This window comes from Triticum aestivum, chromosome 5B, assembly GCF_018294505.1.
Source record: "Triticum aestivum cultivar Chinese Spring chromosome 5B, IWGSC CS RefSeq v2.1, whole genome shotgun sequence".
Lineage (NCBI taxonomy): Eukaryota > Viridiplantae > Streptophyta > Magnoliopsida > Poales > Poaceae > Triticum > Triticum aestivum.
In genome coordinates, this window is record NC_057807.1 from 446,188,232 (window position 1) to 446,260,320 (window position 72,089).

The 72,089-nt window shown below is 45.1% G+C and overlaps 1 long non-coding RNA gene across 9 annotated transcripts; it reads left to right on the forward strand.

Moving 5' to 3' along the window:
• Window positions 1-30,208: 30,208 nt before the first annotated feature.
• LOC123112368 (uncharacterized) lies at window positions 30,209-37,828 on the forward strand. Of its 9 annotated transcripts, none has more exons than XR_006455404.1 (8): window positions 30,209-30,835; window positions 30,975-31,182; window positions 31,501-31,586; window positions 31,653-31,742; window positions 32,465-32,522; window positions 33,387-35,437; window positions 36,307-36,444; window positions 36,720-37,828. It is a non-coding gene; the product is annotated as an uncharacterized lncRNA (long non-coding RNA). The 9 variants fall into 9 exon arrangements; XR_006455400.1 differs by having other exon boundaries at window positions 33,387-35,096; window positions 35,301-35,437; window positions 36,307-37,828; XR_006455407.1 differs by having other exon boundaries at window positions 33,387-35,096; window positions 35,301-35,437; window positions 36,312-37,828.
• Window positions 37,829-72,089: the final 34,261 nt, after the last annotated feature.

The window sequence follows — 72,089 nt, forward strand, 5'->3', positions numbered from 1 at the left end:
ATCCTTATACAAAAATCGTCCGTTTCAACGAGACGAAGAACTTTCGAGTTGTAACTTTTTCCATCCGAGGTCTTCTTAATTATGTTTCATGCCATTCTTTAATCAGGTGTCAACACGGGTATCTCCGAAATTGTCATATCTTTTGCACTTTAGCTCCTTTTTGGTCCATCTTCATATTTATTTCGATCATCTTGACGATGGCCATCAAATGGTGACATAAACTCATAATTTTAACCTCATTCCATTATAGACTCAAGTCACTCTTTGCGATCATGCCATTTTTGAGCGTCAACACATGCCCCCCTGTTTTTCGGCAAAGGTAGTATGCCGAAAAATAACTCGTATTATGTTGGTTCTAAGGAGGATGTCAACACTCCATCGGCCACTTTGCATGTGCTTGGGCGATAAATATATATCGGCCATTATTTCTTTGAATCCTTGATGCAAAATTGAGTGAAACCTTCTCAACTTCCTTAACAATCCAATGATAAAGCTCCACAGATATGTATCTCAAGGTCATCCTCTGAATCATATTGTTCACCCTTTTGATAGGATTTTGCAGATAATCAACAATAAACTTTCTCCAATCCTTACCTTTTCCTGCATAAAAAAAATTCATTAGTGGCCGAAGCGGTGGACTTCGGTTCGGCCTTACCTCTGTTGACGAGACTAAGCATCGGCTATTGACAGAAATGCAACACACCATGATTAACATAGTAGCCGGATGCTTGCTGTGCCAACTCTTTCGAATTGTCATGTCTGGAAATATGAACAATTTTATAGCAACCCAAGGTAAATTTTGCATCTAGACATACCTCAAGATAAACTATAAGTGATTCGTCAAAACATTGATAACCCTTGGATATTTGTTGCACTACTCATAACGAATCACTGAAAGCCTCAATATGTTTAGCACATATGGCAAAAGTTCCAAACCGAATAACATTGCATATTCGGCTTTGATTATTGTGCAATAAATATTTTAAGAGGCATGAGTGAGGGAGTCCTGGACTAGGGGGTGTTCGGACAGCCGGACTATCAATGTTCGCCGGACTCCAAGACTACGAAGATACAAGATTGAAGACTCCGGCTCGTGTCCGGAAGGTACTTTACTTGGCGTGGAAGGAAAGCTTGGCGATACGGATACGTAGATCTCCTACTATTGTAACCGACTCTGTGTAACCCTAGCCCTCTCCGGTATCTATATAAACCGGAGGGCTTTAGTCCGTAGGACAACATACATTACAACAATCATACCATAGGCTAGCTTCTAGGGTTTAGCCTCCTTGATCTCGTGGTAGATCTACTCTTGTACTACCCATATCATCAATATCAATCAAGCAGGAGTAGGGTTTTAGCTCCATCGAGAGGGCCCGAACCTGGGTAAAAAACATCGTGTCCCTTGTCTCCTGTTACCATCCGCCTAGACGCACAGTTCGGGACCCCCTACCCGAGATCCGCCGGTTTTGACACCGACATTGGTGCTTTCATTGAGAGTTCCTCTGTGTCGTCACCAATAGGCTTGATGGCATCTTCAACCTGCAACGCTGTCCTGGGTGAGACTTTCCTCCCCGGACAGATCTTCGTATTCGGCGGCTTCGCACTGCGGGCCAATTCACTTGGCCATCTGGAGCAGATCGAAAGCTACGCCCCTGGCCGTCAGGTCAGATTTGGAAGCTTAAACTTCACGGCCGATGTCCGAGGAGATTTGATCCTCGATGGACTCGAGCCACAGCCAAGCGCGCCGCACTGTGATGATGGGCATGATCTAGCTCTGCCGCCAAACAGTGCTCTGGTGGCCGCACACGAATCCGCTCCGGCCATTAGCCCGGAGCCGATCGCCCAGATCGAGGGCTGGTGGATAGACGCCGCCCCGGGGGCTTCAACATCCACGGCGATGGAGCCGAACACCAATCTTGTCCCTTGCGAAACTCGTGATTCCGAGGCGCCGGACTCCTCGCCGGACTCCGAACCTCCCGCGCCCCTACCAATCGATCCAGATTGCGCGCCGGTTATGGAATTCACCGCCGCGGACATCTTTCAATGCTCGCCTTTCGGCGATATCTTAAATTCACTAAAGCATCTCTCGTTATCAGGAGAGTCCTGGCCGGATTATGGCCAGGATGGTTGGGATGCGGACGACGAAGAAATTCAGAGCCCACCCACCACCCACTTTGTAGCCACTGTCGACGATTTAACCGACATGCTAGACTACGACTCCGAGGACATCGACGCTATGGAAGACGATGCCGGAGACGAACAGGAACCAGCGCCCATAGGGCACTAGAAGGCCACCTCGTCATATGACGTATACATGATGGATACCCCAAAAGATGGGGACGGCGAAGGAACAGCGGAGGCAGATTCCTTAAAGAAACAGCCCAAGCGTCGGCGTCAGCGGCGCCGCTCTAAATCTCGCCACAGCAAAAACGGAGATTCCGGCACAGGAGATAATAACACTCCAGAGAGTGTCGAATACAATCCCCTCCCGCAAGACTCAGCGCAGGAGGATGCAGAAGCAAGCCCTCATGAGGGGGCGGCAGACGAAGAGGTTGAGGATCATGATTATATGCCTCCCTCCGAAGACGAAGCAAGCCTCAACAATGACGAATTCGTCGTACCCGAGGATCCCGTCGAACAAGAGCGCTTCAAGCGCAGGCTTATCGCCACAGCAAACAGCCTAAAGAAAAAGCAGCAGCAGCTTCAAGCTGATCAGGACCTGCTGGCCGATCGATGGACCGAGGTCCTCGCGGCCGAAGAGTATAAACTCGAACGTCCCTCCAAAAGTTACCCAAAACGCAAGTTGCTCCCCCGATTAGAGGAGGAAGCATACATACATCCATCACCAGCGCACGATATGGCTGACCGACCGCCCCGTGGTCGTGACAGAGAGGCATCCAGGCCCCCAGCCAAGACCATACCCTGGCATCGCTCCAAAAGTACGAAGCCAAGAGGGAACGCGCCGGACTTAAGAGACATATTGGAGGACAAAGCAAGACAATCCAGATCCATCTATGGATCACGTGGGCGCCCTACGACCCACGACGAATACCGTCGTGCCGGATACAATAACCCCGGCCGGGCCGAACACAGCAGACAGCGCTCTCTCGAGCTGCGTCACGATATTGCTCAATACAGGGGCGCCGCACACCCGTTATGCTTCACTGACGAAGTAATGGATCATCAGATCCCCAAAGGGTTTAAACCCGTAAACATCGAATCTTACGATGGCACAACAGACCCCGCGGTGTGGATCGAAGACTATCTTCTCCACATCCATATGGCCCGCGGCGACGATCTCCACGCCATAAAATACCTCCCACTCAAGCTTAGAGGACCAGCTCGGCATTGGCTTAACAGCTTGCCCGCAGAGTCAATTGGGTGTTGGAAGGACCTGGAGGCCGCATTCCTTGATAACTTCCAAGGCACATATGTGAGACCACCAGACGCCAATGACCTCAGCCACATCATTCAGCAGCCAGACGAATCGGCCAGGCAATTCTGGACATGGTTCTTGACAAAGAAAAATCAAATCGTCGATTGTCCGGACGCAGAGGCCCTTGCAGCCTTCAAACATAATATCCGGGACGAATGGCTAGCCCGGCACCTCGGGCAGGAAAAGCCGAAATCCATGGCAGCCCTCACATCGTTAATGACCCGCTTTTATGCGGGAGAGGACAGCTGGCTAGCCCGCAGCAACAATCTCCGTAAAAATTCTGGCAGTCCGGATACTAAGGACAACAACGGCAGGTCACGTCGAAACAAAAACAAGCGCCGAATTAACGGCGATGATAAGGAGGATACGGCAGTCAATGCCGTATTCCGAGGCTCTAAACCCGGTCAACGGAAGAAGCCATTTAAAAGAACCATTCCGGGTCCGTCCAATTTGGACCGAATACTCGACCGCTCATGCCAGATACATGGCACCCCTGAAAAGCCAGCTAACCACACCAATAGAGATTGCTGGGTATTCAAGCAGGCCGGTAAGTTAATTGCCGAAAACAATGACAAGGGGCTAAATAGCGACGACAAGGAAGAGACCCGGCCGCCGAACAACAGAGGACAGAAGGGTTTTCCCCCACAAGTACGGACGGTGAATATGATATACGCGACCCATATACCCAAGAGGGAGAGGAAACGCGCACTAAGGGACGTCTATGCGATGGAGCCAGTCGCCCCAAAGTTCAACCCATGGTCCTCTTGTCCGATCACTTTCGATCGAAGAGACCATCCGACCAGCATACGCCATGGCGGATTCGCCGCATTGGTCTTAGACCCAATCGTCGATGGGTTTCACCTCACGAGAGTCCTGATGGATGGCGGTAGTAGCCTGAACCTGCTTTATCAGGATACAGTGCGCAAAATGGGCATAGACCCATCAAGGATTAAACCTACAAAGACAACCTTTAAAGGTGTCATACCAGGAGTGGAAGCCAACTGTACAGTCTCAGTCACACTGGAAGTGGTCTTCGGATCCCCGGATAATTTCCAGAGCGAAGAGTTCGTCTTCGACATAGTCCCGTTTCGCAGCGGCTATCACGCTCTGCTCGGACGAACCGCGTTTGCCAAATTCAACGCGGTGCCGCACTATGCATACCTAAAGCTCAAGATGCCAGGCCCTCGTGGAGTCATCACGGTCAATGGAAATACAGAACGCTCCCTCCGAACGGAGGAACACACAGCGGCTCTCGCGGCAGAAGTACAGAGCAGCCTTTTAAGGCAATTCTCGAGCCCGGCCGTTAAACGGCCGGATAGAGCAAAGCGCGCCCGAAGCAATATCAACCAAGACCACCTGGCGCGATCAGAGCACGCGTAGCAATGCGGCCCCAACCCTCGCCCGCGTATGATCGCAAGAATAACACTCCGCGTACATCATTACGCTTTGGAGATACCATGGGCACAGGGGAGGGGGCACGATCACAACGGACCCAGAGTGCGGTTCGACCACACCAGGGGCTCGCAAATGTGCCTCTTTTTTATTATTATTATTTTTCTTATTTTTTGTACACAGGACTCTGTTAACCAGAAGCCCTGTCCGGCGGCGAACCTGCCGAACTCATGACGCAATAGTCAGGGACTAAAGAAGGCCGCGTCGAACACTCAGGTGGTCTCAATTACGAGCATTAAATTCGATTATATACACCAAATCCGCAGCTCATCCCTGGAGGGGGACATGTTTATTTAGTCCAAATCCCTTGCTTACCGCACTATTTGTATCAGTCCGCTCTACTAGCAGATTCTTTCTTTCATTAATAATGCAGCACCTTCATGATCGCAATTGCATTACATTTTATATATATGTTCACTATATGACATTCTGGCACCCGTATATTTTTGGTACGGCATAATTCACCAGGGGCTTATATTCTTTGCATACGCATGATGTGCTATCCGCACTCATTATTCCTGGGGGCTTCTTTTACAGAAGCCTAATTATACGCATGATGTGCTATCCGCACTCATTATTCCTGGGGGCTTCTTTTACAGAAGCCTAATTATACGGGTTTTATACCCATCACATGTGTCAAGCTTCCACATGTACCTTTTATTCGCCATTATATGCATCGATATGACTTAAGTTTTGGCCAAGCTGGGTTGCCTGGCTCCTGTGCTTACCCCTACGTTCCCGATTGTTCGGCTAGGAGGTAAAGGGAGCACCTCTGCGATTGTTACTACCGGGTCAGCCGGACGTGTACCTCAGACTGGGTGAAGCCGAAAGCTAGCGTTCTTAAGGGAATATTCGGTCGGTGACTTAAAAGATGACTTTTTACCTATTTATCTATCTGCCCCCAGATGTTTTACTGCTTTCTTTGCAGTCCGGACATGCACTTTAGGGCATGCCTCCCAGCGAAAGGAACCCTTAACGGAACTATTCTCCCTGGAAGATGTTTCTTACTAACCATGTAATATAACATAACTAGTTGGGCACTTGTCTGATAAAGCACTAATGACCCCTACGCCTGGTCTCCATGCATACCGCGGTTGTTTCTTAACCAAAACGGTATTCGGACACACTCCGGACTCTAGGGTCCCGAGGTTGAAGCGAAAAGGTCGGCAAAGACAAACGATCTACAATTCGGCTAGAAGGCATTTCACATGTCACTTTAAAGGATAACATACATTGTCAAATTTATTGATTGTATTCCTCCTCAATCCCATCTAACAGGATGTCTAATTTACAGTCCTGACGGGTGATACAGTCCGAACACTTTCACAAGTGCGGCACCCAGAACTTATAGAATTATATGAATCGGCTCCGAATCATGTCTTGGGTCAATAGTTGGGTTTGCCCGGCTTCCATGTTTGGCTCCTTACGTTTCCGTTCCGTCGGCTAAGGTAGCACTGGGAGAACCACTGCGATTGCGCCCCGGTTGAGCCGGGTTAATGCCTCAGTGGAGAAAGCTAAAACTGACCAGCATGATAAGGCGAGAGACTGGTCGCTGTTCGAGAGGTTTTTTCGGGTCCTTAAAGACTCACGCTGCTTCGAGCGAAGTTCCGGATTATGTCCGATGAAGGCGTGGATAGCGCCCCGGATTCGGTCTTCCGAATACCAGGGGCTTCGCCGAAATTTAAAATTATAGAATTCTATGGCTAAGTGAGAGTGTTCAAGCATTATAAGTCCGGTTGCCTTGTTCGTCGTGTTGAGCGCCTCCCTAGATGGACCCAAATATGGGAACAAGAGTGCTCAAGTTTATCACCGAACACCCCAGCACTTGCGGCTTGGGGGCTGAAGCCAACAACTTGCCATCTCTCAGATTTTATAAACGGCCGCACAGAAGGTAATATTTTAAATTAAACAAGCGTTGCTCATGGCGCATATGAACGAAGTTTTCAGCGCATAGGATAAATACACAGCGAGTTCACTCAAAGATTACATTTCGGGAGCACTCATCTGCAATATTGCAGGCTCCCTTCAGGACAACATTATAATACTTCTCCGGCATGCGATACTCCTTGCCCGGTGGCGGTGGGTCCGTGAGAAGCTTCTCCGCATCCAATTTGCCCCATTGCACCTTTATGCGGGCAAGGGCCCGATGAGCACCTTCGATACAGGCGGAGCGCTTGACTACATCCAGCCTAGGGCATGCATCCACCAGCCGCCGCACGAGGCCAAAGTAGCTACCAGGCATGGCCTGTCCAGGCCACAGCCGGACTATGAGGCCCTTCATGGCCTCCTCAGCTACTTTGTGGAGTTCGATCAGCTGCTTCAGCCGGTCGCTTGGGGGCACCGGATGGCCGGCCTCAGTATACTGAGACCAGAAGACCTTCTCCGTCGAGCTCCCCTCCTCGCCACGATAGAATGCGGCGGCATCAGCCGCACTACGCGGCAAATCTGCAAATGCCCCTGGAGAGCACCGAATTCGGGTAAGTGTCCGGTAGTTCACATTAACATGCCTGCTTTGCATGAAAAACGCCTTACCCGCCGCTATCTTCTTTATGTCCTCAACCTCCTGAAGGGCCTTCTGGGCCTCGGCCTTGGCGGACTTGGCACTTTCGAGAGCCGAGGCAAGCTCGGACTCTCGAGTCTTGGAGTCACGCTCCAAACTCTCATGTTTTTCCATGAGAACCTGGAGCTCTTGCCGAACTTCCGCCACCCGCACCTCTTGCTTTTCTCGCTTAGCCGTTCCGCGGCCGCATTGTGTTCGGCCGCGGACACAGCATCCTTCAGGGTTGCCACCTCATTAGTGGCCCCTGCAATGCACATATTATCCTTGTTAATTTTATTCGCAACCAAAATCCTTTTCTATAAGGTACTTATTCAAAGAAGTGTTACTCACTTTCTTTTTCCTCGAGCTGCTTCTTTGCATGGCCGAGCTCTTGCTCGGACCGCTCGAGATTCTTTTTCAGCACGTCCACCTCCGCCGTTAGTGCGGCAGAGGTCAGCAGTGCAGCCTGCAAACCCATATTGACATATTTTAGGCAACCCTGCGTATATCTTGTTATAGATCCTTAGTCCGGCTTTTCTTTCCGAACACCGAACCAAGCATCAGGGGCTACTGTCTATGCGGTATTATATTACATAATTTTAACTTCTTACCTCAAAGCATGTTAAAAGGCTACTGCAGGCTTCAGTCAGCCCGCTTTTCGCGAGCTGAACCTTCTCAATCACCGCACTCATGATGGTGCGGTGTTCTTCCTCGATGGAAGCGCCTTTAAGCGCTTCCAGCAGGTTATCCGGCGCCTCCGGTTGGACGGAGGCCGCCGGCGTCACGGTCCTGCCCTTCTTTCGAAGGGGCCGCTTGCCGGACTCTGGAACCACTGCGGGTTCCGATGTGGAGTCCGGCACGAAGTCCGGGGGCTGCCTGACGGCGCCTCCGGAGCCTCCTCCTGATGGGTCCCTCTTTGGGATCCCACCTTGGCGTCCTCGTTGGCGCGTGGGGTGGAGGCAGTCGGGATGGAATTCACATCCGACGAGGCCAATGACCCGCTCGATGAGTCGGGGAGATCATCATTGGCCGGACTACGGGCAGAATGCGATGTTAGAAGGATACTTCGCGACATAAAAGAAATTACACATCAAGGATCCGGATACTTACGATCTTGCCGGACGCCTGGCCCTTGGAGGCCGCTCATCCTCACCAATGCTGATGTTGGCGGAACTGTCCGAGGGGATAGTTCTCCCCCTCTTGGACCCTTCGCCCCCCCCCCCCCCGATGGGGGAAGCCGTCCTTTTCTTCTCTCCCCCCTCCGGGAGAGAGTACTCCTCCTCGTCTTCGGGAGAGGAGTCCTCGTCGTCGTCAGACGCCTGATTGCGGGAACTCTTTCGAGTCCCCGCGGCCACCTTCTTGGCCTTCTTCTCCGGCACCACGTGCGGTGCCGGAACCAGCAGCCTTGTTAAACGGGCGTTCGCTGGGTCTTCTGGCATGGGAGCCGGGCTGATGAGCAGCTTGGCCTTCTCCATCCATTCCTGTCAAAGGAAGAGGCAGAATGAAGCCTCACTAGAGTCAATCTAATTATCACAAGTGTCCCGTAATGGGGTTGAATCACTTACCTCGTCAGTTGGATTCTGCGAGCTGAATCCGCGGTCTTTGGTCGCGGACGTAGGGGCTTCGGCGCCCTTGAACAGCACCCTCCAGGCGTCTTCGTATGTTGTATCGAAGAGCCCGTTTAGCGCCTAGTGCTGTTCCGGATTGAACTCCCACAAATTAAATGCCCGTTCTTGGCATGGGAGGATCCGCCGGATGAGCATGACTTGGACCACGTCAACGAGCCTGAGCTTATTGCTCACCATCTTCTTGATACATGCTCGGAGTCCCGTCACCTCCACCGGATTCCCCCACTGCAAGCCCTTCTCTTTCCAGGAGGTGAGCTGCGTGGGGATGCCTGATCTAAACTCGGGGGCCGCCGCCCATGTGGATTTGCGCGGCTCGGTGATGTAGAACCACCCCGATTGCCACCCCTTGACGGAGTCCACGAAGGTCCCTTCTAGCCAAGGGACGTTGGGCAATTTTCCCAACATAGCGCCTCCGCATTCCGCTTGCGTACCCTTCACAACCTTCGGCTTGACGTTAAAGGTCTTGAGCCACAGGCCGAAGTGGGGCCGGATGCAGAGAAAAGCCTCGCACACGACGATAAACGCCGAGATGTTGAGGATAAAGTTCGGCGCCAGATTGTGGAAATCTAGACCGTAGTAAAACATGAGCCCCCGGACAAATGGATGGAGCGGAAAGCCCAGTCCGCGGAGGAAGTGGGGAAGGAAGACGACCCTCTCATGAGGCCCGGGGGTAGGGATGAGCTGCCCCTCATCGGGCAGCCGATGCGCGATATCGCCAGAAAGGTATCCGACGCTGCACAGTTTGGTGATGTCCTCCTCCTTGACGGTGGAGGCTAACCATTTGCCTCCCGCTCCAGTCATATTCGGAGAAGGTCGAGGTGAGATGCGCGAGTTCGGGCGTTGGAGCTTGAATTCGCAGGGATTGATAAGCAAAGGAGGAAGAAGGCGTAGGTGAGAAGGTGAATCCTTATCCCTTATATATAGGCGGACAAAACTATGTGTCCCCCGCCGGCCTGGTAAAACTCGCTTGTCTCCCAAGCGTCACCGTTGATGGCGCGGTTGGGTTACCCACGCACGTATTGATGAGAATCCCGGAATAAGGGGAACACGATCTCTGCTTCGATAGGACGTGCAGAGGAAACCGCTTTGCTAATGCTGAGGTGGTATAATGATTCAAACAAAGGCCTGGTGGCGGTGTGATGTCACGCCGCATAATACGTCAGCAGATTGAACTAAGTGTACATTTTATTCTCTCTACGGTGGAATGTGGAATTTATTTTGCAGAGCCGGACACTATCCTGGTGTTCATTATCTTCTCTGGATCATTCAAGGGAGTAACCCGCCTTGCAATGCCGAACATTATGCACGCCGGACTTATCGTCATTGAAGACTGGTTCAGGGGCTACTAAGGGAGTCCTGGACTAGGGGGTGTTTGGACAGCCGGACTATCAATGTCCGCCGGACTCCAAGACTACGAAGATACAAGATTGAAGACTCTGGCTCGTGTCCGGAAGGTACTTTACTTGGCGTGGAAGGCAAGCTTGGCGATACGGATACGTAGATCTCCTACTATTGTAACCGACTCTGTGTAACCCTAGCCCTCTCCGGTATCTATATAAACCGGAGGGCTTTAGTCCGTAGGACAACATACATTACAACAATCATACCATAGGCTAGCTTCTAGGGTTCAGCCTCCTTGATCTCGTGGTAGATCTACTCTTGTACTACCCATATCATCAATATCAATCAAGCAGGAGTAGGGTTTTAGCTCCATCGAGAGGGCCCGAACCTGGGTAAAAAACATCGTGTCCCTTGTCTCCTGTTACCATCCGCCTAGACGCACAGTTCGGGACCCCCTACCCAAGATCCGCCGGTTTTGACACCGACAATGAGGCTTCACATAATAGCACCATCTCGAGATATATAAACAACCCCAACACCATGGCCATTGTTATGAATTCAACTATCAAAACATAATCTCCATAGTACTTGTCTCGCTCTCCATTCGAACTAAGGACGATGTAAGAATATTACACCGGCCATGATCGGATAGTTTCTTAGGACGATAGTTAATTCTCGGCCATTATCATGAGGTCCATGTAGAATTCATCCATTAAACAATATATAGCCGAAATAAACAAATAAAATAGCAATAAAATATTTCGGCCCCTTTGTCTTAGCAACAAAAATGTAACTAACCAAATGTATAGTGATTTGGTAATACTCTGTCATGATATGGAAAATTATGTTGCATCCATGGATCAAAATAAGTCCATGGAGGGTAACTGATCATTCCTGTGGATGAATTCCATGGCAAAGACATGAATGGCATTGTTAAAGAAAATGGATGATGTGCTAACCGAAGATTTTGATGTTGTGATGTGCACCTTCGGCTTAATTGTTTGTGGCTTTCATTATTTTCCTTCTTCACTTTTATTGTACTTGTCGCAACAGAAGCATGCACATCATTTTTGTCTTGATTGATCTTCTTGGGAACCCATGCCATGTTCCTCTTTCTCAGCTCTTGTGCACTAAGATTTTGTAATTCCTTCTTTTGCCAATACGATAAGCCGAGTGGGCATCTCGGCTGTGATTCTGTTTTGACCAATGGCAATTCTTTCTTGGCCTTGTGCACTCTCAACTTATTTTCTTCAGATTTGGCACTTTGACTCTTAATAATTGGTTGCTTCATCTCATTGCCTTTAGTAGCCAATGTCAACACTTTCATTGGCTCTTTTTTATTTGAGATTAAATCTGAAGTAGCACTCTTATGACCATCTCTTTTAACGCGGTAAACTTGTTTGACCACCTCTTTCTTCTTCCATGAGCTCTAGACCGATTCCTTATGATTGAAACGGTCCTTAACATGTGATTGTTCAGATGTTGATCTTCTTGGAGCTGCACAATATTGGTGAGATGGTCTAAAATAAGATGGAGAGTGTGCCCTCATATCATACCTGTCCCATGATGGATATGGATCTATATGAGCATAGGGAGGCATCCACGGCATTGGCATTGGCGGCCCAAAATAAGGATATGAATATGTTGCATTAAAATTCGCACTTTGCCAATACCGATCCTCATATTTGCGCCTTGGGGGTGATCTTGGTTTCTTTGCATGATTTGGCCGATAAGTATTCTTCTCTTCACTCTTCTTTTGATATTTATCCAATAGTTCAGCAAAGGTGATTTTTGATCTCTTACACTTGCGCTTATTTCGGCCTTTGTTTCGTTTGGTTGTGCTTGCACCAATCATTGGATTTGCTTGTTGCCCCCCAGTCCTTGGCGTCTCCATTGTAGCTTCGATGGAATTCTCGCCCTCAAAATTATGTTCATTATGCTCTTCAACAACTTTTTTACTTGAAAGCTTGGCCCCATCACCTGCAGTTTTTACCTCCTCTTTAAATGGATCGGCTTGAAGCAGCCGATGCAAAAACTTTCTGCCATCGAGACCAATCGGAATAGAGTGGTCATCTCTTGGTGTCTCAACAAATTTCAATCGTCTTTTATCAATGGCCGATTTAACTATTTGACGAAACATATTGCAATCCTCAAAATTATGTTTGAACGAATGATGCAACCTACAATACACTCGTCCTTGAATTGATGGCTTGACATGGTGATCAAGAATTCTTATGTAATTATTTTTCAGCAATAAATCAAATATTTGGTCACACATGCTTGAATTGAAGGTAAACTTCTTGCTTTCTAGCCGGTCTTGTTGTGTGAACGGCTTTGAAGATAAGCAAACGAATGGTTCAGATTTGGAATCTTCCCATTCGGCTATACATTGTGTTTTCCACTCTATCTCCGGTGTCTTTGGATAAGATATTATATTAGCATCGGATTTCTCAAAAGAAATTAACCTTGGCTTTAAACTTCCGATACGAAAATATTTAGAACACACATGTCTCAATTGAGACAAAGTGCAAGCCAAGTAAGAAATAAGCAAAGCTACCCAACTAGATATGAACTTTAGATAAAGCAACGGGGAAAGCTTTGGCCACAACAATAAGTCATTATCGGTCTTTATAAATGGTGCAATGGGTTGACCGATATAGTCTATAACAATTTTGTTGCTAACAAGTAAATTACCCTTCTTCATTGGTCTTTCAAAATTACTTATGAGAATTTTTCTTATAGAAGCATCGACAATAAAGTTGCGACCAAATCGGAAGATAGGCAAGTCACTTGCTAGACATACCTCTTCAATTACGTTGGGAGAGCGTGATGGTTGTATCACTTGAATAATACTTTGTTCCACTTTTGAATGACTCTCCAATGCCTTGGCATCCTCTTTTTCTTTGATAGACTCGGTACACATACTATTTGATTCAACTTTTTTAATAACCGAATTAACTTTGTTATCCGAATCACCACTCTTTCTTTCTTTGATTCGCAAGGTTGCTTGTTCTTGTCTAAATTCAGCAAACATTGCAGCTAGTCTATCTTTAAGCTTTTTTCGACCAATTTCAGCCCAATCTTCATTGGATTGCCCCCCAATACTTTGAGACGCTTTCGGCAATGGTGTGTTGCCGAAATTCTGTAATTGAGCAGGGGCAACATGATATGCTACGTTACTAGGTAAAGACACATGCGCTCTGGTAGAATTCTCACTTATTCGGCCATGAGCATGAAGGTGCGGAGCCGAATCACGAATATCTACAATTGCGTATGGTGCCGAAAAATTCGTAGCATGAGGTGTAGCATATGATGTTTGAGGGTAATTGGCCGAATAACTAGTAGTAGCATGGCCAATTCCCCTATCCACCGGCACGTTTGGATTAACATACTGCAAGTTATTTGCTGATGAATAAAAAGTTGAAACACTTTGTTGCATACTATTGGAAGTTCCTACATGGGGTGTCTCAACATGATTAACCAAACTCATCATGTTGTTCATCGGCATATAGATTTGTGGGGTTGCCGATGCATGGGAGTTGGGATACATATGTTGCATGTTGCTAAAATTATATGAAGTTGAAGCATGAAGATTATTCTGAATCGGCTGTTGCACATAATTAGATGCATGATTGATAAAACTAGGGCTAGCCGATACAATATGCTCATTAGACGATGTAGCAACAACATTTGCATTATTTGCATCTACATAAGTGAATTGGGTATTCATGTTACCTTTGTAGATTGCAAACCCTAGATGACGATCTCTTCGTGGCAAGAACGGGCCGGAGACCGTTCAAAGCTTCGTCCCCAGCGGAGTCGCCAAAAAGTGTGTTTGCACACGAACACGTCACCGTGTACCTCCAACGCCGAGGGTGATGCACCGCAGCTCACGTCGAAGGAGACCCACCGGAAGCGCGGTACGCAAGACAATCCGGCGGGTGCTTTTGTAGACCCGAAACCCCACACGCCCGGGAGGGACCCCGTCAGGGCGCGCGGCGGCTATGGGCTGCCCTAGGTCGGCCTGACCGCCCCTAGGGCCTCGAGGTTCGCCGCCCTGAAATAAGAAGAACGAACGAAGAACAAGGAAGAAGAAGAACAAGGGAGAAGTAAAAGTAAAGGTAAAAGTGGTAGATGATTGTTCGATTGTGTGTTGTTTTTCAATCGGCCGTCACCTCTTATTAATATAAGAGGCGGATGGACTTCCCGTACAAGAAAAGGACTTGCCTTGTCGTCCAAATCATCAAAATCTAGCCAAATTCGGACTTCTCACGACTTCCGGCCCGGATGTCCGGCTCTAGGCCCGGATGATCCGGCCTAGCCCAGTTTTCTGACAGCAGCTTACTGTTTTGGCTCTAGAATCCGCATACGGCCTCGGATTTGGACATTTTTTACATCAAAATCAACCGCCTCGACGAGACGCACAACTTTCATGTTGAATACTTTTCGATTTGAGGTCATCTTGAGGGGGTTTTGGGCCGTTTTCTAAAGTCTGCAGCAGAAAAACTTGTCCGGACGTCCGGACAATTGCCCGGATTGTCCGGCCTTTACCCGGATCATCCGGGACTTGACCCAGATCATCCGGCTTCAGCGCCAACCTTCTGGAATTTTAGTGCTCTAATTACCCGGATGATCCGGACCCCGGCCCGGTCGATCCGGCCAACATTGCTGCAGCGCACGGTTTTGCCTATAATTTTTGCATATGAGCTCGGATGAGGATGATCCTTATATCAAAATCGTCCGTTTCAACGAGACGAAGAACTTTGTAGTTGTAACTTTTTCCATCCGAGGTCTTCTTAATTATGTTTCATGCCATTCTTTAATCAGGTGTCAACACGGGTATCTCCGAAATTGTCATATCTTTTGCACTTGAGCTCCTTTTTGGTCCATCTTCATATTTATTTCGATCATCTTGACGATGGCCATCAAATGGTGACATAAACTCATAATTTTAACCTCATTCCATTATACACTCAAGTCACTCTTTGCGATCATGCCATTTTTGAGCGTCAACATCCCCCTCTTTCCCTTCTCCTACTCCAACAAGGGAGGTGGAATCCTACTAGGACTAGGGAGTCCTAGTAGGACTCCACACTTGGCGCGCCCCCTCCTAGGGCCGGCCTCCTCCCCCCTTGCTCCTTTATATACGGGGGCAGGGGGGCACCCCATGACACACAAGTTGATCTACGGATTGTTCCTTAGCCGTGTGCGGTGCCCCCCTCCACTATATTCCACCTCGGTCATATCGTCGCGGAGTTTAGGCGAAGCCCTGCGCCGGTAGAACATCATCATCGTCACCACGTTGTCGTGCTGACGGAACTCATCCCCGACGCTTCACTGGATTGGAGCCCGGGGGACGTCATTGAGCTGGACGTGTGCTGAACACGGAGGTGACGTCGTTCGGTGCTTGGATCGGTCGGATCGTGAAGACGTACGACTACATCAACCGCGTTGTCATAACGCTTCCGCTTAACGGTCTACGAGGGTACGTAGACATTACTCTCCCCTCTCGTTGCTATGCCATCACCATGATCTTGCGTGTGCGTAGGAAATTTTTGAAATTACTACGTTTCCCAACAATAGTAAGACATGGAAAAACAAAAATGGTGGCAACTAGTGGGTTCAAGTCTTCAAGGGCCTAGCTAGCTATACGCGTCCTCCAAGGTAAAGAGTACTCCTACTAGTACGTAAGTAGAGTACTAGTACAACAATGAAAGAGAAGGCGAGAGGGTTAAAAAATGGAATACCTGGGTAGATGGTGACGGTCCGATCGTGGTAGATTGTGTGACCATGTTGCACATCAGTGGTACCATGGGTAACGACTGCTAAGATAGTTGATCCCAATATGCCAAAGTCAGCTACAAGGTTCCAAGTTAGACCGAATCGCGGATGCAAATGCACATCCGGGATCGGCGATCTTATTTTGATCGCGGGATGACTGGTCCCTACAAAATAATGGAGTACCGTTAGGGATGCAAATGATGGTTTGTGCATTCTATTTGTAATCTCCCATACCATAGGATGGAAACCAGATGAAACAAGTCCCCTGGCTTGTCACCGCGAAGATGCGGCCTAGATGGTGCACGGCGTCTTCGAACGGTATGGGTACAAATCTGCCGCCGCCAACATGCGCCAGCCTCTGCCGTTACAGCCTCTTGAATTGATGGCAATCCTTATGTCGAACACCGCGATGAGATAGTAATCGTTGTAGTCGCGTCGCTTTGTCGGCGGGTCCGCAATTGCTATCTTCTTCAATCTCATGTAGGCATCATCATACGTATTCAAGCCCAGCCAGTCCGGAAGGCCGATCCCAATGGTGGAGAAGGGGTCTACCGGAACGGCCGCACTGCTGTGGATTGATACGTCCATTTTGCATCATGCTTTTATATCGATATTTATCGCATTATGGGCTGTTATTTCACGATATGTCACAATACTTATGGCTATTCTCTCTTATTTTACAAGGCTTGCCATGAAGAGGGGGAATGCCGGCAGTTGGAATTCTAGCTGGAAAAGGAGCAAATATTGGAGACCTATTCTACGCAACTCCAGAAGTCCTGAAACTCCACGGAATATCTTAAAATAAATAAAGAAAAATCGTCGCCAAAGATGAAGGCCAGGGGGGCCACACCTTGCTCACGAGGGTGGGGGGCGCGCCCCTCCCCCTTGGGCGCGCCCCCCTACCTCGTGGGCCCCCTGGTGGCTCTCCGATGCCCATCTTCTCCTATATGAAGTCTTTCGATGAGAAAAAAATAATAAGCAACCTTTCGGGACGAGACTCCGCCGCCACGAGGCGGAACCAATCTAGGGCTCTAGCAGAGCTGTTCTGCCGGGGACACTTCCCTCCGGGAGGGGGAAATCATCGTCATCATCATCACCAACGCTCCTCTCATCGGGAGAGGGCAATCTCCATCAACATCTTCACCAGCACCATCTCATCTCCAAACCCTGGTTCATCTCTTGTATCCAATTCTTGTCTCCAAGTCCGGGATTGGTGCTAGTAGGTTGCTAGTAGTGTTGATTACTCCTTGTAGTTGATGCTAGTTGGTTTATTTGGTGGAATATCATATGTTCAGATCCTTTATGCCCAATATTACCCCTCTGATTATGAACATGAATATGCTTTGTGAGTAGTTACGTTTGTTCCTGAGGACAAGGGAGAAGTCTTGCTATTAGTAGTCATGTGAATTTGGTATTCGTTCGATATTTTGATAAGATGTATGTTGTCTAACCTCTAGTGGTGTTATGTGAACGTCGACTACATAACACTTCACCATTATTTGGGCCTAGAGGAAGGCATTGGGAAGTAATAAGTAGATGATGGGTTGCTAGAGTGACAGAAGCTTAAACCCTAGTTTATGCGTTGCTTCGTAAGGGGCTGATTTGGATCCATATGTTTCATGCTATGGTTAGGTTTACCTTAATACTTTTGTTGTAGTTGCGGATGCTTGCAATAGAGGTTAATCATAAGTGGGATGCTTGTCCAAGTAAGGCAGTACCCAAGCACCGGTCCACCCACATATCAAATTATCAAAGTACCGAACGCGAATCATATGAGCGTGATGAAAACTAGCTTGACGATATTCCCATGTGTCCTCGGGAGCGCTTTTCCTATTATAAGAGTTTGTCCAGGCTTGTCCTTTGCTACAAAAAGGATTGGGCCACCTTGCTGCACTTTATTTACTTTTGTTACTTGTTGCTCGTTACCATTTATCTTATCACAAAACTATCTGTTACCACTTATTTCAGTACTTGCAGAGAATACCTTGCTGAAAACCGCTTATCATTTCCTTCTGCTCCTCGTTGGGTTCGACACTCTTACTTATCGAAAGGACTACGATAGATCCCCTATACTTGTGGGTCATCAAGACTCTTTTCTGGCACCGTTGCCGGGGAGTGTAGCGCCTTTGGTAAGTGGAATTTGGTAAGGAAAAATTTATATAGTGTGCTGAAATTTTCTGTCACTTGTTACTATGGAAAGTGAATCTCTGAGGGGCTTGTTCGGGGTATCTTCACCCCGTCCAGTAGAGCAAAGAGTTGCTCCTCAACCTACTGAACCTATTGAAAATGAAACTCCTTTTGAATTTCCTTCGGGTATTATGGAAAAACTGCTGGCTAATACTTTTACAGGAGATGGAACAAAGCATCCTGACGAGCATCTACGCTATTTGGATGATATTTGTGGATTATTTAAGCTTGCAGGTATACCCGATGATGTTGTTAAGAAGAAGGCTTTCCCTTTATCTTTGAAGGGAGACGCATCGACATGGTATAGGCTATGTGATGATACGAGATCATGGAACTATAAAAGAGTGAAATTGGAATTTCATCAAAAGTATTACCCTATGCATCTTGTTCATCGTGATCGCAATTATATATATAATTTTTGGCCTCGCGAAGGAGAAAGCATCGCTCAAGCTTGGGGGAGGCTTAAATCCATGTTATATTCATGCCCCAATCATGAGCTCTCAAAATTGACAATTCTTCAGAATTTTTATGCTCGGCTTCTCTGATAATAATAAAACCATGCTCGATACTTCTTGTGCTGGCTCTTTTATGATGAAGCCTATTGAATTCAGATGGAATTTATTGGATAGAATTAAACGCAACTCTGAAGATTGGGACCTCGACGAAGGTAAGGAGTCAGGTATGACACCTAAGTTTGATTGTGTTAAATCTTTTATGGATACCGATATTTTCCGTAAGTTTAGCACTAAATATGGACTTGACTCTGAGATAGTAGCTTCTTTCTGTGAATCTTTTGCTACTTATGTTGATCTCCCCAAGGAGAAGTGGTTTAAATATCATCCTCCCATAGAAGTAAAAGTAGCTGCACCTATTAAAGTTGAAGAAGAAACCATCACTTATAATGATCCTATTGTTCCTACCTCTTATGTTGAGAAACCACCTTTCCCTGCTAGAGTAAAGGATCATGCTAAAGCTTCAACTGTTGTTCGTAAAAGCAATACTAGAACTTATACACCTCCTGAGCAAGTCAAAGTAGAACCTAATATTGCTATTGTTAAAGATCTCTTGTCCGATAATATTGATGGGCATGTCATTGAATTCTCTGGTGAAACTGCTAGAATTGCTAAACCCTGTGATAGAGATAAACATAGACCCGTGGTAGGCGTGCCTGTTATTTCTGTTAAAATAGGAGATCATTGTTATCCTGGCTTATGTGATATGGGTTCTAGTGCTAGTGTTATACCCATTGACTTATATAAAGAAATTATGCATGATATCGCACCTGCTGAGTTAGAAGATATTGATGTTACAATTAAACTTGCCAATAGAGATACTATATCTGCAATGGGAATTGTTAGAGATGTTGAAGTCTTGTGTGGGAAAACCAAATATCCCGCTGATTTCTTGTTCTTGGTTCTCCACAAGATAGCTTTTGTCCCATTATATTTGGTAGACCCTTCTTGAATACTGTTAATGCTACGATAGACTGCAAAAAGAATGTTGTTACTGTTGGCTTGGATGATATGGTTCATGAGTTTAATTTCTCTAAATTTAGTAAACAACATCGTGAGGAAGAATTGCCTAGTAAGGATGAAATTATTGGTCTTGCTTCTATTGCTGTACCTCCTAGTGATCCTTTAGAACACTATTTGCTAGACCATGAAAATGAGATGTTCATGAATGAAAGAATGGAAATAGATGAAGTATTCTTTAAACAGAAACCTATTCTGAAACACAATTTGCCTGTTGAAATCCTAGGGGATCCTCCTCCACCCAAGGGTGATCCCGTGTTTGAGCTTAAACCGTTGCCTGATAATCTTAAGTATGCTTATCTTGATGAAAAGAAAATATATCATGTTATTATTAGTGCTAACCTTTCAGAGCATGAAGAAGAAAGATTATTGAAAACTCTGAAAAAGCACTGTGCCGCTATTGGATATACTCTGGATGATCTTGAGGGCATCAGTCCCACTCTATGTCAACATAAAATAAATTTGGAAGCTGATGCCAAACCAGTTTGTGATCCTCAACGACGTTTGAATCCTAAAATGAAAGAAGTGGTAAGAAAGGAAATACTCAAGCTTCTGGAGGCAGGTATAATTTACCCCGTTGCTGATAGTCAGTGGGTAAGTCATGTCCATTGTGTCCCTAAGAAGGGAGGTATTACTGTTGTCCCTAATGATAAAGATGAATTGATCCCGCAAAGAATTATCACAGGTTATAGGATGGTAATTGATTTCCGCAAATTAAATAAAGCTACTAAGAAAGATCATTACCCCTTACCTTTTATTGATCAAATGCTAGAAAGGTTATGCAAACATACACATTATTGCTTTCTAGATGGTTATTCTGGTTTCTCTCAAATACCAGTGCCGGCTAAAGATCAATCAAAGACTACTTTTACATGCCCGTTTGGTACTTTTGCTTATAGACATATGCCTTTTGGTTTATGTAATGCACCTGCTACCTTTCAAAGATGCATGATGGCTATGTTCTCTAATTTTTGTGAAAAGATTTGTGAGGTTTTCATGGACGACTTTTCCGTCTATGGTTCCTCTTTTGATGATTGCTTGAGCAATCTTGATCGAGTTTTGCAGAGATGTGAAGAAACTAATCTTGTCTTGAATTGGAAAAGTGCCACTTTATGGTTAATGAAGGTATTGTCTTGGGGCACAAAGTTTCTGAAAGAGGTATTGAAGTTGATAAAGCCAAGGTTGACGCTATTGAAAAGATGCCATGTCCCAAGGACATCAAAGGTATAAGAAGTTTCCTTGGTCACGCCGGATTTTATAGGAGGTTCATTAAGGACTTCTCGAAAATTTCTCGGCCTCTGACTAATTTATTACAAAAAGATGTACCATTTGTCTTTGATGATGATTGTGTAGAAGCATTTGAAATACTTAAGAAAGCATTAGTCTCTGCACCTATTGTTCAGCCACCTGATTGGAATTTACCCTTTGAAATTATGTGCGATGCTAGTGATTATGCTGTAGGTGCTGTTCTAGGGCAAAGAGTCGATAAGAAGTTAAATGTTATCCATTATGCTAGTAAGACTCTAGACAATGCTCAAAGAAATTATGCTACTACCGAAAAGGAACTTTTAGCGGTTGTATTTGCTTGTGATAAATTCAGACCCTATATTGTTGATTCTAGAGTAACTATTCATACCGATCATGCTGCTATTAAATATCTTATGGAAAAGAAAGATGCAAAACCTAGACTCATTAGATGGGTTCTCTTGCTTCAAGAATTTGATTTACATATTGTTGATAGAAAAGGAGCTGAGAACCCCGTTGCAGACAACTTGTCTAGGCTAGAGAATGTTCTTGATGACCCACTACCTATTGATGATAGCTTTCCTGATGAGCAATTAAATGTCATAAGTACTTCTCGTAGCACTCCGTGGTATGCTGATTATGCTAATTATATTGTTGCTAAATTTATACCACCTAGCTTCACATACCAACAAAAGAAAAAGTTCTTTTATGATTTGAGACATTACTTTTGGGATGATCCACATCTTTATAAAGAAGAAGTAGATGGTGTTATTAGACGTTGTGTACCTGAGCATGAATAGGAACAGATCCTACGCAAGTGTCACTCCGAAGCTTATGGAGGACACCACGCTGGAGATAGAACTGCACATAAGGTATTGCAATCCGGATTTTATTGGCCTACTCTCTTCAAGGATGCCCGTAAGTTTGTTTTATCTTGCGATGAATGTCAAAGAATTGGTAATATTAGTAGACGTCAAGAAATGCCTATGAATTATTCACTTGTTATTAAGCCATTTGATGTTTGGGGCTTTGATTATATGGGACCTTTTCCTGCCTCTAATGGTTACACTCATATTTTAGTTGTTGTTGATTACGTTACTAAGTGGGTAGAAGCTATTCCAACTAGTAGTGCCGATCATAACACTTCTATTAAAATGCTTAAAGAAGTTATTTTTCCGAGGTTTGGAGTCCCTAGATACTTAATGACTGATGGTGGTTCACACTTTATTCATGGTGCTTTCCGTAAGATGCTTGCTAAATACGATGTTAATCATAGAATTGCATCTCCTTATCACCCGCAGTCTAGTGGTCAGGTAGAGTTGAGCAATAGAGAGCTCAAATTAATTTTGCAAAAGACTGTCAATAGGTCTAGAAAGAATTGGTCCAAAAAACTGAATGATGCATTATGGGCCTATAGAACTGCGTACAAAAATCCTATGGGTATGTCTCCGTATGAAATGGTTTATGGAAAAGCATGTCATTTGCCTCCTGAACTAGAACATAAGGCATATTGGGCTATCAAAGAGCTCAATTATGACTTCAAACTTTCCGGTGAGAAGAGGTTGTTTGATATTAGCTCACTTGATGAATGGAGAACCCAAGCTTATGAAAATGCCAAGCTGTTTAAAGAAAAAGTTAAAAGGTGGCATGATAAAAGGATACAAATGGGAAGGTCCTTACATTATCGAGGAGGTCTATCGTTCTGGTGCCATAAAAATCAACAACTTCGCAGGCACAAATCCGAAGGTGGTAAATGGTCAAAGAATCAATAGGTAATCCCATAAATGTTGAAACCAATATTATTGAAACTGTAACCCCGGAGGAATACATAAGGGACACTTTCCAGAACGTTTCAGACTCCGAAAAGGAATAGGTATGTGGTATGGTAAGTAAACCGACCCCAAAACAATTTTTAAAGTAATATTTCTCCGTTTTGGAATATTTAGAAAAATAGAAAAATAAGTAGCAGTCCGGGGAGGACACGAGGCCTCCACGAGGGTGGAGGGCGCGCCCTACCCCCCTGGGCGTGCCCCCCTACCTCGTGAGTACCTCGTGTGCCCTCCGGACTCCGTTTTCTTACACGATACGTATTTTGGTCGGTAAAAATTCATTATATATTCTCCCGAAGGTTTTGACGACCGTATCACGCAAATATCCTCTGTTTTCGTTTCGAGCTATTTCCGTTGCAGATTTTGAGGATTCCGGAGACTCGATCATCCTTCTATGAGGGTGAGCCTATGCCATGGAGGGTGGACGACAAGCTTCCATCATCAACAACACCTCCACCACCAACAACAAAGAAGGAGATATAATCACATGGGTATGGGCACTCCCCTTGGCAACTGTCAAGCTTGGGGGAGGTGCCCCGGTATTGTATCACCATCACAACTCCTATCTTTACCGTTTTTCTTAGTTCAATCCTATTAGTAGTATCTTGATTTAGTAGAATAAAGTCATGGCATGATCTAGTTTTGAGTTTTGCTTTATGATCCCTCTATGCAATCGAGTCCGTGAGCTATATATAATAAAGATTAGTGTTGAGTCAAGGGCTTGATTACTTTGCCATGATCTTGGGTGAATAAAGAAAAGAATAAAAAGAAACAAAGAGTTTATATTGATCTTAGTGAAAGTAATGATTCCACATAGAAAGAGTATGGTGATTAAAAGTTGTTGGGAGTTGGCAAATATAGCTTTGTTCATCGTTGCAATTAATAGGAAGTAATAAGGAGAGAGAGGTTTCACATATAGATATATTATCATTGACATCTTTTATGATTGGGAGCACTCATTAAAATATGACATGCTAAAGAGTTGATGTTGGACAAGGAAGACAATATAATGAGTTATGTTTTCTTACATCTGAGATAAAGTATGTTGTCATGGTTCCTCTACCGTGTTGAGCTTGCCTTTCCCCCTCACGCTAGCCAAATTCTCAGCACTAAGTAGAAATACTACTTGTGCTTCCAAATACCCTTAAACCAATTTGGCCATGAGAGTCCACCATATCTACCTATGGATTGAGTAAGATCCTTCAAGTAAGTTGTCATCGGTGCAAGCAATAAAAATTGCTCTTTAAATATGCATGACTTATTAGTGCAGAGAAATAAGCTTTGTACGAACTTGTTGTGGACACAATAAAAGCGACGGACTGCATAATAAAGGTTCACATACAAGGGGCAATATAAAGTGACGTTCTTTTGCATTAAGATTTTGTGCATCCAACCATAAAAGCGCATGGCAACCTCTGCTTCCCTCTGCGAAGGGCCTATCTTTTATTATTATCCTCTAATTTATGCAAGAGTCACGGTGATCTTCACCTTTCCTTTTTCATTTTATCCTTTGGCAAGCTCAGCATGTTGGAAAGAACATGATATATATATATATATCTAATTGGATGTGGGGGAGCATGAATTATTATTGTTGACATTACCCTTGGGGTAAAAGGTTGTGGGGCAAAACTACAAGCCCCTATCTTTCTCTATGTCCGATTAAAACTCCATAACCACAAGTATTGCGTGAGGGTTAGCAATTATGAAGGACTAAGTGATAGTTGAGTATGTGGGCTTGCTTTTAAGATCTAACATAGACTCTTTCCGATGTTATGATAAATTGCAATTGCTTCAATGACTGAGGGTATAATTTGTTGGTGCCCAATAAGGTTTATGATTCATACTTTGGCTTTGTGAAAAGATCATCACTAGAACATAAGTAATCATATGACAAATCTATATATGTTGCTGTTATGAAAATAATCATGATGCCTTCATGTCTGTATTTTATTTTTATCGACGCCTCTACTTCTAAACATGAGGACATATTTATTGTTATCGGCTTTTCGCTTGAGGACAAGCGAGGTCTAAGCTTGGGGGAGTTGATACGTCCATTTTGCATCATGCTTTTATATCGATATTTATCGCATTATGGGCTGTTATTTCACGATATGTCACAATACTTATGGCTATTCTCTCTTATTTTACAAGGCTTACCATGAAGAGGGGGAATGCCGGCAGCTGGAATTCTGGCTGGAAAAGGAAAAAATATTGGAGACCTATTCTGCGCAACTCCAAAAGTCCTGAAACTCCACGGAATATCTTAAAATAAATAAAGAAAAATCGTCGCCAAAGATGAAAGCCAGGGGGCCCACACCCTGCTCACGAGGGTGGGGGGCGCGCCCCTCCCCCTGGGCGCGCCCCCTACCTCGTGGGCCCCCTGGTGGCTCTCCGACGCCCATCTTCTCCTATATGAAGTCTTTTGATGAGAAAAAAATAATAAGCAACCTTTCGGGACGAGACTCCTCCGCCACGAGGCGGAACCTTGGCGGAACCAATCTAGGGCTCCGGCAGAGCTGTTCTGCCGGGGACACTTCCCTCCGAGAGGGGGAAATCATCGTCGTCATCATCACCAACGCTCCTCTCATTGGGAGAGGGAAATCTCCATCAACATCTTCACCAGCACCATCTCATCTCCAAATCCTAGTTCATCTCTTGTATCCAATTCTTGTCTCCAAGTCCAGGATTGGTGCTAGTAGGTTGCTAGTAGTGTTGATTACTCCTTGTAGTTGATGCTAGTTGGTTTATTTGGTGGAATATCATATGTTCGGATCCTTTATGCACAATATTACCCCTCTGATTATGAACATGAATATGCTTTGTGAGTAGTTACGTTTGTTCCTGAGGACAAGGGAGAAGTCTTGCTATTAGTAGTCATGTGAATTTGGTATTCGTTCGATATTTTGATGAGATGTATGTTGTCTAACCTCTAGTGGTGTTATGTGAACGTCGACTATATAACACTTCACCATTATTTGGGCCTAGAGGAAGGCATTGGGAAGTAATAAGTAGATGATGGGTTGCTAGAGTGACAGAAGCTTAAACCCTAGTTTATGCGTTGCTTCGTAAGGGGCTGATTTGGATCCATATGTTTCATGCTATGGTTAGGTTTACCTTAATACTTTTGTTGTAGTTGCGGATGCTTGCGATAGAGGTTAATCATAAGTGGGATGCTTGTCCAAGTAAGGGCAGTACCCAAGCACCGGTCCACCCACATACCAAATTAACAAAGTACCGAACGCGAATCATATGAGCGTGATGAAAACTAGCTTGACGATATTCACATGTGTCCTCGGGAGCGCTTTTCCTATTATAAGAGTTTGTCCAGGCTTGTCCTTTGCTACAAAAAGGATTGGGCCACCTTGCTGCACTTTATTTACTTTTGTTACTTGTTGCTCATTACCATTTATCTTATCACAAAACTATCTGTTACCACTTATTTCAGTACTTGCCGAGAATACATTGCTGAAAACCGCTTATCATTTCCTTCTGCTCCTCGTTGGGTTCGACACTCTTACTTATCGAAAGGACTACGATAGATCCCCTATACTTGTGGCTCATCATGGATGTTGTGCAAAATGATGGTGGTATCCGGCTGGAGGTATGCAAGCCAATCTTCGTTGGCATCGACCCAGACCTATATATAAGACGGTGGGCAACAGAGAAATTACGGGATGGAAATGGACACCAAGTACTACATGTTGAAACTCCATTACTGACCTGCTCATCGAACAAAATCCGACTACCTCTCAACGTTGGCAACTCTAGCGCAGACAACGTGCAACCATGGCCAGGGAGCGGTGGACTATTCGAAGGATTGTCCCATAGAAGAACCTTCTCCTCGAGGACGCATGGAAGACCAACAAGAATGGCCTTTTCCCAAGCCATTTTAAGCACCATCTTGAAAAAGTTGGTGCAGGAAGCACCGAGTCTTGCAGCGGTGAGGACGTCGGAGCGGCGTGCGATTTCTCCCAGAGGATCATTGTCCAAGGTCTCCCAGCCCCGACGAGGAGTAGAACCGCCTGGTGAATCCATGGGAGCAGCGACGAACTGCCTTCTCTTCGGGGGGAGGGGAACTAGCGAGGAGGAGATAAGAGCGTAGTAACCGCAGGGCCTCGTCCCTTCCAACTGTAGATCGTTCCTTCCAACTGTAGCGAAGGGGTGAGGATATTATTTACTACTAGTACTAGCATTATGGGATGTTATGGGATTGCATTATACTGTAAATAATAGCACTAGTAAGAAATTTTTGGCACTAGCTAGTAGTTTTTGGCGTGGATTAAGAAATTTTGGGTATGTTTTTGCTATTTTTTGTACACGCCAACTAGTGTCAAAAAAGGTCTTACATTATGTGACGGAGGAGTACGTAATCGTACTGTAGCAGTACTAGTACTACTTTCTCAACTAGTAGTGCGAGGGTACTACTAGTGTTATGTACTGTACTTCTAGTATAGTGTACCAGTTTTGAACTCTTGAATCTCAGAGCCAAGGAGCTACAGATGGAAGTGGAGGGTACTACTATTCTCTAGAACCATCGTTTTACTATCAATGCAGGGAAAGTACACCTGCGTAGTGGCCTAGTGGGTACTCTCGGTGCTCTATTCAACCGCTCCTCTCATGTAGCTGGCCTACTAGGCCTTCCACTATGTAGGCCAAAAGCGGCGCCAAATTCACCTTTTACATATTTGGCACCGGTACCCTCCATTGCTCAGCCGATGCCAAACAAAATATCCAGGGCGTCGATGCCTCTACTTGCTCCGATGCCACATTCTTTGAGGCAATAAACTAAGATCTTTATTGTACTTTCTCAAGCGAAGCAACAGCCAGAGACACAGGATTGGGCTAATCTATTACTATTTTATACATATGTGGGGTCAAGCTGGAGTCGATGCCAAATCCTCCACGCTATGGGAGGGGTGCTAAATTTCTCTCATTTGGCATGGATATGTATGTGGGATACTTTCCAGAACTTTAGCACCGAGCACATAGTGGAGGGTTGCTCCTCTCACGCACACACTAGCAGCCTGTTTATCAGCGACGATTACTGCGGGGGCAGAACATTTGAGTTATTTGATACAGCAAGACTAGGCTTTTCGCTTCCATTTGTGGAGGTGTAATGGATCTCGTCGAACTTTGTTAATAGTTCCTTCTTTATAAATGAGATGAAGCAAAGCTTTTGCCTCTGTTTAAAAAAAACACGTCAAGAGGAATTTCTGTTATAGTAGAGCCGATAATGGAGTGAAGTCCATGCGTGCAACGCCACAAGCTACAGAGTAGTAGTAGAGCACTTTACGTACAGAGCCATATTGCACAGTTCCCAATGCCGCGCCAGGCTTTTCCGGCTCCTCGGGCTTAATTGGGAGGCGCTAGTTTAAATATGCTACTAGCTGATGAGGAAGCTGCAAGCGAGGTGCGGCTAGGGCGAGCACGCGAGCCACGAGATGCTGGGAAAGAAAACCCGTTCACATGGCTAGGCTATCTAGTGCACCCAGATTGTGGTGCCGCATGTCCGTTTGACTTCAAAACTCAAACTACCCGTGTAAAATATTGGCTCACAGTGAAGTTACTATTTAAAAAAAGGCTGTCGTGCGTTCGGCCGGGATCGAACCCACAAAACAAGGTATACACTCTCGCGACCACTAGTAGTACTCGTTAGAGTACAACGCAACCTAGAATCACCTTTTGTCGCTAGCAGTACATTGTTCCTTACAAGAAACCCCTAATAATGCCAAGAAACCACTAATAATGCCAAGAAGCTACTACCACTTGCATATGTGGCAGACTTAAGATAAGACTACCTTATCAACCATTGTACATGCTCTTACCAACCAGCGCTACCAAGAAACGACTACTCTACAAAGTGCCATAATAGGCACGTTTCAACCCATGACCCTGTTTGGATACATTTGTTGTCAATCTAACCCTGCCATCCAAACACAACTTTGGTTAGAGTTAGTTCAGGGTTAGAATCTAACCTCTGACTTAGAGTATCCAAACAGGGCCCATGTCGCCCATTAAGTCAACGCCTTCTATTCGACCGGGCGTTATGACTTGTGGGACCTACATGTCACTCTGCACAAAAATCCCCGAGTGACCTCCTACCTCCGGCCCGTCCACCTAGTCATCCTCGGCCATGGGACGCAGCTACCGCCACCGGCAGAAGGCGAGGTCAAAACCGTCGGCGGTGTGGAGCCCATCTTGCGGCAGCCTGGATGCCAGCTCCGTCCGGCGCTCGCGACCGCTAGCTAGCCAAGATAGCTCCGTCCAGCTGCTTGTCTATAAGGTTTGCTAGCTAGATTGGCACGGCGGCGCGGCGGCTTGCTCGCGCGCGCCGCGCTAAGGCCAGCCATCTGGCTCGAGCGAAGGCAAGCGCGGCGGCTTGCTCGCTCGTGAGTCACGCTCGGGCCAGCCTGCCAACCCGTGCGGAGGACAGCGCGGCGTCCGGCCCGTCCGGCGGAGCGGCGGCCAACTCGCTCATCACCGGCGCCACCGACGAACACGCATCAGTACTGTTTGAAGTAATGTTCAGGAAAAATAATGATTTGAAGGGGAATAACAGGATAGAAGGTCAGATGTGGGTCCCTCGTGTCAACGGTCAAACAAAATGTGTTGGTTTAAGCTGTCTCATCAGCACGGACGTGTGGGCCAACCCTGTCATAAATGGGTTTAAACTAACCTAATCGGTAGGTAGTAGTTTTTGGCGTGGATTAAAAAAATTTGGGTATGTTTTTGCTATTTTTTGTACAATAAATTCTTCTTAGGGCTGGTTGAAAGTGGTAGTTTTTTGTTAAATACTCTACATATTGTAAGTAGGAGTGAAATTTAAGCTTTGGAACCCAATAAGCAAGGCTAGTTACATAGTGCATATGTGTTCATGATTGAAAGTAAATATCAACCATGGATGACTAATACCTTGATGGAAAACTCGAAACTATGGAATACTAGGGAAAAAATTTGCATGGTTGGAAATACTAGCAATGTTCATGTGCGTTGCAATGAATCATAATTAGAATAATACTTATTCACAAACTTGATACAAAACACTCTAATTTTAATTACATATCTCTCCCTAATAATAAAGCACAGACTGGGTCACCGGGTTCACTGTCGCGGCGCTTTTCCAAAAAGCCCCTGTGCTTTTGGGAATTCAACCCGCAATCCCTTCTTAAGTGGTAAATTTGACATAACGTTTCGGTTTTGCAGAAAAGACCCTATAGTTTGCTATATTCAACCCGTGGTCATTTTAAAGGGACGGGCTCTTTTCCTTTATGCGTGCTCTGCTCGATCTAGACGGGCATGGCGCCGTCGGCGGCGGCAGGTCTTTTTCTCCGGCCATCCGCCGGCCTGTTCTCCTTCCCCTCCCGATCCGCCCCTAATACTCTCCGGCGCCACCCGCAGCCTCTTCAATCTCGAACCTCCTGCACATGTGTCGTGCTTCTCTGACTGGGATCAGAGTTGGATTTTGTGTCCTCAAATCCATGGAGTAGCCACCAAATTCCGTCGAATCGCCGCGTCAACCTCCCCGCGGCGGCCGCGCCGCCCAGGAACCCCAGCCATCGCTCCTGCCAGGCCAGGCTCCGCTGCCGAGGTCCCGCGTCGCCATTTGATCCCCAAGTGCCTATCCGCCATCTCAACGGCCTCACCCAGCGAGCTCGCCTGGACCCTGAGGTCATTGGAGCGAGCCTCCACCAGGCCACCCGACGCGCCAATGATCCCGTGTGCTGCCGCTCGAAGCTCCCCTGCTCGCTGCCCTCCACGCACCGCCGCCCTGGCCTAGCAGATTAATGGAGGGCGCGACCAACTTTGGTTCGTGCCTCGGTGCTCCTCGCCGTTCACCAGCTGCCGCATCCAACTTCTCCACTATGGTGAGCCCCTCCACCTGGACAGCCTTCAACTTCGTCCAACACCAGTAGCCCCGACATCGCCATTGCTCTTCTCCGTTGCCTCTATGCAGCATTTTATTTCTGTTGATGTGTGGCCACGGTCTATGTTTACTCACTACAGGGAGTTCATTATGGCACCGTACAACCACCAATTAATAGAGAACATGGGGGAAGGGAAAGGAGATGATGCAGCCGGCGCTATGTCGAACCATCGACGCGGCAGACGCAGCATACAAATGCCCTGTAGGTGGCCGGACCTGGGGATCTCCATCAAGGTCGACAACGAGTTGTAGTACTGTGTCCAGCCAACAACTCCTTTTGCTTCTCAGGTTCAATCCGCACTTCCCTTTGTCAGTCTGAATGCGCCCTTGTTGATTGCTATCTGGCATTGGCAATGTATTCCAACTGTTTGATGGTTTGAGCTTGCCATAACTTCAATTCTATAAAAGAGTTACCCTCAGGAATTTGTTTATTAGCCACCAATACCGCAAAAACTACAGAAGAATGTTATTACTGCTAATGGATAGATGCACTGCAGAAATATGAATAGTTTTGGTCAAAAGAATGCAGACTGCACTTTCTTATTAGTCTATCACCCTCACGGTTGCTAATGATATTTGTTTTGCCACCACTTTTTGTGTAACTAGGGGAGGACACTGGTCGTTTGGTTAAAAAAAGGAGTGTGGGAACTCGTCATCCTTTCTCAAACATTCTCACTCAGTCAAGTGCCAAGGTAAAATCAATGGTCGTCTTTGATCAGTTCATACGGAACAAAACTCATTTATTTCAAAAACTGCAGGTTCATGGTGACAAATGGACATACTGTTTCAGGCTTATGACTAAGAATTAGAAACACAGACTCAAATTAATTAGATGCTCTAATTAGAAGGTATGCACTTGGAGGCATTACCCGCCTTCTTACTTGGAGGCCTTCCTTGCCTTTTTCCCGTGGCAAACCATGGCGCTTGAAAAATAACATTAAACATGCACGGGTCTCAACTTGTAAGTGATGTGCCGAAACTGCCACTACCTACAACCGTGCCCTCAGGCTTCCCTCGGACCGTCCTTATCAATTGTAGTCTCTGCTCTCCCACGTTAAGTCCCACCTTTTAGAAACAGCTTTTCTCGATGGTGGCCTCCCCTGGAAGCTCTTGAACCTATGGTGTGAAGTCGGTTCCCCGTCAGAAGGAAATGCTTGCGTTAGGTCGTCAGACTGTTAATTATAACCATGTTATTCTGTCGAGCCTTTCCATCGAGTTGTCAAAACAATATCAAAGTAGAAGATGTTAAATATGAAACCACCAAGTTATGCACTCTGCTATTGTGGTTGTGAAGCTCGTACAGTCTGCTTGATGTTCGCACTAAATTTCCTTCAGGCAACAAGACGATGAGTTCAGTGCAAGTCTTCAGGCTGTAGGGCTAATCATAGGCAAAGAAGTCTGGACTTCCGTGGGTTTGCATGAACGATTTTGAAATGAAGAATAGTTGTTAAGTTATTATTTTTGCTAGAAGAGTAGCGTCGCAAAAGAGTATTGCTGGGGAAGTAACTGGAGCACATGCTACTATTTTTATAGGAAAGACCCTAAATGACCCAACTTTTGCAATCTACAGATGTTGCTTATGAAATCGGTAGAGCCATGCATCTGCAATTATCTATTAGCAACATCAGGTTTGTGTTTGTATCTCTTCTGCCATCATTTCTTGATCATTATGTTATTTCTTTTCTCATCTCGAATCCTTTTTGTTATAGCCATACATTCTCTTTTGGTTTAAGAAGATAATAATCCAGTTTCACTAAATGCATTTTCTATAGCAGCATATTCTCTAATAATTCAATCATACTACGTACTGGTCTATAATTTCATTTCTTTGGTCATTAATCTAGCTTTTCCCTGAGATTGTTTCTCATAGTGAACAACTCATAAAAATGATTTGTAGGAAATAGACAAGAATGATAGGGTACATACTGATGTTTTCCGTAACTTCCCTGTATGGTTCAGGAGAAGCGTATTGCAACAGAAGATTCCACACTCCTTTTATTAGGGTGATAAAATTAGGGTGATAAAATTGGCAACCTAGGTATACACGCAGGACTTGTAAACTGAAACGGAGGGAGTACCAAAGATCTCACTTGTGCGTGCTAATCTTGGGAACTGTATTCAGGCACCCCTTGGCCCTCTTATGCGGGTTGTTTTGCATTTTGCTTTTGTGTTAGAATAAGTAATTACTATGTAATCAAAACCATTTTTGGTTCGTATATGGGATTGTCCTGTATGATAACTTGATAAGGCATGAGAACATTTTTAAATGTCAAAAGTAATCAATCCGTAGAAGAATGCATGCTCCTAAGCCATGGAAGAAATTAGCAAACAGACAAAAGTTAAGGGCCTAAGGCAAGATTGGCACACCCATGTGTAGACCATCATTTGATTTTAGTACTTTGAATAGGTTCATGCCAAAAGATAAACTTTCAGATGTACATGGTATCACCATCACCTCTGATGGCACAAGCGCTCTATTTGATGTTCTACAGGAGAGGTTCAAGATTACATTCAAGGAGAGAACACAAGCATGATGATACTCAATAAAGTGAAGCAATGGGCAGACTTGCAAGAGAGGGAGTAGTCCGGGCCTATCACACAATGTAAATATGTGAACTGCTCTTTGCAAAATCGCTACAAAATTCATGTTAATTTCCTGCAAATGAATAAGGTATGATTTTTTTGTATGAATTTCTATTTTGCGTTGTCTAGGCTTTGCAAGGTGGCCATGACTAATATTATTGTAAAAAGCACTGTAACTTTTGCCTCGAATGAAACAAGGTCTTTGGGCGAGACAGTAAGCACCCAAAACATTTTTTCTTGCTTCTTTCTTGAATTTCCGGTTATCCTCTATTCCCCTGCTTCTTTTTCACTGGTTGTGAATCATCCGTTGCTGTCACTAAATTCATGTTGGAATATCTACATCGATTTGACATAAGCACATTGATGAGAGTGCTTGAAGCTGCCACAGTTAAGCTAGAGCTATTTTATTTTATTTTTATTTTGCGAAGAAGAGCCATCTCAATTTAAAGTGTGAGCTGTTTGTGTTTTCAATACCAGACCTGTTATCGATTTTTATTTTTTTGTAGTGAAGCTAGCTGCTGTTATGTTGGAAACCGAACTTACTGCATCTAGAAAAGAATACTCATTGTGCCACCAGTTAGTAGCAATTAATCGAATCCCGATGGTTAGAAGCAGGTTTCACTTTTTATGCTGAAAACTTCTATTATTATTTTCCTTGATGAGTTTTGATTTGTTCCAATTGCTGATTGGCTGGCTTGGTTTTATGATTTTCCGAGTATTTTTCTATTATGACATTCTTATATTCCTTCTTTTTGCGGGTTAACATTCTTATATTCGTCTTCATATACAATTGGATAGTTTTGCTTTTCTTCAGGCTGGGGGCTCATATCTCTCCCTAATAATAAAGCACGGATAGGGTCTCCGGGTTCACCGTCGTGCACTTTTGTAAAGAAACCCCTGTTGATTTCGGTATTGTACGCGCAGTCCTCACAATAAGTTAACACGAACCGGTACGCCAGAGAAAAGGAAAGAAAATCAGCCCCCCTCTCCCCGCACGCCCTGCCTCCCAATCCCATCTCCAACCCCTGCCACGCCCCTCACCGCGCGCCGCCGTGCGCCACCACCAGCCACCACGCCGGCGCGCCTACCCCTCCCCGACCGGCTACACGCAGATGATGCTCGAGTGCACCTTCTGGCTCGGTTCAATGCGGCGGCTCGAGCGGTTGGGGGTGGCACAGCAGCTCGATGCAGAACAGACGGCGGCGGCTGGAGCTTGCAGGGGCGGATCCGTGCATGGCAGGGGTTGGGGAGGCTGATCCGAAAGCGGGCGGCGAGGAGGGGGTCGCCGGTGGCGACGAGGAAAGCCGGAGTGAGGGATCCGGCGACCTAGGCAGGAGCTCGCCGGAGCTGGGCGACGGCAGACGGGCGCGTGAGACGGAGGGATCCGGCGTGGCAGCACGAATTTCTTGCAGGTAGATAGCTCCAAGCCATGCCAGCTCTTCAGTTTTCCCTGGTGGAAAAGAGAGAAAGAGGAGGATTCAGGGAGGAGGAGAGGTAGGGAGAAGAAGGTGCAGGTGCGAGCTTGGGGAAGAGGGAGCAGAACGTCAAGTGAGAGACTGTGAGGATCAGGGATTCTTGTTAGCCAGCATGGTAAGGTGGAGAGGCTGCTTAGGGAACATGTGCGTACATCCTTGCTCCTTTTCTTCTTTCAGTTGTATGTACTTTCCAGCAGGCGTGTACATCCTTGCTCCTTCTCTTATTTTGATTTTAGGTACTCTCCAGTATTCAATGTGCATGTAGAACCGTAGAGAATCAGCTAGATATTTTACTACTGTATAAGGTGTGGAGTGCTGAGAGTGGCATTTATATTGCTGCAAATGCAGTATATGATTTATGCAGCAGAGAGGAGGCTGCAAGGGGAGAGGAACGGTGCATTGAGGTTGAGGTACACAGGACACATCGGGACCCGGGAGCTCCAGAAGAGGCTCGATCGATCTTGACAAGAACAGACTATATATAGGTTTGATTCAATCTTCTTGTAGCTCCAGTGTTGAATATTCTCGGTTAACTTCTTGTTAGTTGTGTTCCTCTGCTTTTACGGCCATTACAGTCTTCCTTTTGCATTACTAAAATTTATCGAATGTGGGACGCCATCTTTCTGCGCCATCAAAAAATTAAAATCAATTAATTTGCAGGAACATTGGTTGGTAAGGAACTTTCCAAAATACTTTGCACATATAGCAAGATATATATTTCTGCAACCTAACAGACGACGGATCCAAAATAAAAATCAATTAATGCACATACAGGAAACTATAAGTATATCTGTAAGCTAACAGCCAATGGACCCAAAATTATAAAAACATATTTCTCCAAACGAACACAGTACTGCCGCATGAGCTCCTCTACTAAGAATTAAGAGGCTTAAGAAATACCTTTGGCTAAGCCAGGATGTTTCTGTATACTGGGAATGTTTAGCCGTGCCATGAAGGCAGGCTACACGCACTAAAGGCCTCCACTTAGGATCCAACCAACTCCCATGGTGTGGGTAGAGGACAGCTAAAACCGCCCGGAAAGAAAGCAGGGTCCCTCTCAGGCATGAAGGCATCATACTACTACAAATAACATAACATTCAGGGGAATGTATGGCTGGGATCAAAACGTCTGAGGACGAGGAGGACATGCAGAGTTCAAGTTAAACACAGAATTTAAATGTGAAATAAAATAGTAACAACGCTGATCAGAAAATGTCCTGGTACTACGGATATGCATGATTGATCAGAACCAGAGGCAAATTAAATTAACCGACGGATCAGAACTAGGCCTTTTTATGTTTTTTCTTTTTCCAAAAGCAGAGAAGACAAAGAATCTCATCTCCAAAGTGTTCAGTGCAGAGAAGATGAACCATGCAAAAACTCAGGCTGGACCACCGGGGCTTCACTGCTGGCGGAACAGTAGAGGGCTTGGCTGCTACCAGGGTGATCCAAATGGAGCGTGTTTGTGGCCTCTTGCACTGCATGATTAATGGTAGCTTCTATTACATGACATGATTTTTGCAGCTGACATGTTTCATGCGAGAGGACATAAATTTGCATCCTATTTTTCTGTCCAATTGGTTCCAAATCACAAATGTTTGTGCTATCAGTGACAATTTGATGGAAAAGACGAGTCATATATACAGCCAATGAAAGCTTTCACATCAGCCGTTGCTCTTGATTGTCTTTGCAAGTCCATAGATATAATTTTTATGATTTTCCTTTACTCATAGTAAGTACTGAATATTTTGTGCTTCAACCCTTTAGGTGTTAATTTCTGTGATGCAGCTAGCAAAGTTGGCAATAGGTACAGTACTATAACCATCATGATCTGCACAGGGATATCACCTAGGTGCATAAATCATAATCATTCAGTTTTTATTTGGCAAGCTGGAGCTACCCAGAACTTCCGATTTTGGTGCCAAGATGGATGGATTGAACCGGGTGACCCACTGTCAGGTATTATTGTTCAGTTATCCTGAGGGTAATGTGGATATGTTCTGTTTGAGATCAAAGCTTGGTATTGCTAGAAAATATATATATGTGCACTGAGATTTCAAATATATAACAGCACTGATACAACGTAAGGTTTCCCTTGCTATCGTACATTTTTTCATTACTATCATAACCTTTTTAGATCAAGCATGTCATGCATTACATTTCATTATGTATGTTGCAACTTCAAGACCACAATGCCTCTGTATGTAACATCTGTATGCTGATTATTTTTTGGAATTGAATTATGTATTCAAAGCTATTGTTCAGCATATACATCGTTTGAAAATCATACAAGGGGCAAAATTTATATGTACCCTTCTGTTTTAATATATGGCTATAAATGGATTAACTGAGCCAAAGGCAGTGCCTTTTCATACGAATATATGTGTACGACATCTTGAGATAATCATATATGTTTGCCGGCAGAATATATGTGCATTGAACTACAAATAAATTTATTTGTGGGACTTGATGCCGGATATATACATATTGCATGTTCTCTTAGGGCATCTGCAATTGATGGACGCCAGGATTTATTTTCCGATAGACCGGCAGTTGTGTTAGTTGTTCCCAGTGTGCCCGGTACCAATAGATGCATTGAGCGCTTTCTCTTTTCCTGGGCACGCGAGTAAAGAAACGGGTTGCCGGGCCTACGTATTTAGAGCCGCTGATAAGCGCCTAGCATTGAATGAGAAGGCGCTTACTTTTTTCTTAATTTTTTGATGTTTAACTTTTTACTCTTAAGTGCCTACACAAGAGTCTAGCATTGCAGATGTCCTTAAGCTATAGGCTATCGTAGTGGTTTTACCAATCACAAATAAGCGACCAATGATGAAACAATAGTACAAATTTAGAGCACAATACATCATGATCTATTGGAAATTACATGTTCCATATTTGACATATCAACCAGTCAAAGTGGCCAAACTTGAGCATATAGTTAATCGAGCACGAAACAGTTCATTGAGTGCGAGCTTTGTTGACAGCCCTACCGGTTGGAGGCAAACAAATACCTTTCCCCCCTTTTTTTCATAAAATCAAATGCTTGTACTAATGTTGATTCCATGCATTTTCATACATTATTCAACATTTTTGTGCGTTAGTAAAAAAGCCATTCTTTTAATTCACATTATTGAGCTAGGAAAATGGATAGAATTATTCTTTTTGTCCCGTTGCAACGCACGAGCTCTTTTGCTAGTCCTTATTATGCAGCGAAGATGCGGGTTGCATAACACATGTTAAGCCTATCTCCCGGTGCAACGCACTGGCAATTTTCCTAGTATCACTAGAGATATATTATGTTTCAATTAGAATATATTCCTTGGGCTGTTTTGGTGAGGTCAGGGAGGGATGTGGTTGGTTTTATGATACTAGTTATGGGTTTTTCTGCAAATTGGTAGACAAGTGGGATGTTTGTGAGAAAAGGCAACAACTTACCTCACAGTCGTTAGATGTAGATCTAATGGTCACAAAAGACGGATGGCAGACACACCATCATCACCAACTTAGTCTTCTATAGGAGTACTAGCAAGATCCGTGCATTGCACGGAACATCAAGATGCATTTTTTTATAAAAACACCCGTTGTGATTGACCCATGCGGGAGTAATCCCATGTGTAAAAACTAATGATATCTTGAGAAATAGGAGATAAGGTGAAGAGGAGTGGGGCGTGGTGGTGATTGGTGATCGGACTGAGCGGAGGCATGGGGATTGACGACGCCGGCAGCGGCCACCAGGCCAGTTTGTTCCAGAGGCTTCCTTTCTTAATTGCTCAACAATGAGGTTGTTGGAGATAAGGATGAACGAGGGAAGGCCTTGTCTGCAAATGTGGAGAGGGGTGCGGGTATCTTTTAGTTTAATTTCCATCAGTCAAATATAGATCGGACGGTCTATATTGCAAGATAGCACGCGTACCATCATCACCAACTCGGTTTTTTATAAGAGAAGAAATATAAATATGGAGATACAAACGTATTATCGATACTTGTTTCCGTAAACTAGCATCTACATTCTTTTCAACGCCTCAGCATGTGAGGCCTTAGCACAATGACTTCTTGACTGTGTAAAACAAAGGTTTTCCCGTCGCCGATAAGGAGGGGGTGACGGCGGCGCGCTTTTTGGCTTGCTTTAGTCCTAGTAGTCATACTAGATGGTCTAAGCATGTGTAGATTTATTCTTTTTCACGTCTCGTGTTCACCGTACTGCCACGACTGTTGATGAATAGACGGTAAGTTATTCATGGGGAAACCCTTGTTGAGCGTGTTTGCGAGAGAGAGAGATAGTGTGCGTGTGTGATATGTCTAGAGACTGAGGCAATGATAACAGTTTCTTTGTGTCTATGTGTGTGGAGGATAGAGAGACATGTACATGGGGCTTTGTGTTGTGTAACGTGGAGACACATATACATAATTATAGAGTGAGTGTGCGAGATACACATGCGGACATGGGGAGAGATGAGGATCCAGATTAATAGGTGTTTGTGCGTGTCTGTGTGTGTTTGTGCGCGCGTTTGTGTGTGAGAGGGAGTGTGTGTATGTGGAGTAGAGAGACCACTAATGATGTAAACCTAGTATAAGGGAAGGGGGAATGGTGTGACATGTGTAGTAGCGGGATAGCATGGGTGCGGGTGGGGGGAGCAGACTATTTGGAAGAGACATCGATTGTGTGTGGGAGAGGGGTGTTGAGAGAGAGAGAGAGAGAGTTGATGTTGTTTGAAATTGGCCTATGTACGGAGACGCAAGGGAAGCGAGTCATCGTGTGTGTGATAGGGATTTCATGAGAGATCTAGAATAGATGGTGTAGAGAACAATGTGCGAGATCGAGAATGATGATACATTAGGGAGCTATGGAAAGAGTCACGACATATATGTATACAGGGAGGAGCTGGGGCGGGTCCGCATGTGGGAGAGATAGAAAGAGGAGAGTGGTGCACAAGGAGACAAAGTGTGCTTGTTTTGCAGTGGGGGTGGTGTGTGAGGTGAGTGTGCGAGAACCAAATAACTAGGGTGATAGACGTTTGAGGGCGACGTTTTGTGTGTATGGGAAAGATGCACTCTACATAGTGTGTGTGCTTGGGAAAGAGAGATGTCGGGCGACCTAGCTAGAGAGTGGGGCAAGAGATGTGTGCATGCCCAAGAGACAAAGTGATAGAGACCTATATTGGGGTCCGGACTTTAGAAGAGAGAGGGTGTTAATGTGCTCGTGTGTTGGTGTTTGGGGGAGAGACCGACTTCTCTGTGTGTGGGGGGCGACGAGGGAGGGTTGGCTTCAGATAAAGAGTGAGGTGTCTATATTTGAGGGACTTTAGCGTAATTGAGATATACATGGTCAATAGTGTGTGCACTCAAGGTTGATCAATTTGTTTCACAGTTTGTACTATGAGATAACGATACTTTTGAACATGTGTGATATACTTTGATGTATCGGAATTACAAACCTAAGATTGGAATTTTGGAATTCGACTCCATCATTAGCTTTTGTAATTCATTTAAACGGGGGTACATTTTTAAGCTGGGATTTCGTGATTTCAAATTCATATATCAAACCTAGAGATATACACATACGGGCATGTTCAAACTTTATAATCATCCACTTTATTCATACACATACACATTTTTGCTTTTGTCATTATATTTGGGATAAACACATTTGGAATTTCATTTGAATGGGACCATATGATGGTATTTGCTTGTAGTATCTCAATGATCCATATTTGGATTGAATGGACAATCTAAGTTTGGAGTTGGAGACATTGATTTTCAAAACTTGCACTTTTATTTGCGTGCAAAACAAACAAATTCTTGGCCATGATATCATAGTCGGTCGTACAAGAGCAGAATATAATTTCAGGCACCAAAAGCTTTCAAACTTCCCACTCACATCAAAATATCTCGCGCCCGAAAGTTTAGCCCTGCGATATTCCTGTTTTAGCCCTGCCACATGAACGGAAAATGGCTGCTTTGGTAACTCCATTGTTTTCCCCTCTTTGCCCCCAACATTCTTCCCCAGAGCCCCTCCCCGACCCCCCCTCCCACGGCAGGCCGCCGAATCTAGTCCTCTGCCACAGCGGTGGACCTCACACCCCGACGGATCTACCTTCCGCACCTTGGAACCCCCAACTGCCAACTCACCACTTCACTTGAGCCGCTTCAGCAACTGGCTTGTACACTGCTCCAGATCTCCTTGACCGCCATCATGGTCCACCACACCGGATCTGCTTAACCGGCGCCCTTGTCCACCACAGTGTAGGCCCTTCACTGACTCCCTCGTCCGTCCCTTCGCTGGCCCTTCATACAAGCCCTCGTCCGCCGCAATAGATCCGCCTCACCGAAAGCACTGTACAACGCGCCCGCCGAAGCCTTCGTCCACTGCATCGGACCCGCTCCACGGACGCCATATTCAACTCCACCGGCCTTGCTTTACCGACGTCGCAGCCTCATCAGGTTATTTTGATCTGTACTCCTTCGGTTTTTCTCTTTATCATGCAACTGTTCACTTACCACAGATGAGCTTTCTTGTATGTCGACAGGCGCCACAACCGTAGCACCGGAGCCGCTTCAGCGACGGCGACAGCCGGCCCAAACTCAACCGCAACACGACCACCATCGATGATCCTTAGCTATCAAGTATGCCAACGATACCCATACGCCGCCGAGAATCAGGTACTATTATCCAATGGTCGGCGCCTACGTTCACTCTCTTAGCATAAGCACCGCACCTTTGAATTTCTTCAGGGCATCATTCAGTTTTTCATGAGACGCGTTATTCTGCTTACACCTGTAGGGCCATACTTCTGGCAATGAACATGTTACATGTGCTAAATTACATACCAGTGCACATATAGTTAATATGCTTTAGTTTTGTCCTAAGTATTACTGTACTTCCTAGATATCACTGCCTACTATTTTACTTCTTGCATGCTATATTTATGATAATGGTGTTGTTCTGATGCCACCTGTTGGTTCCATCAGACTGCTTCATGTTCTCTATGCTTAATTACACATCAGCAAACTAGCATGTGGTTCCGCTGGTTTTTGTTCGTTTTACCCTACATTTTCTGATGCTAGCTATTACATCACTGCTACGAGCCTCTGTTCATTACTTTTTTGTGTGTTCTTGATCTTCCCAAGTTGCATGACTAATTTGATGCTTCTATTAATTATGGAGCTGCCAACCCCATCAAGCAAAATATTTGTTCTTTTGGGGCTGACACCTCGAACAAACATAAAAATAGAGGGAAGCAGATATATTGTCGTGTATGCACACACCCTTCTTTCATTAGTTTAGATGAACCATTGATGATCAATTCGAACCAGTGCATGCGATTAAAATTAATTTTACCTAAATAGAGGGTGCAGAATAAACTACAACAAGTAGATTTGCAACCACGGGATGCTGATGATATCTTCAAAGAACATTGCAACAGCAGCGAGGCTTCACAGCAACATATGGTAAGCCAGTGTGTTTTAGTACATGTGAAATGTAATGCGTGTGGGCTGCTTTCTTGGCTTGTGCCCTCAACCTGTAATCCTACAAAATAACAAAAAGTTCAGTTGTCTGCTTTGCTGTATTGCTTGATTTGAATGCTTGTTTGTTACTTGTTATGGTATACCTGAGTTGGCCAATATGTCAGCAATGCCTATTGTACTATCGTAAAGAAATGCATGCCTAGTTCATTTGAGTCCTTAACTTTTCCTCTGAACTTCATCACAAGATTGTCTTCGTAGTTTATATGAGGCCACACTGTTAAGTGCTTTCTCAGATTATTTCAATTGCTTAGATGCCTTGGCAACTTAAATATAGCGGTGGTGGTACACTCCCTTTCAACTAGGGATGTCAACTGGGTCCCGTTTAATCCCGATTAAAGTCCACTAGTGGTATGATAGTTCAAAAGAGTTTTTTTTGAGGAAAATGAACCAGGGAGCTAGCAAAAACTAACTAGATAGGACTGGCGGATGTTGTTTATTTGCCACTTACATCCCTAGTTTCATCTTACCATTTTAATTTCTTTTCGGCTGATGCTTCTTCGAACCATTTAAATATAGCTTGCCATGCTCGGCAATAATTCGTATGCCATTTACCATGTAAGCTTACTGCCTGGATCATGCGATAACTATCTCTTACTTATGTCCAGGATGCTGTTCACACTAGGACACAATGTACAACCCCAAAATCTATTTGTGGAAGCAGTGCACCATCCATGTTACCAGATGGTAGAAGTTCAGAGGCAATACCGCCGGAGAGCAGTCTGAGCACAGATATTATAGTTCTTGAGGCTCTACTAGAGGCAGAAAGAGATGGTGTGGCTGCCATGAATGAGGTAATCTCGATCTTGAAGCTGGAAATTATGCAATTAGCTGCACGCATTATGCAAGTAACCCAAGAATTGGAGGAAGTAAGAATGTTGCATTTGAAGACGGAGGAGGTCCTGCTGCTTCTGCTATCTTAAGCCCAGGGTAATCCCAGTTCTTCTTTAGATAGCAGTTGAAATTGTCATTAGATTATTGTACTTGCATGTTGTGTCATGTCTCTGAATGGATTATATTGTAAGATCCCCTATGTTGTCCATGTGTTGTAATGATCCGAATTTTTTAGGCGAGGTAATCCTCAGTACTTGTATGATTGAAATAAGGTGAAATGTTTTTTGTGTGAGCATATTGTATTGGATGAAATAACTGTTTGACTCAAAGTGTATCCAACCTACTGAATTAGAAGATCACGACATTTCTAAATCATAATCATATATAAAGGTGGAATAAATCTTTGTTGTGGTTTTGAAGAAATAAATAACAAAACATAGAATTATCTGTGGATATTCGTAATCGAATAAAAATTGGATTTGGATTTAGTTGCCAGGGCCCAGGGCAAACGTGAATGCTAATTCTCCCAAGTTTTGAACGAAGCGGCTAAACACCCACTATCATTTGCGGGCTGCCCGAAGCAAGTGTTTGCGAGATGGAAATTACTGTCTACCCCTGATACTTGACATCCTTATCGACCGGATTTACACTGCTGTCGATAGGGGTAGACTAGTAGCTTCAATAAGACGTGACACGACGGCCTCTGAGCCCATTCAGACACGGTGGGCGCCAAACGTGGGCGGCAAAACACATTTGATTCAAGCTCGTCCGAAAGACATGTGTCTCTCCCTCCATTTCCCATTCATCCACGGTGGGCGGCAAAACAAACTCTCCTCGTTCGAAATCGATGTAGGCTAATATTTTAAATAGGGGCAGATGTGTAACTTCCCTCAGACGTGACACAACCGCCCTACCTATCAGCCCCGTTCATACACTGTGGGCGCCAACCGTGGGCGGAAAAACACCCTCTCCTCGCCCGAAGTCGTTACCGGCAAATATTTGGGAGATGCGAGATTACCGTCCTATCCCCAACCGACGTGATGTCTGGAATTTTAAACGGGGGATAAGTTCGTAACTTTGCCACCTTTCAGACAAGCGCGTCCCAAAGTTTGAGGTCCCCCCCTCCCCCTCCATTTCCCCATTCATACACCATCGGCGCCACAACAACCTCCCCACTGCGGCCAGCCTCCTCCATCCGCCACCCCATCCTCTGAAGGAAATATGCCCTAGAGGTAATAATAAAGTTATTATTTATTTCCTCATATCATGATAAATGTTTATTTATTCATGCTAGAATTGTATTACCCGGAAACATGATACATGTGTGAATACATAGACAAACATAGTGTCACTAGTATGCCTCTACTTGACTAGCTCGTAAATCAAAGATGGTTAAGTTTCCTAACCATAGACATGAGTTGTCATTTGATTAATGGGATCACATCATTAGGAGAATGATGTGATTGACCTGACCCATTCAGTTAGCTTGGCACTTGATCGTTTAGTATGTTGCTATTGCTTTCTTCATGACTTATACATGTTCCTATGACTATGAGATTATGTAACTCCCGTTTACTGGAGGAACACTTTGTGTGCTACCAAACGTCACAACATAACTGGGTGATTATAAAGGTGCTCTACAGGTGTCTCCAAAGGTACTTGTTGAGTTGACGTATTTCGAGATTAGGATTTGTCACTCCGATTGTCGGAGAGGTATCTCTGGGCCCTCTCGGTAATGCACATCACTATAAGCCTTGCAAGCAATGTAGCTAATGAGTTAGTTACGGAATGATGCATTACGTAACGAGTAAAGAGACTTGCCGGTAACGAGATTGAACTAGGTATTGAGATACCGACAATCGAATCTCGGGCAAGTAACATATCGATGACAAAGGGAACAACGTATGTTGTTATGCGGTTTGACCGATAAAGATCTTCGTAGAATATGTAGGAGCCAATATGAGCATCCAGGTTCCGCTATTGGTTATTGACCAAAAACAGTTCTAGGTCATGTCTACATAGTTCTCGAACCCGTACGGTCCGCATGCTTAACGTTATGATGACAGTTATATTATGAGTTTATAAGTTTTGATGTACCGAAGGTTGTTCGGATTCCCGGATGTGATCACGGACATGACGAGGAGTCTCGAAATGGTCGAGACATAAAGATTGATATATTGGACAACTATATTCGGACACCGGAAAAGTTCTGGGGGTTACCGGATATATATTGGAGTACCGGGGGTTACTGGAACCCCTCCCGGGAACTAATGGGCCTTGTTGGGCCCTAGTGGAGAGAAAGAGGGGCCGGCCATGGCAAGAGGCGCGCCCCCTCCCCTTGAGTCCGAATAGGACAAGGAAGGGGGGCGCCCCCCTTGCCTTTCCCCTCTCCCACCTCTTCCTTCCCCCTCCTCCTTGGACTAGGAAAGGGAGGGGCAAACTTACTTGGAGTAGGTTTCCCCCTCCTAGGGCGCGCCACCCCCTTGGCCGGCCCCCTCCTCCTCCCCCCTTTTTATACGGAGGAGGGGGACACCCCATAGACACACAAGTTGATCTTCGTGATCGTTCCTTAGCCGTGTGTGGTGCCCCCCTCCACCATATTCCACCTCGGTCATATCGTAGCGGTGCTTAGGCGAAGCCCTGCATCGGTAGAACATCATCACCGTCACCATGCCGTCGTGCTGACAGAACTCATCCCTGACACCCTGCTGGATCGGAGTCCAGGGATCGTCATCGAGTTGAACGTGTGCTGAACTCAGAGGTGTCGTACGTTCGGTACTTGGATCGGTCGGATTGTGAAGACATATGACTACATCAACCGTGTTGTTCTAACGCTTCCGCTTTTGGTCTACGAGGGTACGTGGACAACACTCTCCCCTCTCGTTGCTATGCATCACCATGATCCTTGCGTGTGCGTAGGAAAATTTTGAAATTACTACGTTCCACAACAGTGGCATACGAGCCCAGGTGTTATGCGTTGATGTTATATGCACGAGTAGAACACAAGTGAGTTGTGGGCGATACAAGTCATACTGCTTACCAGCATGTCATACTTTGGTTCGGCGGTATTGTTGGATGAAGCGGCCCGGACCGACATTATGCGTACGCTTACGCGAGACTGGTTTTACCGCTGTGCTTTGCACACAGGTGACTAGCGGGTGTCTATTTCTCCAACTTTAGTTGAACCGAGTGTGGCTACGCCCGGTCCTTGCGAAGGTTAAAACAACACTAACTTGACGAACTATCGTTGTGGTTTTGATGCGTAGGTAAGAACGGTTCTTGCTCAGCCCGTAGCAGCCACGTAAAATTTGCAACAACAAAGTAGAGGACGTCTAACTTGTTTTTGCAGGGCATGTTGTGATGTGATATGGTCAAGACGTGATGCTATACTTTATTGTATGAGATGATCATGTTTTGTAACCGAGTTGTAGGCAACTGGCAGGAGCCATATGGTTGTCGCTTTATTGTATGAAATGCAATCGCCCTATAATTGCTTTACTTTATCACTAAGCGGTAGCGATAGTCGTATAAGCAATAGTTGGCGAGACAACAACGATGCTACGATGGGGATCAAGGTGTCGCGCCGGTGACGATGGTGATCATGATGGTGCTTCGGAGATGGAGATCACAAGCACAAGTTGATCATGGCCATATCATATCACTTATATTGATTGCATGTGATGTTTATATTTTATGCATCTTATCTTGCTTTGATTGACGGTAGCATTATAAGATGATCTCTCACTAAATTTCAAGATAAAAGTGTTCTCCCTGAGTATGCACCATTGCCAAAGTTCGTCGTGCCCAGACACCACGTGATGATCGGATGTGATAAGCTCTACGTCCATCTACAACGGGTGCAAGCCAGTTTTGCACACGCAGAATACTCAGGTTAAACTTGACGAGCCTAGCATATGCAGATATGGCCTCGGAACACTGAGACCCAAAGGTCGAGCATGAATCATATAGTAGATATGATCAACATAGTGATGTTCACCATTGAAAACTACTCCATTTCACGTGATGATCGGTTATGGTTTAGTTGATTTGGATCACGTGATCACTTAGATGATTAGAGAGATGTCTATCTAAGTGGGAGTTCTTAAGTAATATGATTAATTGAACTTAAATTTACCATGAACTTTGTACCTGATAGTATTTTGCTTGTCTATGTTTGTTGTAGATAGATGGCTCGTGTTGTTGTTCCGTTGAATTTTAATGCGTTCCTTGAGAAAGCAAATTGAAAGATGATGGTAGCAATTACACGGACTGGGTCTGTAACTTGAGGTTTATCCTCATTGCTACACAGAAGAATTACGTCCTGGAAGCACCGATGGGTGCCAAACCTGCTGCAGGAGCAACACCAGATGTTGTGAATGTCTGGCAGAGCAAAGCTGATGACTACTCGATAGTTCAGTGTGCCATGCATTATGGCTTAGAACCGGGACTTCGACGACGTTTTGAACGTCATGGAGCATATGAGATGTTCTAGGAGTTGAAGTTAATATTTCAAGCAAATGCCCGGATTGAGAGATATGAAGTCTCCAACAAGTTCTATAGCTGCAAGATGGAGGAAAATAGTTCTGCCAGTGAGCATATACTTAGAATGTCTGGGTATAACAATCACTTGATTCAACTGGGAGTTAATCTTCCGGATGATAGCGTCATTGACAGAATTCTTCAATCACTGCGACCAAGCTACAAGAGCTTCGTGATGAACTATAATATGCAAGGGATGGAAAAGACAATTCCCGAGCTCTTCGCAATGCTAAAAGCTGTGGAGGTAGAAATCAAGAAGGAGCATCAAGTGTTGATGGTCAATAAGACCACCAGTTTCAAAAAAAAGGGCAAAGGGAAAAAGAAGGGGAACTTCAAGAAGAACAGCAAACAAGTTGCTGCTCAGGAGAAGAAACCCAAGTCTGGACCTAAGCCTGAGACCGAGTGCTTCTACTGCAAGCAGACTGGTCACTAGAAGCGGAACTGCCCCAAGTACTTGGCGGATAAGAAGGATGGCAAGGTGAACAAAGGTATATGTGATATACATGTTATTGATGTGTGCCTTACCAGAGCTCGCAGTAGCACCTGGGTATTTGATACTGGTTCTGTTGCTAATATTTGCAACTCGAAACAGGGACTACAGATTAAGCGGACACTGGCTAAGGACGAGGTGACGATGCGCGTGGGAAATGGTTCCAAAGTCGATGTGATCGCCGTCGGCACGCTACCTCTACATCTACCTTCGGGATTAGTTTTAGACCTAAATAATTGTTATTTGGTGCCAGCGTTGAGCATGAACATTATATCTGGATCTTGTTTGATGCGAGACGGTTATTTATTTAAATCTGAGAATAATGGTTGTTCTATTTATATGAGTAATATCTTTTATGGTCATGCACCTTTAAAGAGTGGTCTATTTTTGATGAATCTCGATAGTAGTGATACACATATTCATAATGTTGAAGCCAAAAGATGCAGAGTTGATAATGAAAGTGCAACTTATTTGTGGCATTGCCGTTTAGGTCATATTGGTGTAAAGCGCTTGAAGAAACTCCATACTGATGGACTTTTGGAATCACTTGATTATGAATCACTTGGTACTTGCGAACCATGCCTCATGGGCAAGATGCCTAAAACACCGTTCTCCGGTACTATGGAGAGAGCAACTGATTTGTTGGAAATCATACATACTGATGTATGTGGTCCAATGAATGTTGAGGCTCATGGCGGATATCGTTATTTTCTCACCTTCACAGATGATTTGAGCAGATATGGGTATATCTACTTAATGAAACATAAGTCTGAAACATTTGAAAAGTTCAAAGAATTTTAGAGTGAAGTTGAAAATCATCGTAACAAGAAAATAAAGTTTCTACGATCTGATCGTGGAGGAGAATATTTGAGTTACGAGTTTGGTTTAAATTTGAAGCAATGCGGAATAGTTTCGCAACTCACGCCACGCGGGACACCACAGCGTAATGGTGTGTCCGAACGTCGTAATCGTACTTTACTAGATATGGTGCAATCTGTGATGTCTCTTACTGATTTACCGCTATCGTTTTGGGGTTATGCTTTAGAGACGGCCGCATTCACGTTAAATAGGGCACCATCAAAATCTGTTGAGACGACGCCTTATGAACTATGGTTTGGCAAGAAACCAAAGTTGTCGTTTCTTAAAGTTTGGGGCTGCGATGCTTATGTGAAAAAGCTTCAACCTGATAAGCTCGAACCCAAATCAGAGAAATGTGTCTTCATAGGATACCCAAAGGAAACTGTTGGGTACACCCTCTATCACAGATCCGAAGGCAAGACATTTGTTGCAAAGAATGGATCCTTTCTAGAGAAGGAGTTTCTGTCGAAAGAAGTGAGTTGGCGGAAAGTAGAACTTGATGAGGTAACTGTACCTGCTCCTTTATTGGAAAATAGTTCATCACAGAAACCGGTTCCTGTGACGACTACAGCAATAAGTGAGGAAGCTAATGATGATGATCATGAAACTTCAGAACAAGTTACTACAGAACCTCGTAGGTCAACCAGAGTAAGATCCGCACCAGAGTGGTACGGTAATCCTATTTTGGAGGTCATGTTACTTGACCATGTCAAGCCTATGAACTATGAGGAAGCGATGATGAGCCCAGATTCCGCAAAATGGCTTGAAGCCATGAAATATGAGATGGGATCCATGTATGAGAACAAAGTGTGGACTTTGGTTGACTTGCCCGATGATCGGCAAGCCATCGAGAATAAATGGATTTTTAAGAAGAAGACTGACGCTGATGGTAATGTTACTGTCTACAAAGCTCGACTTGTTGTGAAAGGTTTTCGACAAGTTCAAGGGGTTGACTACGATGAGACTTTCTCACCCGTAGCGATGCTTAAGTCTGTCTGAATCATGTTAGCAATTGCCGCATTTTATGATTATGAAATTTGGCAAATGGATGTGAAAACTGCATTCCTGAATGGATTTCTGGAAGAAGAGTTGTATATGATGCAGCCGTAAGGTTTTGTCGATCCAAAAGGTGCTGACAAAGTGTGCAAGCTCTAGCAATCCATCGATGGACTGGTGCAAGCATCTCGGAGTTGGAATAAACGCTTTGATAGTGTGATCAAAGCATATGGTTTTATACAGACTTTTGGAGAAGCCTGTATTTACTAGAAAGTGACTGGGAGCTCTGTAGCATTTCTGATATTATATGTAGATGACATATTGTTAATTGGAAATGATATAGAATTTCTGGATAGCATAAAGGGATACTTGAATAAAAGTTTTTCAATGAAAGACCTCGGTGAAGCTGCTTACATATTGGGCATCAAGATCTATAGGGATAGATCAAGACGCTTGATTGGACTTTCACAAAGCACATACCTTGATAAAGTTTTGAAAAAGTTCAAAATGGATCAGGCAAAGAAAGGATTCTTGCCTGTATTACAAGGTGTGAAGTTGAGTCAGACTCAATGCCCGACCACTTCAGAAGATAGAGAGAAAATGAAAGAAGTTCCCTATGCTTCAGCCATATGCTCTATCATGTATGCAATGCTGTGTACCAGACCTGATGTGTGCCTTGCTATTAGTTTAGCAGGGAGGTACCAAAGTAATCCAGGAGTGGATCACTGGACAGCGGTCAAGAACATCCTGAAATACCTGAAAAGGACTAAGGATATGTTTCTCGTTTATGGAGGTGACAAAGAGCTAGTCGTAACTTTGACACTGATCCGGACGATTCTAAATCACAAACCAGATATGTGTTTTTATTAAACAGTGGAGCTGTAAGTTGGTGCAGTTCTAAACAAAGCGTCATAGCGGGATCTACATGCGAAGCTGAGTACATAGCTGCTTCAGAAGCAGCAAATGAAGGAGTATGGATGAAGGAGTTCATTTCCGATCTAGGTGTCATACCTAGTGCATTGGGACCAATGAAGATCTTCTGTGACAATACTGGTGCAATTGCCTTGGCAAAGGAATCCAGATTTCACAAGAGGACCAAGCACATCAAGAGACGCTTCAATTCCATCCGGGACCAAGTCCAGGTGGGAGACATAGAGATTTGCAAGATACATACGGATCTGAATGTTGCAGACCCGTTGACTAAGCCTCTTCCACGAGCAAAACATGATCAGCACCAAGACTCCATGGGTGTTAGAATCATTACTGTGTAATATAGATTATTGACTCTAGTGCAAGTGGGAGACTGAAGGAAATATGCCCTAGAGGCAATAATAAAGTTACTATTTATTTCCTCATATCATGATAAATGTTTATTATTCATGCTAGAATTGTATTACCCGGAAACATGATACATGTGTGAATACATAGACAGACATAGTGTCGCTAGTATGCCTCTACTTGACTAGCTCATAAATCAAAGATGGTTGAGTTTCCTAAGCATAGACATGAGTTGTCATTTGATTAACGGGATCACATCATTAGGACAATGATGTGATTGACCTAACCCATTCAGTTAGCTTAGCACTTGATCGTTTAGTATGTTGCTATTGCTTTCTTCATGACTTATACATGTTCCTATAACTATGAGATTATGTAACTCCCGTTTACTAGAGGAACACTTTGTGTGCTACCAAACGTCACAATGTAACTAGGTGATTATAAAGATGCTCTACAGGTGTCTCCAAAGGTGCTTGTTGAGTTGACGTATTTCGAGATTAGGATTTGTCACTCCGATTGTCGGAGAGGTATCTCTGGGCCCTCTCGGTAATGCACATCACTATAAGCCTTGCAAGCAATGAAGCTAATGAGTTAGTTACAGAATGATGCATTACGCAACGAGTAAAGAGACTTGCCGGTAACGAGATTGAACTAGGTATTGAGATACCGACGATCGAATCTCGGGCAAGTAACATACCGATGACAAAGGGAACAACGTATGTTGTTATGCGGTTTGACCGATAAAGATCTTCGTAGAATATGTAGGAGCCAATATGAGCATCCAGGTTCCGCTATTGGTTATTGACCGGAAACAGTTCTAGGTCATGTCTACATAGTTCTCGAACCCGTAGGGTCCGCACGCTTAACATTACGATGACAGTTATATTATGAGTTTATAAGTTTTGATGTACCGAAGGTTGTTCGGATTCCTGGATGTGATCACGGACATGAAGAGGAGTCTCGAAATGGTCGAGACATAAAGATTGATATATTGGACAACTATATTCGGACACCGGAAAAGTTCCGGGGGTTATCAGATATATATTGGAGTACCGGGGGTTACGAGAACCCCTCCCGGGAACTAATGGGCCTTGTTGGGCCCTAGTGGAGAGAAAGAGGGGCCGGCCAGGGCAAGAGGCGCGCCCCCTCCCCTTGAGTCCGAATAGGACAAGGAAGGGGGGCGGCGCCCCCTACCTTTCCCCTCTCCCACTCCTTCCTTCCCCCTCCTTCTTGGACTAGGAAAGGGAGGGGCAAACCTACTTGGAGTAGGTTTCCCCCTCCTAGGGCACGCCACCCCCTTGGCCGCCCTCCTTCTCCTTCCCCTTTATATACGGAGGAGGGGGCACCCCATAGACACACAAGTTGATCTTCGTGATCGTTCCTTAGCCGTGTGCGGTGCCCCCCTCCACCATATTCCACCTCGGTCATATCGTAGCGGTGCTTAGAAGAAACCCCGCGTCGGGAGAGCATCATCACTGTCACCACGCCGTCGTGCTGACGGAACTCATCCCCGACACCCTGCTGGATCGGAGTCCGGGGATCATCATCGAGCTGAACGTGTGTTGAACTCGGAGGTGCCGTACATTCGGTACTTGGATTGGTCGGATCGTGAAGACGTATGACTACATGAACCGCATTGTTCTAACGCTTCCGCTTTCGGTCTACGAGGGTACGTGGACAACACTCTCCCCTCTCGTTGCTATGCATAACCATGATCCTTGCGTGTGCGTAGGAAAATTTTGAAATTACTACGTTCCACAACATCCTCCACCTTGTCGGAGCCGCTACCCCTACCCCGTCGTCCACTGCAAGAGATGGACGTCTCTCATCCACGGCGCCGGACCAGGATCCTTTCATCGCGTCGTCTCGCTTCATCGGCGTCGTCGTCCACTTTGCTATTGCCGCTCCTACGACCGCCTCATCCACGGCAACAGGATTTATCCCCCTACCCGGTCGTCTGCCATCTAAAGTCTTCTTCCCCGCCGCCGACAGCCATCGCACCCGCAGCACCCTCAACGTATCAGCAGGGGCCTACACGGCGTCGCAAGAGAGGTGGTACTCTCCCATATGTGCTTAAGTTATCGATCTCACCCGAAAAATAGATCTTAAATTGTTTACTGTACTTTTCTTGTCCGTACCAAATCGTAGTGGCTAGTTGAATGCAAACATTGGTTGCGAAGTAGCTTTGTCCAGTTTGCTCCTTCGGATCTGGCATGTCACGGTTACTATACTCGTAATTCGTAAAGCTTATGGTTTCCCCCTTTATATTCACTACCATCATCGTAGGTGCTGCACTGCTTCGTGTCGTGCTAGCACTGCTCCTCAAGACCTCAACCCATCAAGCAAAACAACATGCCACTCATAATTCCAAAGCTTACGTGTTGAAATAAGAATCTGATATGGTGCTCATATTACTAAAACAGAGAACGTTTAATTGGTCACCTAATGTTCCTATATTCATTTCAAAAAGCATGTGCGCCACCCACTGGTCCAGCTAGTTCCACTTTCCTGATTTTACCCTTAATGCTTAGGGTTTTCCTCTTTTATCTACTCTACTATGAGCTGCGTAGGTGCTTTTTGTCATACTAGCATTACTCCACCCTTCAAGCTAAACAACACAACACTCAAAATTCCAAAGCTTAGTTGTTCAAATATGATTGTGATATGATACTGATATTAGTTAATAGACACATTTAATTGGTTAGCTAAAGGTCCCACTTGAGTTTCCAAATGCATGTCGTGACATATAGAGAGACAGCAGAATTGCATTTCTTTGTCACTTGTTGACTGTACTTTCTTGTCCATGCCAAATCTTAGTTGTTATTTCAAAGCAAATATCGGTTGCTAACTACCCTTTGCACGGTTTGCAGCTTCAGATCTGCCATCCCACTGCCATGGTCAACACTATACTCATCATGCTTACGGTTTCCCCATTTTATGATGACCACGACCAACCTACGTGGTTCGTGTCGTAATAGCACTACTCCACCCATCGAGCTAAACAAGCTTAGTTGTACAAATTCAAATCTGATATTATGCTGATATTAATAAAACTGAGAGATGTTTAATTGGTCAGCTAAATGTTCCTACTTTAGTTTCGAAATGCATGTGAGCCACATATGGAGAGACCGGAAGGAATAGTATTTCTCTGTGCACTCTGGTTCATCATGGGTGGCCAACCGACATTGTATAGAAAGACTTGTAATATCTTCAATCTGCTTGCTCTTCTGCTCTTCTTTAAGATGATCCTCTTCTCTTGCGGTTGACTGGTCAGGTCGAGTTATTCTCCCTTAGTATATTTTGAATCTGTCAGGTCAGGTCGACTTGTTCTTCTTTACTATATGTTGAAGCTATCATCTACAAAGTATCATCACTTTTGGAGCTCTCATATTTTGAGTAGTAGGCCACATTATATTAATGCACACACCAAATTACAGCATGCATGGCACCTCTTAGAAGAATTGCAGAGATAACACAAAGGGGTTTACAGGGAGGAAGTATTGGATTAGAATCACTTCTGCATTACAAAGATAATCTCACTTGTTTTTATGTTTTCATGCATGTCAGGTATTGAACATTATCAAAATGAATATGAGAATGGGTGCACGAGAGGAATATTGCGGAACAATCCACTGGCTAACAAACTTGGCATGGTGGAGGATGGCCTATCTTATTCACCCATCAAGGTGCATGCTCTAACTTGGCAAGGTTGTATTGGTCGCACATATTTTGCATCTGACCTCTTGCATTACTTCTACTTTATTACACCATCTACTTAGTTTAAGCATCATATATGAGTATATGCCATACCTATCCATTTTATGTACCTATTCCATGTGTCGTCATACTATGTTTTTCCAGTCAAATGTTGTTCTTTCGTAATAGATGTCCAAAAGGAAGAGGGTGATTGCAGATCCTCAAGGAGTACAAACTAGGTATTTGGAAAAGGTAGTGATACTTGTTAAATCAGATAGATCAGCAGCCACAAAAAACACAAGCCTAACTGTAACAGACTTTACCCCTACTCTAGTGGCCAAACCCCTATTAGAACTGCTGACAGCCCAGTGTCAGGTACTGTCTATGATATCAATTCAAAATTTGAACTCCTAAATTTCTGCATGTGCCTTACCTTCTCTCTTGTATGAAAACTAATTTCAGATGAATCTCCTTGCTCAAAGGATCATAGGATCTCATGACAATACTGGGCTCTGCATTGCTCTTGTCAGTACCTCTTGCCCTTTGTCAGCATACTTACACTTATTGTTGTTTGATTATGTAGCATCATTGTAAATGTTCGCTTCTTTATCCTTCATTTGCTTGAAATTATAAGATCTATATTTACTCTTAGATAAATGTAGAATTAACACAATGGTTATGAAGTTTTGGATTGCTCATGTAAGTACCTGTTGTCATGTACTCCCTCTATATCGAATTAATTGTTGATCAATTGGATGTATTTAGAACTTAATAGTGCTAGATACATCCATTTGAGCGACAACTAATAACGGACGATGGTGGTATTACTGTACATGCATCGCGAGATAGTTGATTGTCTAGCATTACTCTGCATCTTATCTGCCCTGCCCTCCACTTTCTCCAAATTATCATATCTACATTTACTCTTACCAAAATGTTGAATAAAGCCAATGCCACTGCACACGTTGATGTCTGCATTCCTCTTGTCAGTACCTTTTGCCTTGTAACGTTGTACTTAATTAATTGCTATTTGATTATGTATCATCAGTCTGCACTTGAGCTTCATTATCCTCTATTTCTTCCAATATTATTTGATCTATATTTACTCTTTGCAAAATGTAGAATAATGGCAACGCTTATAAAGAATTTTCTTTGGGAAATTCATTGAATTATCTTTCCATCAACATGGAGAAGGGCTTGCTTTGTCCAGCCTATGTTAACATGTAATGTAAGTTCATCCTTCTCAAGCCTTCAAACTTTGTTCTAGTATAGATTTGGATAGGCATCATTTCCTCCACTGCTGTTTACATCTGATTGGATGTTTGCAACAACTACCAGTTTTAAATTGTAGTTGTAAAAACATGTTCCTTATGCAGAACAGATTCATTTATTTGCTTATATAATTGTGAAACCTGTTACATGTCTCCTTATTTCTCTTTCAGAGTTGTATATCTTATGCCAGGCAGAACTTTAGGAAAGATAGTGAGCCAAACCATCTTGGGGACAGCGAGATGACCCCAAGGTCCTGCCTTGATGAAGACAGTGAGTTGAAACTACTCACCAGCAGGTGTGATACAACCTCTATGCAATCGCTGCCTCAATTAGTTCGACTTCTTCAGTCTCAACTTAAAGCGGAAAGGCTTGCTTCAGCTCATCTCCGACTTGAAGTCAAAGATGTAATGAAGATGTCAGGGGACTGCCTTGCGCACTATGGTGCCATACAACTAGGGATGAAGCATCTATCGTTGACACAACTGAGGTCTAATCAGCTTGTTCGGCTGCTTGTGTGGCCCGAGCTTGCCAGGTCTTTTGTCGGCGCGTTTATGTGCACTGGTGGCGACGTTTGATGCCCACTGTATGTAATCCGCAGTCATGTTGCGCTTTATTATCACCGGTAGCAAACTTTGATTCCCAGTGGATGTAATATGTTGTAATTTCTTTGTTGTACAGTCTAGGTTTATTCTTTGGTCGGTATGCTGTAATTTAGGCCGGAAGGTTCAGTGGATCTCAGTGTTGTCGGTCTTCAGGCCGGCCCGTTACTCATATGGGCCAAAACGTGGGCCTATAATAATCTTGGGCCATTAGCAGGTCTAAACCTATAGTAGTTTCCCGCCTTTAACAGGCCATGGGCTACATATTTACTGTAGTGACACTGGGCTTCCTACGAGCCGTAGAAACAATGGGCCTTCTACGGTCCGTAGAAACAATGGGCCTTCTACGGGTCATAGAAACAATGGGCCTTCTATGGGTCGTATCATCAATGGGCCTTAGACAGGCCGTATGATCGATTGGCCAAACATGGGCCAAAAACAGACCGCATTATGGCCGTAAATGGGCTAGAGTTGGAGTCGTCCGTCCATGGGCCGACCATAACGGGCCGTCGTTAATAGGCCGTATTTGATGATGCTATGAAAACGGCCCAATGTATTAACGGGCCACAAACGGGCCAACTGTAACCACGGGCTGAATTTGGCCCACAAGCAGAAAATGGCAGTAACGGGCCGTAAGTAACCGAATGCTAGAAATGAGCCCAAGAATAAATGGGCCCTGAGAAGGCCAAAAGATAACATGGGTTGGAAACGGCCCAAAGGAAAAATGGGTCGTTAATGGGTATAAAGTGATACACTGTTTATTACGGGCCAGTTTCACCACAGGCCGTTAATAGGCCGAAAGACGTTATGAGCCATACATGGGCCGGAAGTTAAAATGGGCTGGAATTATATTGGGCGGCCCAGATGACGCTACTGGGTCTAATTCGGATAGGCCGTAAACAGGCCCTGGGTTAGCGGGCTGTAAATGGGCTATATGCGAACAGGCCATTAGCAGGCTTGCCGTGGGCCGGCCTGCCACCTTTTGACCAAGTCAAACGGGCCAGCCTTTTCACAGGAATGGGCCTTTGTTGGGCCGTGCCACGTGTCGACGTATCATAGGAGCTTTGGATTCAATGAGTGGATGACATCTGTCCCAACGGTGAGCCGACACATGTTTCCTCCAGCCAATGATGATTTTACACGTGAAAAATCCCCATTGGTCGGGGCTGTTAACGGGTTATCGGATCCAAACCGAACCCGATAGCTTAACAACGTTCTGTTACGGTGGATGCCACGTTTCGGTCACCCTTGACGAAATCACTTCTGTGACGCGCGATTTATCGTCATGGAAGTGGACACTTCCGTGATGATAATTTTGGTAATGTCATGGAACACTTCTACGACAGCACAGGTATAACTATCTTGATTCTGTCATAAATTTGTCATGGATGTACATGCATGACAGAAAACGTGACCTACTGTGACAAACACGTATCATCACGGAAGTGTATTTTTTTAGTGTAAACCTGTATTACATATTAATCGATTTTTTTAAAAATCCATAGCTTTTTAACCCTAACTCCAAATTTAACATGTTATATATGAAATTTGATTAGAAAAATATGCACTAGTGCAGAACCGGGCATTAGCACCGGTTCGTAAGGCTCTATAGTGCCGGTTACATAACCGGCACTAATTTGTGGTCACTAAAGGGCCCCCCCCTTTAGTACCGGTTCAGCATGAACCGGTGCTAAAGGGCAACCACGTGGCACGAGCCAGCTCCGGGGACCTGGAGCCCTTTAGTACCGGTTGGTAAGACCAACCGGTACTATAAGGTTTGGGGTTTTTTTAGTTTTATGATTTCTTTTTCATTTAATTTTGTGTTTCCATTTTAATTCTTTTTCGTTTGCTGGTATTTTACGATACTACACATTGTACACGTTATGCATATATAGAATTACTAGTACAACCAATCATGCATATATATATCACATCAATGTCTCACAAATTAAACCACCATATTAATTAATTCACACATACACACATGTATAGCTATATACAATTTCTCCTACATATGAATGTTGCCTTCGGAGCCAGTGGCATTAGCCTAATTGGTGCCTTCGGAGCACGATGACAATTGAAAGTGGTTTTCATGGGGGCGGTAGCGGGTAATAGAATTCTCCATTCGGATTTATGACCTGGTCGAGCAAAAATCCCGCTATTTCCTCTTGAAGTGCTTCTACGCGCTCCCTTTCTATGAGCTTCTCCCGCACCTCTTTGAACTGTTAAGAAGGAGATCAATATGCATGTGTATTAGTTGTGTGACTAGATATCGATAATGGTGTAAAAATTGTGAATAGTGTTCTGACAAGCGTACCCATTGCTGTCTTTGAGATCTGCTCCTTTCGGACGCCATCATGCGAATGTTCTCGCAAACGCAGAATGCACACAGATCAGTCCCCTGCGCCTGCTTCAGGGCCTTTACGAGAATGGAATTTGATCAGATAAAAATTAATCAAGCATGATAATTAAAGAGATGGCAGCTAGCTAGCTAGCTAGTACTACTTAATTACTTACCTTGGGTCGAAACCATTGAAGCTTTTGTTTCCATTCACCTTCCGTGACGCTGATGAATCTTGCCCAAGCCCTGCCCGCCGACAAAGAAAATGAATAAAGGGGTTATTAAATAGTTCATATCATGAAATGACGAACTAAATAGGCCGAGATATATAGTTAATAATGATTGAAATTACCTGTTGACTATCCCATACAAGATGTTAAAGTCAGTGTTTTTTGAGATTAGTGAGTCCAGTACTTCAACTGTTCCGGCGTCAACTTTAATGATACACAAGACCCAGTGAAATCTGCATGCACACACGTTTACATGTCTTAATTAAGCGGGCATATGTAAGCAAAAACATGTAGCTAGCTAGTAGGCAAAAACAGAGAATTTGTAGTACAAGACAGTGTGACTCACCCAAAGTGGTAAGGAAGTAGTATATCTTCATTGTATTTGAGGCGCTTCAAGAACTCTAGCATGATGTCCTCTACTTCCTTTGCATGTTCATTTATCTTCCATGTGAATTCATTAACGGTGTTTGGGTCAATGAACCCAATGCCAAAGCGTCCACCTTTTCTCATTTCATATATCTTCATCCTGCATAATACCACAGAAAAGAATATAGTGAGGATAATTACAGGTAATGATTGATCAAAAGGATCACTACAGCTAGCTTGAGACTTAAATTATAGAAAGAGATCACTTACAGACAATAGCAACTGACGATAGATTTGTCGAGTGCGTCCTGATTGTATAACTGAAACAGTTCTAAATACTCAACGGACCCAGCTTTCTCATGGTTGTAATGGTCCTTCTTGACATTCACCATGAGGGACACTCGATCTGAAATCTTGGTAATGTTCATGTACCATTGATGCAATTCATACATTCTCGTTGGGAGGTTCTTGACCTTGTCTGGCGCGACCAAAGGTTGGCCCCGGACATATTTCCGTTTTACTTCATCCTCTCTAAGCAAAGGCATGGGCTCGATCTCGAGGAGTTGTCCAACAGTGATGTTGAGAACTTCAGCCTGCATTATATGCTCCTCCGTTATTACCACATTGCCCACCTCGGGAACATGCACTGTTTGCCCACAATAATATTGGGGGCGCGTACTGTCACCTGTTGTTGGCACAACAAGCGAGGGGATCGATTGCGCCGCCTGTTCTCCCAGCTGGGGAATGGTTTTCCCGCATTTTTTGGCAGCTGCTTCTTGTTTGCTCGATCCCGATGTAGACGTGCTCGCCTCCCTTTGTAGACGTGCTCGATTTAACTTCCTGATGTGGCGCTCATAGTCTGTGTCAACAGGCTTGGAAGCTGGTGGTTGAGCCATACGAATGAAGTGGTCAATCGTTTCCTCAGGCACTTTCTCCCTTGGCGGCGGTGGCGGTTTCGGTGCAAAATGGGCTTCCACCTCGGCCTTCGATATGGCTGTGATTTCCTCCTCGGACCTGTCATAAGACCTCTGCGGAAGAGGCTTGAGGCTTGGACCATATTTATATCGCTTGCCTCCGCCTGTACTTCCTGTACTACCTCAACTCGTACGCTACCACCAAGCTGCGGGTGTCTCTTCTGCGATTGCTGAGGCGGCGGAGACGGCTGACGGGACTGAGTTGGACGAGGAGGAGTGGCCTGAGGTTGTGCCGGACTTGGAGGAGGAGTGGACGTCTGACGCTGTGGCGGACTTGGAGGAGGAGGATTGTCCTGACACTTTGCCGGACTTGGAGGAGGAGGATTGTCCTGACACTTTGCCGGACTTGGAGGAGCGGGAGTCTGCTGACTCGGTGGCGGACTTCGACGAGGACTCGGGTGACGCGGTGTCGGTGGCCTTGGAAAGATGATGCAATCCTTTTTCCATAGGATGATACGATGTTTGGCCTCTCCGAGAAAGCGCTCGCCGTCACCTCCAGCAATGTCAAGCTGTAGCCCCGAATATGGTGGGTCCACCACCTCATCAACCAAGACACGAGCATAGCCCGCTGGAATCGGGTTGCAATGGAAGGTTGCCTCGGGGGGATTTGTGAAAGCACAGCCGTCCGCCACCTTCATGGATATGTTCTTCATTTTGACGTGTAGCTCGCAGTTAGTGTTCTCCGTGATGTCATCCACGGGGTATCTACCCAGCATTGCGTCGTCCGGGACGGAACCCACGCTGCTTCTCGGCATGGATGGGCCGGTGCTATCCAATGCTGGATCATCCGCTAGCTGCTGCAGCTGCTGAGACCCCCTTTGATGGGTAAGTGAGTCGATCTGCTCCTGCTGCCGCTGGAATTTGACTGCCAATTCCGCTTGACTTGCTTCTAGGCCTTGAAGGCGTTCATAGTCCCGCTTCCTCTGCTCCTCCTCCATCTTCCTCTTCTTCTCCTCCGCAATCTTCTTTCTCGCACGGGTTCTGTAGTCGTTGTTCCAGTCTGAAAACCCCTCATACCACGGCAGAGCGCCCTTGCCTCGTGTTCTTCCCGGGTGTTCAGGATTTCCCAGGGCACGCGTAAGCTCGTCGTTCTCTCTGTTGGGCTGGAACACCCCCGTTCGTGCCTCTTCTATTGCAACAAGTATCGCATCGTCGGCTCCCTTCAGACTTGCCCTCGTCGAAACATTGCCTGTCTCCCGGTCCAACTCCCCCCCATGCGCATAGAACCAAGTCCTGACCCTGGGGGGCCAGCTCTTAGTAGCCGGAGTGACACCTGCATCCTCCATCTCTTTCTCAGACTTATCCCACTTAGGCATTGCCACCGCATAGCCACCTGGCCCCAGCTTATGGAACTTATCCTTTTTTTCGGCATTCTTCTTGTTTATTCTCGACCGTTCCTTAGCTAATTCCGAATCCTTGAATTTCACGAAATCGTCCCAATGATCACGTTGGTTCTCCAGTGTTCCCTTGAATACTGGAGTCTTCCTTCCTCCGTTGACGTACTTGTTCCATTCACCATTCTTGTAGTTCTTGAATGCAGTCGCCATCATCTTAAGAGCAGCCTCTTTGACTTTCTGCACATCTGCTTCTGTGAAATGATCTGGTAGGGTGAAATGTTCCATGAGAGTATCCCAAAGCAGATCTTTTTGATTCTTGTCGACATAAGTAACATCTGGACGTGGCTTTGCTGGCGCTCTCCATTCTTGAAGTTTGATCGGGAGTTGGTCCTTCACAAGAACTCCGCACTGACGAACGAACTTGTCCGCAATCTTCTTAGGCGCTAATGGTTTGCCAGTAGGGCCGCATGCCTCGATATTGTACTTTACGCCCGGCTTCAACTTTTTGTTCGGGCCTCGTTTCGTCCTTTTGCCTGAAGATTTGCTCGATCCGGATGGCTGAAAGAACAAAGATCGATTCGTTAATATATCTTCAAGTCATTTAAAACATGTGATGATCACCAGATGCCTGCTTATATAAATATATATACCTCGTCGGTGTTTGTTGTTTCAGGATCATGTTCTTCGTCATCGTCATAATCATTCATGACTTCGTCGTGATCGAATATCATATCACCCTCTCCGGTGTTGTTTAGAAATTCGGAGCCGTCATAATCTTCTTCATTTTGATTATCATCTGCCCCGCGTATCATATCGAACATGGTCTGTTCTCCCTCTCTGTCGGTATTGTCTGCCATAGCTTTTGTTTAACTAATCCAAAAGAAATATAAAACAATTTAGTATTCAAATCTCGAATAATAGATATAATCTCGAATACATCGTCCAGAATAATAGATATAATCTCGAATACATCGTCTCGAATAATATATAATATTGAATAGTACATCACTGGCTATTAGCTAATAAAGATCGAATACTACAGAAGAATCTAGGACACTCGCGGTTCCTCCGGCGCGGGCAGTGGACACCCAAAGAGAAGGAACCCTCACAGGATCATAGCTGAAGTGAGATCCCCGAAGATACTGCCACGTATTGGAGAACCTGCCGCCCTCTAACGCAACCATGTAGCGATGGACGTGCTCGTCCTCCTCCCTGACACGGCGACGTACCACCTCCGGCGGGGCCGGGTCCCTCCGCACCGAAACTGGCCCACGCGAACGCCACCAAACGAGATCAGGGTCGACGACTGGACCCGCGGCCGGGTTCCTCGTCAAGCGGCGCGCCCCTCCAAGCAGCACCTCCCAGTGCCAGCCCGGCGGAGCCCAGTCCCGGACATGGGTCGGCTGGACGTCGTCGCGGACGGGTCGACGGCGAGGATGCGGGCCGGGCATCGTCGAGAACAAATACTAGCTATATGCCCGCAAAAAGTAACATTTTTTTAATGATTGGATTTTGATAACTAAAATTTCTAACATTTCTATATAACTAACATTTCTATAACATTTCTAACAATGCTATATATAACTAACATTTCTATAACATTCTAATATTTCTATAACTAAAAAACAGAAAACAATTATAACATTTCTATATATATAACTAACATTTTTATAACTATTTCTATAACTAAAAAACAGAAAAATTTCTAACAATTCTAACTTTTTTATAACTATTTCTATAACTAAAAAACAGAAAAATTTCTAACAATTTCAAACATTTCTAACAATTCTAACAATTCTAACATTTCTAACTATTTCTAAAAAATAGAAAAATGTCTAACAATTTCTTAAAAACAGAAAAATCTATAACTAAAAATGTATGTGTGTGTGTGCGCGCGCTCACCGGCCGGCGAGGCGAGAGGCGACGGGGACGGCGACGGGCGCGGCGACGGGGACGGCGACGGGCGCGGCGACGACGGGATGGGGACGTATGGGCCGGGGCGGCGACGACGGGGACGGGGACGTACAGGCCGGGGCAGCGACGACGATGGGGATGGTGACGACGCGGCCGGGACGGGGCGGCGGTGACGATGGGGACGACGGGGACGGGGCGGCGTCGGGGGCGGCGACGGGCCGGGGCGGCGTCGAGGGATATGGAGACGGCGGGGGCGGCGGGCGACGGTGCAGAGGAGAAGAAGCAGAGGGAGAGATGAGAAACTGACGAAATTTCGAAGTGTTTTCTTATATAGAAGGAACTTTTAGTACCGGTTGGAGCCACCAACCGGTACTAAAGGTCTGTTTTGGCCAGGCCAAGCGGCGGGAAGCGACCCCCTTTAGTACCGGGTGGTGGCACAAACCGGTACTAAAGCCCCCCCCCTTTAGTACCGGTTTGTGCCACGACCCGGTACTAAAGGGGGTGCGCTGGCGCAGGTGCGGTGCGGAAGTTTAGTCCCACCTCGCTAGTCGAGGGGCTACCGCACTGGTTTATAAGCCCCAGTGCGGTAGCTCTCTCGAGCTCCTCTCCTAATCAGGCCTACTGGGCCTACCTCTCCTCCTCGCCTTGTGGGCCTACTGGGCCTTCGCGGGCCTGCATCCTGGCCCAACGAAAGGTTGTGTCGCTAGTCGTATGCAGGCCGCTTTGGCCCAGTAGGCGGGCTTTTTTTCTTAATTTTTTTTGCTTTATTTTTTTGCTTTATTTATTTTTGAGTTGTTTTTTGCTGTATTTAGAGTTTCTTTGTGAATATTTTTGCTTTAGGTACAAAAAATTACAAACTTTCTGTTAGTGCCGGTAGATTTCAAATTTGAATAGTTTAAATTTTGAATTATTTGAAATTTGTGTGAATCACTAGTTTGTGAATAACTTAACTTTGAAAAAAGTTTTTTCAGTGATTCTTTTTTCTTATGTTTAATATTAGTGTGTTTTATCATTATATTCAATTTAGTAATGCTTAGGTTATTTAAAAAATGAAATGCCTTTGTAACAGTTTCAGTTTTCGTCGGAAACCCTGATACTTCGAAAGAGATTGTCCATTTTGTACACGAAGTGCATCCAGTTTTTGCCGTAACCCTCTCTACTTTCTTGCACATGCTATTTGTATGAAATTATGATACCATGCCAACTTTCAACCTTTTCTGAGTTCATTTGAATTGCTTTTCAATTTCAGGGTCATTTAGCTGGAAAAAAATCAGTAAATGCATGAAAAGAATTTGTTTGCACATAAAATTTCTTCGCGTTTCAAATGCCAAAACACATAACTACCCTAACTATTACAGACATTCCCTCCTGGGTGTGAAACACAGAAGAAAGTGATGATAGTGAAGCCGATCACATCCCAGATCTTTGGGTGTGAAACTTTTTCTTCGCGTGTGTCCCTTTGCGCCGTAACCATGGAAAATCTTCATCATTTAACGGGATGCTCGGGTCAATATTCACTGTGAATGGAGCAATTTCATCAAACTTTTCATAATCTTCTGACTTGTCTGTCTTGTCATCCACTCCCACGATGTTTCTCTTCCCAGAAAGAACTATGTGCCGCTTTGGCTCATCGTACGATGCATTCGCTTCCTTATCTTTTCTTTTTCTTGGCTTGGTAGACATGTCCTTCACATAGAAAACCTGTGCCACATCATTGGCTAGGACGAATGGTTCGTCTGCATACGCAAGATTGTTGAGATCCACTGTTGTCATTCCGTACTGCGGGTCTTCCGTTACCCCGCCTCGTGTCATATTGACCCATTTGCACCGAAACAAAGGGACCTTTAAACCACGTCGATAGTCAAGTTCCCATATGTCCTGTATATAACCATAATATGTTTCCTTTCCCGTCTTGGTTTCTGCATCAAAGCGGACACCACTGTTTTGGTTGGTGCTCTTCTTATCTTGGGCGATCGTGTAAAATGTATTACCATTTATCTCGTACCCTTTGAAAGTCATTATATTCGAAGATGGTAACTGGGACAGCAAGTACAGGTCATCTTCAATAGAGGTGTCATGCATGGTACGTGTCTGCAACCAGTTGGCGAAACTCCTGGTTTGTTCACGTGTAATCCACTCATCAGACCGCTCCGGGTGTTTGGAGCGTAGCAAATTCTTGTGTTCATCCATATACGGAGCCACCAAGGTGGAATTCTGTAGAACTGTGTAGTGTGCTTCAGTGAGAGAATGTCCGTCCATACATATTATTTGTTCCCCTCCTAGCGTGCCTTTTCCATCCAGTCTGCCCTTATGCCGCGATTCAGGAACACCAATCGGCTTAAGGTCAGGAATAAAGTCAATACAAAACTCAATGACCTCCTCATTTTGATGGCCCTTGGAGATGCTTCCTTCTGGCCTAGCACGGTTATGAACATATTTCTTTAAGACTCCCATGAACCTCTCAAAGGGGAACATATTGTGTAGAAATACAGGACCCAAAACGTTAATCTCTTCGCATAGGTGAACTAGGACGTGCGTCATGATGTTGAAGAAGGATGGTGGGAACACCAACTCGAAACTGACAAGACATTGCACCAAATCATTCTGTAACCTTGGTATGATTTCTGGATCGATTACCTTCTGAGAGATTGCATTGAGAAATGCACATAGCTTCACAATGGCTAATCGAACGTTTTCCGGTAGAAGCCCCCTCAATGCAACCGGAAGCAGTTGCGTCATAATCACGTGGCAGTCATGAGACTTTAGGTTCTGGAACTTTTTCTCTGCCATGTTTATTATTCCCTTTATATTCGACGAGAAGCCAGACGGTACCTTAATACTGAGCAGGCATTCAAAGAAGATTTCCTTCTCTTCTTTGGTAAGAGCGTAGCTTGCATGACCCTGATGTATGCCGTCTTCTCCGTGCATACGTTGCTGGTCCTCCCGTGCCTCAGGTGTATCTTTTGTCTTCCCATACACGCCCAAGAAGCCAAGCAGGGTCACGCAAAGATTCTTCGTGACGTGCATCACGTCGATTGCGGAGCGGACCTCTAGGTCTTTCCAATATGGCAGGTCCCAAAATATAGATTTCTTCTTCCACATGGGTGCGCGTCCGTCCGCGTCCTTCGGAACAGGTTGTCCGCCAGGACCCTTTCCAAATATCACCTTCAAATCCTTGACCATATCATGTACATCAGCACCAGTACGGTGGCGAGGCTTCGTCCGGTGATCCGCCTCACCTTTGAAATGCTTGCCTTTCTTTCTTACGGGATGCCTGCTCGGAAGAAATCGACGATGTCCCAGGTACACATTCTTCTTACAACTATTCAAATATATACTGTCGGTATCATCCAAACAGTGCGTGCATCCGCGGTATCCCTTGTTTGTCTGTCCTGAAAGGTTACTGAGAGCAGGCCAATCATTGATGGTCACGAACAGCAACGCCTTGAGGTCAAATTCTTCCCCCATGTGCTCATCCCACGCACGTACACCTGTTCCATTCCACAGTTGTAAGAGTTCTTCAACTAATGGCCTTAGGTACACATCAATGTCGTTGCCGGGTTGCTTAGGGCCTTGGATGAGCACTGGCATCATAATGAACTTCCGCTTCATGCACAACCAAGGAGGAAGGTTATACAAACATAGAGTCACAGGCCAGGTGCTATGGTTGCTGCTCTGCTCCCCAAAAGGATTAATGCCATCTGCGCTTAGACCAAACCATACGCTCCTTGCGTCATCTGCAAACTCCTTCCCGTACTTTCTTTCGATTTTTCTCCACTGCGACCCGTCAGCGGGTACTCTCAACTTTCCGTCTTTCTTACGGTCTTCTCTGTGCCATCGCATCGCCTTGGCATGCTCTTTGTTTTGGAACAAACGTTTCAACCGTGGTATTATAGGAGAATACCACATCACCTTGGCAGGAATCTTCTTCCTGGGGCGCTCGCCCTCGACATCACCAGGCTCATCGCGGCTGATCTTATAGCGCAATGCACCACATACCGGGCAAGCGTTCAAATCCTCGTACTCACCGCGGTAGAGGATGCAATCATTAGGGCATGCATGTATCTTTTGCACCTCTAACCCTAGAGGGCAGACAGCCTTCTTTGCTTCGTACGTACTCTCGGGCAATTCGTTGTCCTTTGGAAGCATATCCTTTATCATTACCAGCAACTTTCCAAATCCCTTGTCAGATACACCATTCTCTGCCTTCCATTGCAGCAATTCCAGTGTGGTGCCCAGCTTTTTCTTGTCACCTACGCAATTCGGGTACAACAATTTTTTGTGATCCTCTAACATGCGCTGCAACTTCTTCTTCTCCAAATCACTTGCGCAGTTTCTCTTTGCATCGGCAATGGCCCGACCTAGATCATCAACGGGCTCATCTGATGCCTCTTCTTCAGCTTCTTCCCGCATTGCCGGCTCAGCTTCTTCCCGCATTACCGGCTCAGCTTCTTCCCCCATTGTTGTATCATCGTATTCAGGGAACCCATGGCCAGGATAGCTGTCGTCGTCCTCTTCTTCTTCATTGTCTTCCATCATAACCCCTCTTTCTCCGTGCTTGGTCCAAACATTATAGTGGGGCATGAAACCGGACTCAAACAGGTGGACGTGAATGGTTCTTGACGTAGAGTAATTGCGATCATTCTTACAGACAGCACATGGACAAGGCATAAAACCATCCGCCCGCTTGTTTGCCTCAGCCGCAAGCAGAAAAGTATGCACGCCCTCAACGAACTGGGGAGAGCATCGGTCATCGTACATCCATTGCCGGCTCATCTTCATTACACAACACCGAATAGACCAAATTAATACAAGTTCATACATAAAGTTCATACAACACTTAAATGCAACAAACAAATAACTCTCTAGCTAAAGCATTTAAATGCAACAACAAATGCGATCAAGATCGCAACTAAGGTAACAATTGATCCAACAGCATAATGATACCAAGCCTCACTATCGATGGCATATTTTCTAATCTTTCTATTCTTCAAGCGCATTTTCTCCATCTTGATCTTGTGATCATCGACGACATCGGCAACATGCAACTCCAATTCCATCTTCTCCCCCTCAATTCTTTTCAATTTTTCTTTCAAGTACTCGTTTTCTCTTTCAACTAAATTTAACCTCTCGACAATAGGGTCGGTTGGAATTTCCGGTTCACATACCTCCTAGATAAAAATATCTATGTCAACTTGATGGGCATAATTTGTCATAAACACGAAATGCAACTAATAGTTTTAAAAGAGAATATACCACATCCGAATCATAATAAGGACGAGGGCCGACGGGGACGGATATCAAAACCATGGCACTATGTATAACAAACAACGTACGGGTAAGATAATTATTACATGATTAACTATATATCCAAATCACACAAACATCAATTTTTTATATAAAATTACATGAACAAGAGGCTCACCACAAGGTGGTGCCGGTGACGGGACGGTGCGGGCGATCGACGGTGGTTACGACGGAGATTTAGAAGGCACTAAGTAAACCACACCTACATATGCAAACTAAGTGTTATTTTTGACCTCAAATTGCATATAAATCAAATACTAGCACATATATATATATTTCCTCCCAAATTACTAAACTCACAAATTAGTAACTATACAAAGCATGGGAAGAGCTAATCTAGCAATGAGAGTTGAAAGGACAAAGTTGCTAACCTTTGTGATCATTTGAATGGATGGGGGCCTTCAAATCTTGACAAATTTTGGGTAAAATTTGTGAGGAGCTCGAGGGGAAAGGGGAAGAACAGAGGAGAAGTGAGGGGAAAGGGGAAGAACAGAGTGGCTCGGGTGGACGAAGGGTTTATGTACGTCGACCTATAGTATCGGTTCGTGGCATGAACCGGTACTAAAGGTGCTGGAGGGGGCCCAGACTGACAACATCCTGCCACCACCCTCAGTAGTACCGGTTCGTGGCACGAACCGGTGCTAAAGGTTAGCCACGAACCGGTACTAATGAGAGCGGCCCGGCTAGCCGTTGGAACCGGCACTAATGTATACATTAGTGCCGGCTCTAATACAAACCGGCACTAATGTGCTGCACGTTTGACCCTTTTTCTACTAGTGATGTAGAATCTGAATATGATATTATTTTTAAATATTAACCATTTAAAATGCTATTTACGATGAAATCTTAATCAATAGTGCATGATCACTCTTTCCTTCATACCGGTGCCGCTCTGAATTCAAAATGAACACTTCAGCAAAACCAAGATGGGGAACAAAAACAATATCTAAAAACTTCATAGAAAAAATAGATTTATCATGTTATGCCGAAAGGGAGGTGACTTAAGATTGACAACATTCAAACGTGTTGTGATGGTGTGAACACAGATGGGATGCCATGTGTTGAAGTAAAGGACATTGACCTACGAATTCATGGTTTATTAGATTAGCGAGTGTTTTTACGTGTTGCAACGCACGGACTCATTTGCATCGTATGCCGAGATGGAGACGTCTTAAAATTAACAACATTCAAAAGTGTTGTGTTGATGCCAACACTGAGGCTAGCGTCGACGAGAGTGGGAAGAAAGATAAATAGAAATACAGACGGGATGTCATGTGTTGAAATAAAGGACATGGACCTACTGAAGTTTAGACTCATGGTTATTAGATTAGGAAGTGTTTTTTTCACCCGTTGCAACGCACATGCTCATTTGCTAGTTTTATCTAATATATCTATCCAGGTTGTAGTTAGGGGCCAGGCTGCATGTCTAGTCACCCCAACTCGGTCGCCTGGGCTAGCCTGTGTCAGGCTAATTACAGTACCGGATATTCAGCCAGGCAGGCTAGAATTTTGGGAGCTCCTAAGTGGAGCCTTCAGCACCACTTGAGGAACGGGCGCACACGGCGCTTCTGTGCTGGGCCGGCCCATGTAAAGTGAGCCTTTCGGTTCCCTCCCTCCCACCCCGTCGCTGGGCCCCCTGCCTCCCGCTCGAGCGTAGCTGACAAGTCGCTAAGGTCCTCATCAACTTGTGGTTCATAGTATTTCTACCCGTCGCCATGGCGACTAGGGTTTTCAGTACTCCGGCGGCGTTGCCGCCGTTGAGTTTTCTCGTACCTGTCCGGCACATGATCCGCGTCGGTATCCTAGTACCATCCTTGGGGCTGAAGAAGGGAACGGCTGGTCCGTCCGCCCGGCCTTGGGGCTTTGGCGGCGACGGAGCCGACAGTGGTGTCAGATCGCATCGGAGGTTTTTATCTATGTGGTGCTTTGATATCGGCTCCTCGGGTGTTTGGCATAAGTCATTGCCAAGCATGCCTCCATTGTCGGGAGGAAGAGGAGGGTTCAGGAGCGGAAGAGGCCGAGACCATGGGAGGAATCCATGTCGCTTTGGGTCTGATGCGCGAAGAAGGGAGGCTGCAGTGGATGCTCAAACTGCTGCTGCTGTCCCACCACTTCCGCCTCCATATGTCCCGCCAAGGGATAGGAAGAAAGGAAGGCTGGGGTCGTCTCCAGCGAAGAATGCTAAGGCAAGTAATTTGGAAAAATTGGCGGCCTCTCATGGGGAGGACCGCCGGGCTCAATGAATACCCTCTGCTGGAATTGTCGTGGGTTAGGCGACCCCGCGACAGTTCATGAGTTGCGCGACATCGCGCGGGAGTGTGCGCCGACAGTGCTTTGTGTTGTGGAGACGCAGATAGCAAAGTACCGTGTGGAAGGTTTGGCAAGTACGCTAGGGTTTGATAACGCTTTTGGAGTTGGTAGTTCAGGCCGCAGTGGTGGCCTGTGTATCTATTGGAAAAATTCGGTCGATCTGACGTTAAGAAACTATTCGAAGTATCATATAGACATGACAGTAAAAGAGGTGGGCAATGATCCTTGGCGGCTTACCTGCTGGTATGGAGAAGCGAACAGAAGCCTCCGAC